Source organism: Hemiscyllium ocellatum, chromosome 36, assembly GCF_020745735.1.
Source record: "Hemiscyllium ocellatum isolate sHemOce1 chromosome 36, sHemOce1.pat.X.cur, whole genome shotgun sequence".
Classification (NCBI taxonomy): Eukaryota; Metazoa; Chordata; class Chondrichthyes; order Orectolobiformes; family Hemiscylliidae; genus Hemiscyllium; species Hemiscyllium ocellatum.
In genome coordinates, this window is record NC_083436.1 from 44,408,072 (window position 1) to 44,480,160 (window position 72,089).

The 72,089-nt window shown below is 42.7% G+C and overlaps 1 protein-coding gene across 2 annotated transcripts; it reads right to left on the minus strand.

Annotated features, from left to right (window-relative positions):
- Window positions 1–2,921: 2,921 nt before the first annotated feature.
- Window positions 2,922–48,093, minus strand: rchy1 (ring finger and CHY zinc finger domain containing 1). 2 transcript variants are annotated; one of them, XM_060851551.1, is made up of 9 exons: window positions 47,960–48,090; window positions 40,618–40,737; window positions 36,368–36,483; window positions 21,349–21,427; window positions 18,580–18,624; window positions 15,004–15,062; window positions 9,634–9,663; window positions 6,435–6,555; window positions 2,922–5,392 (listed from the first exon to the last, which is right to left on the minus strand). In XM_060851551.1, exons 1-9 carry the CDS (start codon window positions 48,032–48,034, stop codon window positions 5,264–5,266), a joined length of 774 nt encoding a protein of 257 aa, XP_060707534.1. In that variant the 5' UTR covers window positions 48,035–48,090; the 3' UTR covers window positions 2,922–5,263. The 2 variants fall into 2 exon arrangements, with proteins under 2 accessions (XP_060707534.1, XP_060707536.1); XM_060851553.1 differs by lacking the exon at window positions 40,618–40,737 and having other exon boundaries at window positions 47,960–48,093.
- Window positions 48,094–72,089: the final 23,996 nt, after the last annotated feature.

Sequence of the window (72,089 nt, forward strand, 5' to 3'; positions counted from 1 at the left end):
CTGCACATTTTGTTTTTTGGAATGTGGGAGGAAACCCACGCAGACACGGGGAGAACGTGCAAACTCCACACAGTCAGTCGCCTGAGGCGGGAACTGAACCTGGGTCTCTGGCGTTGTGAGGCAGCAATGCTAACCACTGTGCCACCCACAAAGAAGACTCAACAAAACCAACTGTTAAATGGAGGATAACTTTATGTATTCATGGGATGTGGAAGTCATCAACACACCCAGCATTTGTCCATCCTGAACTACCCAAGGAGGTGGTGATGAGCTGTCCTCTTAAAACTATGGCTGTACTTTGCTGTCAGGGTTTGCGAGACTATTTCGGAGGTCAGTTAAGAGTCAATGTGGGTGTGGAGTCACACATAGGCTACATTGGATAAGGAGATTAGTAAACCACGAGGTTTACGATAATCCAGGAATTGCACTGTAATTATTGATAAGAAATTAAGTGTAGACCGTACAGCCCTTCATATGTGCTCTGCCATTCAATAGGATCATGGCTGATCTTTTACCTCAATGCCACTTTCCAAACTTCCTGAAAGACCAAAGACCTACTTCACCTTAAATATACTCAACAATGTAACATTAAGAACACTCTGGGTATATAATTCCAAAGATGAACAAACCTTAAAGTGAAGAAATTTCTCCGAATCTCAGCCTGAAATGACTGCACCATTATCCGGAGACTCTGCCTCAGCACATTAGATTCCCAGGCTGGGAATAAGCCTGCCAGTGTCACAATCGGTCAAGCAAACTTCTCACCCTTCAGAGTCCTAAACGTTTCAATGAAATCATCTCATTCTTTTCAACTCGAGAGAATTACAGACCCACTTTACACAGCCGCTCATCAGAGTACAGCTCTAGGGACCAATCCAGCAAGTCTCTGTTGTGCTTTCATTGATTCATACAATCATACAGTGCACAAAAGGCCATTTGGCCCATCAAGTCTGCACCAACATAACTAGCACTAAAGGTGAGCTAATCCCAATTTCCTGGACTTGTCCCATACCATTGAATGTTATGATATTTCAAGTACTCATCCAAGTATTTTTAAAGGTTATAAGGTTTCCAGCCTCCACTACCTTCTCAGGTAGTAAGAGCCCAGATTCTCACCACCCACTGAGTGAAAAAGATGTTTCCCCCCAAATCCCCTCTGAATCTCCTGTCCCTTACCCTAAAACATTACCTTCATGTGACTGGTCCTTCAACCAAGGAGAACAGCTGCTCTCTATTCATCCTGTTCTTACCCCTCATAATCTTATACATCTCAATCATGTCCTCCTCAATCTTGTGTTCTAAACAGTCCAAGCCTATCTAGTCTCTCCTTACAGCTCAATTTCTTTATCCCAAGCAACATCCTCTGAACCCCTAGAGCCATCACATCCTTCCTGTAGTGAGGTGACCAGACCTGCATGCAGTATTCCAGCTGTGGCCTCACCGATGCTCTGTACAACTCCAACATTATCTCCTTGCTCTTATACTCAATGCCATGACTAATGAAAGCACTTGTTCCAACTATCATCTTAACTGTCCTATTTGCATGGTCTGCCAACTTCAAGGATCTGTGAATAATTACAAGATTCCTCTGAGCTACCCAGTGTCCCGCCTCTCATTAAATACTCCCATATCTTGTTTCTTCATCCAAAGTGCATCATCTCTCACTTATTGGAGTTAAATATCATCTGTCACTGGTCTACCCATCTGACCAACTCATCTATATTTTCCTGTAAGCTACAACCATCTTCTTTGCTATTAACCACTCTACTAATCTTGGTGTCATCTGTAAATTTGCTTAACGTTGCCCCACATTTCCATCTATATCATTTATGCATGTAACAATTAGTGAGGGTTCCAGTATTGATCCTTATGGTACACCACTGGACACCGTCCTCCAGTCACTCATAGCCATCTACCGCTACCCTTTGTGAGCTATTACTGAGCCAGCTTCTGATCCATCTCGCCAACATTCCCTCAATTACATTGCTTTAACTTTCACCATTAGTCTCGATGTGGATCTTGTCAAAAGCTCATCTAAAATCTGTCTCAACTTCCTCAACTGAACTGCCCTCATCCACACACAATCACATTTTCAAAACATTCTAACAAACTTGTTAGTTATGACCTCCCTATACTGACTATCCCTAATTAACCCATGCCTTTATAAGTGGATAATAATTTGTTCCTTCAGAATTTTCTCCAATAGTTTCCCTCCCAGTGACATGAGACACATTGGTCTATAAACTCCTGATTAATCTCAACCACGCTACTTGAAAGGTGGAACTACATTAGCTGACCTCCAGTCCTCTGGCACATCCCCCATGGCCAGGGAGGAATTAAAATTTGCGTCAGCGCCCCTGCAATTTCCTGTCTCGTCTCCCACAACAGTCGGGGATGCAATTCTTCCAGACTAGGGGGTTTGTCGGTTTTTAAGCCCAACAGAGTTTCCAATACCTGCCCTTTTCCTTTGTCATATTGTGCTAGTTTCTCACAATGCCTTTCCCTGAATTCCATATCTATGCTTCCTTTTCCAGAGTGAAGACTGAAGAGAAGTATTCAATTATCAATGCTGCCTTTAAGTAGAGTATATTCTTCCTCATACACAGGTACCAAAGCTGTGAATGGTATTCCAGAGGAGGTCTCACCAAAACCCTGCACAGCTCCTTTCCAACTGTACTCCAAGAGGTTTTCACCTGCATTTCCCTCAGGTTCCTCTGCATTTCTAGCCCTTTAGGACTCAGTGCACATCTGATACTAACTCAGTGGAGTAAAGATAGAAATACCAGAGACCATAGAAGTACAATTACAGGTGGATAAAGTCGGGAAACATTAACCTGCCCTGGCTTTTATACAGTAGCAGTAAATATATTCCAGAGATTACTAACAGTCCATACTAGGAATCAGTTGAGGCACAGCTGGGGTATTGAATGAATGACTTTATTGTTACATGTATTTGGGAAAATACAGTGAAAACTGTTGTGTCGCCACAATCCAGCGCCATTTTGGATTACAAAATGAATAAGAAAAAATTACTTTGAGACTCATCTTTTGTTTAACTGACAGAAAAATAAGAAATAATATTCAACCTAACAGTCCTTCTTGTCAAGCCTGGCTCCAGGTTTTCTGAAGGTATTCCAGTCTCCGAGCTACAATGAGTCCCTATTCCGGGTCTAGCCGATGCCCCAGGAGTCCCTACCCTGGGTCTACCACAACCATGAGCCACCTCCTCACTGCCTTCCCCTTGAATCCCAGTCCAGCCTCCTCCATGATGACACCTCGTTTCCCACCAAGAAAAAGAAGAAAGATGACAAAAACAGGAAAAGAAGGATGCGGCAGACCTGGAGCGGACAGATTGAAGAGCCCAAACGTTATCTACCTTGCTGCTACCACCATTATGAAAACCTTTGTGCATTTATCTGTATTCATAACAAATCTTATTGGTAGCATGAGTGAATAAATAGTCTCCATTCAGGGACTGGAGTGTGTTGCATTGTATTTAGTCTTAAGTTGATCTTAAGAATGCAACTCATGGACATTTAGCGCCAGGATACAAACGCTTGCTATTTATACCCAAACAATCACAGGCATATTAGAAAAAAAGAATGATTTGTGACTGTGTACTTCTTTCAGGACTTCAGGACACTCCAAAGCACAGTGCATAGAGGCTGGCACCCTGTCACCAAGTCCCCCTATATTTACACGGGGGGAGTCCTGGACACTGATCCAGCTCCCTCAGAGCCAGCTCTCAGAGTGAGCAGAATCTCTGACCCTCCTGTTTCGATCTGTCAGCCAGAGTTCCCTGAATGAACCAGATTAACAGCCCCAGTTAGGGAACTCAGATTCTATGAGGTCCACCTGGCTGACCTTGTTACAGTCACTACAGTAGCCAGTGAAGTAAGTGCAGTCACTGTTGTACAGTAGGAAAAGTGACAGAGGTTTGCATATAGCAAACTGCCACAAACAGAAATGAGATGAACAGAATTTGCTTGACTGATATTGGCTGATGGTTGACTATTAGCCCGACCACTGGGATGACTGCACCTGCTCATCTTTGAAATAGTGCAAGGAGATTGTTGACATCAGCCTGAAAGGAGCAGGGGGTGCCTTGCTCTAACATTTAATCTGCAAGACAGCACCCTCCAGTAGTGCAGCATTTCCTCTGTATTCCACTAGGAATATTAGCCTGGATAATGCAATCGAGACTATGGAATGGGTCTTGAAGCCACAAGACCACTGACTCAGAGATGTAAATGCTGTCTATTGACTCAGCTGATGCATATGAAACAAAAGCACATCTCAGCAGTTAGCCTTTGATTTAGTTGGCTTGTGTGCAATGGAAGTTCACCATTCACTGGGAGTGGCAGATGAAAGATTCATTGGAACAAAAGGAAGAAGTTGATATTGAAAACTAATACATTGCATCTTGAAATAGTAGAAGTCATAAAAACATGCTTAAAACAAAGATAATGATGCAGAAGACTGCCAAAAGCAAAGTAAAGTGTCAAATGAGACTGTTGACATGAAAATGTCAATGTAAACAATATTCACAATTTAGTACTTTTTATACTTTTATAAGGCTTGAATGGTACCTTAAAGAATGCACAATCGATATTGCAGTAAGCTGTAGGACATTAAAGAGCGTGCACGACATGCAACCCTGAATATAAAACTATCAACCTGGTGCTTGAAAACAAAATGACATACATGACTAAATAAAACCCAAAGACAGTTCTAAATACTAAATTCATGCAGAGCATTGATTCAAAGGATGTATTATTACATTGGCTTAGCTACAGCAATTGATTTGAGGAGCAAAAATGTTCTGCAAAAGAAAGCAAGAAATTCTATTTGAGATTCTGAGCTAGAAGATAGCTCTCAGTTTTCCCATACCCATGATTGCAGAACGTGTGAGGGTGAAAACACATCCAGAAATAACTGAACATCGTTCAGTGCACCAATGCGAATTGAAAGATCAGCTGACCTAATACAAGACAAGCCAGCTTCTCGATCCTAACATGCTGGAAAATAGTTTCAACTTTACCTGCCAGTGTACAGAGTAAATGGGGAAAACTACTATACACAAAAAAGTACGGATTTAAGTGGATTATTGGCCCCCTAGACAATGAATTTACATTTAATGAACAGTAATTATGGATGCTTTCTGCTTGCTAGTTGGATAATTGTCAGAAGGAAGTTCGCCAACCAGATATTTTGAGTCCATTTTCAAGAGGTTTAATTGAGAGCTCTTCAGGCTGTGTGTGCATCATTGTTCTCCCTGTGCTGAGATCGGTCCTCCATCTTGGGCAGTGTTGTAAGACCCACATCCACTACACTTCAAACCCAAAACATGGAAAGGCGTGGTGCTATGCAGCTGGCAGTCATTGCACATGATCTGAGGAAGAAACCACACAATCACATCTACAGTCTACCAACCCTGCAGGCAGGAAAGCAACCATTTGTCATTATTTAGTGGCGTTTGTGATTCCACATACCCCACCCTGCTTTACAGCCAACGGAGTACCATTTGAAAAGCTGTCGCTGTTGTAATGTAGGAAATGCACAATCCATTGCACAGCAAGATCCCACAAACAATAAAAGCACAATTTTCAGTAACGTTGATGGAGAAATAAATATTGACCAAAACACTAGCCAGGACTCCATAGGTTTTCTTTGGAATAATGCAAATGTATCTCATGTTCACCTTAACAGCCTCAGTTAATGTCCAGTTTGAAACACACCACCTCCAACAATGCTGCACCCCCTCAGCAATGACACCAGGAATGGCAGCATCTATTTTATGCACAAGTCCCTGTAGTAGGACACAAACCCATAACCTTCTGGCTCACAGGTGCAACAAACTGATTCCACTTTCAAAATGGAGCCTTGTTACATAGTTGGCGATCTAAACTGTCATGCACACAGCAGAATTCAAGTTACTGGTTTGTAGGATCCTGTGTGAAATGGCTGGTTCTCATTTAATTATCTCAACTGCAGTATCTGAATGACTTAGTTGACCTTATTGCGGAATGTTAAAAGTCAAGTGGGGGCTCCAGTTGCAATGACAATCTGATCATTGGTAGATTTGTTGCTGCTTCTTTACAACGTGCCTGGCTCATGACTTTGGCCCAGTGCCCTAATATCTTGGTATGTGGCTCTCAGTTAAATCTGGTCCATAATGTTTCCTGAGAGAGCCCACGGTATAGTCGATTAAAAGTTTTTTTATAATTGCTACTTTTGGCCATTTGCTATATCAACATCCATCTGAAAGGAAGAGATAATCTAAACCGGAATAATATTCTAACGTCGGGAACATTTCACAGTGACATTAGTAAATGGTTTTAAGTTACAGACATTAAATGTCCACTTTTAACTATTTCTTGGAGATTGTTGCAAATGCTGGATGTTAAATTTGGAAAGTAAAACTCAGCTCTTACCTTAACAACCATATTCTGATAATCTGATGGCATAGCAGTTTGGGCTATTTCCAAGTCAAGTTCCTCCCAATATTTTGTCATGTCCACAGCAGACTGCATACACAAAGGACATCGATAGGCTCTGAAACAACAGGGGGAAAGTGAGGGCTGCAGATGCTGGAGATCAGAATTGAGAATGTGGTGCTGGAAAAGCACAGCTGGTCAGGCGACATCCGAGGAGCAGAAGAACCGATGTTTTGAGCATACGCTCTTCATTGGGATGAAGAGCATATGCTTAAAATGTCGATTCTCCTGCTCCTAGGATGCCGCCTGACCAGCTGTGCTTTTCCAGCACCATACTCTTCCACTCAAACAGCAGGGTTATAGAAATGCTTGAACAAAGCAGCATCAAAATACAATTGATAGAATTTGGTGTAAAAGTAATCATCAGACTAATGGTGCTCATCAATATTTACATACAGAGAGAACAGCAAATTCCTCTTATTTTATTTTGATACTTGTCTCTGTATTTTAAGTTCCAAACTTGATTTGATATTCAGTTCTAACTTGCATAACTTCTCTTTCCAATTTTCCCACTTCCTCCAAACCAAACAAGTGGCCATGGGCACCCGCATGGGCCCCAGCTATGCCTGCCTCTTCGTAGGATATGTGGAACAGTCCATCTTCCGCAACTACACTGGCACCACCCCCCACCTTTTCCTCCGCTACATCGATGACTGTATCGGTGCTACCTCTTCTTCCACGAGGAGGTTGAACAGTTCATCCACTTTACTAACATTTTCCACACCGACCTCAAATTTACCTGGACCATCTCAGACTCCTCCCTCCCCTTCCTAGACCTCTCCATTTCTATCTCGGGCAACCGACTCAACATGGACATTCACTATAAACCGACCGACACCCACAGCTACCTAGATTACACTTCTTCCCACCCTCCCCCCTGTAAAAACACCATCCCATATTCACAATTCCTTCGCTTCCACTGCATCTGCTCCCAGGAGGACCAATTCCAATACTGAACAACCCAGGTGGCCTCCTCCTTCAAGGACCGCAATTTCCCCTCAGACATGGTTGACAATGCACTCCACCGCATCTCCTCCACTTCCCGCTCCTCCGTCCTTGAACCTCGCCCCTCCAATCGCCACCAGGACAGAACCCCACTGGTCCTCACCTACCACCCCACCAACCTCCATATACAGTGTATCATCCGCCGTCATTTGCGCCACCTCCAAACAGACCCCACCACCAGGGATATATTTCCCTCCCCTCCCCTATCAGTGTTCCAGAAAAACCATTCCCTCCGTGACTCCCTCGTCAGGTCCACACCCCCATCAATCCAATCTCCACTCCTGGCACCTTCCCCTGCAACCGCAAGAAATGCAAAATTTGCGCCCACACCTCCCCCCTTACATCCCTCCAAGGCCCGAAGGGATCCTTCCATATCCACCACAAATTCACCTGCACCTCCACACACATCATTTACTGCATCCACTGCACCAGATGTGGCCTCCTCTACATTGGGGAGACAGGCCGCCTACTTGCGGAACGTTTCAGAAAACACCTCTGGGACACCCGGACCAACCAACCCAACCACCCCGTGGCTCAACACTTTAACTCCCCCTCCCACTCCACCGAGGACATGCAGGTCCTTGGCCTCCTCCATCACCAGAACACGAAAACACAATGCCTGGAGGAAGAGCGCCTCATCTTCCGCCTGGGAACCCTCCATCCACAAGGGAGGAACTCCGATTTCTCCAGTTTCCTCATTTCCCCTCCCCCGACCTTATCTCAGTCCCAACCCTCAAACTCAGCACCGCCTTCTTGACCTGCAATCTTCTTCCCGACCACTCCGCCACCCACCTCCTCTCCGACCTATCACCCTCATCTTAACCTCCTTCCACCTATCGCATTCCCAACGCTCCTCCCCCAAAGTCCCTCCTCCCTACCTTTTATCTTAGCCTGCTTGACACACTTTCCTCATTCCTGAAGGGCTTATGCCCGAAACGTCGATTCTCCTGCTCCTTGGATGCTGCCTGACCTGCTGCGCTTTTCCAGCAACACATTTTCCAGTTCTAACTTGCATATCCTGGTGTAGAGTTTTGTTACTTGTTAATGGTGTTTCAGATTAGTTTACAAGATCCTTTTGTTTTAAATCTCCAACACTAAATTTCAATGAATGAGTCCATAACCGTTGACAGTAATGATCACTGAACACCCCTTCAAAAAATTCACTCCCTTCCAAATATATCAGCCCTATTTTCTAGGGATGTTTAGTGGATAATATGAAAATAGCAACAGCTTTTGCTGGCAGAATGAGCACGCTCCAGAACTTCAGAGGTGGTGATGCTCTCTTGTCAAGAAGCACTGAGGGTATGTCTGAGACAGTAAAGTTAGAAGTTGTTCAAACATTTCTCCTGTTCAACAAATGTTGTCCAAGTCTCACCACTGCAGAAGAGGCAGTTTATACCTGTTCTCAGTTATGCAGCTGTTGATACGTATTCTCTTATTATCTTCAACAGAACAGACGCAGCTTTTGTGATGAGTACATGGATTTCAGTGTTAGGTTGCAGATTGCTGGTGAGATGTGAAGCTACCATCAATCTCCAATACTGACGGATGGAGGTCGGGCATTGACAATGACCCAGGTCTTTTGGATGTTGATGACCAAACTAAATTCAACAAGAAAGAGTTTGCCTACTTTTGGCTGAAGGTGTTGTTCATTATGGATTGCATCATCAGCATAGAATTTGGGAACTTGACACATTTGTGTCTTGTATCTCAGGTCAGCAATGTTGAACAGCTTTTAATCAGTTCTGGTACATAAGTAGACATCCTGTGTATTGAATGTGAAAGCATATGACAGCAGTAGGGAAGATGATGTCAATGAGTGATGGTACCACAATACAAATCTGTTGGACCCCACTGTAGATCTCAAAAGGATCTGTGCTGCACTGTGCTAGCTGACTGTACCCATCTTACTGTCATGGAAAGTGGAGATCACACTGAGCAGTTTAAAAAGTCAGTCAGTTTTCTTTAGCAAGTCAATTGTAGCTCACCCTGATCTGAAACCACACTGGAATTCAGGGCAGATGCACTCAGTCAGGATGGGCAAACCAACAAATCTGTAAACTTTATTTCTTAAAAATTACGTAGGATCCTTTCAAATCAGTACCTATTAATAATACTTTAAAACACTTACCCTTTGTTAAACAGCATTTCATAGCATGTCCTGGGAGAGATGTGAGAGAGAGATAAAATTACTTTTTTATTGTCATTTAGTTTTTGCAAGTTCGGACTTCCATTACCTGCGGTCCAATCAAACGATTGGATGCAGTCTCTGAGCAAATGATTATTTACAAAGGCTGATGCTAAAAGCTTCTGCTAGCACCACAGTTACATACAGGACATTTCAGATCTTAACAACTGACTGTGTGAAACTCCCCCTTACCTTTATGTTACTACTGGTTCTTTTGCCAATTCTCTTAAATTGGCCTCTGACTTTTCTGCCACTGGAAGTAGCATTTCCATATTTACTCTACTAAAACCCTCTGAGGACCTTTATTTAATCTCTGCATCAAGGAGAATGAACCCAGCTTCTCCTCATTACTGACATTCTTCATCTTTGGCATTAACCTGGTAAAATCTTTTCTGAAAACTTGTCCAAGGTCTGAAGATACTCCGAATTGGCTACAATACTCCGGCAAAGGTCTAACCAGTCTTTTATGAATATTTATCATCTTAGATTATTATTCATAATTTCTCTTTAGAACTTATTTCCTCCGTGGTTGCAGAGATTTCCAATAGAAATTTGAATATTTTGAAATGGCTTGCTGATGTCCTCTACAGCCGCACTGTGGCGTCCCGGTTCCTATACACAGTGCACTGAAAGAATTCAGAAAAAATTTACAAGGATGTTGCCGGGACTGGAAGGTTTCAGCTACAGGGAGAGGCTGAATAAGCTGGGGCTGTTTTTCATGGAGTTTCAAAGGCTAACAGCTGACCTTAGAGGATTACAACAGCGTGATGGGTATGAATAGGGTGAATAGTCCAGGTCTTTTACCCAGGGTAGGGGGCTCCAAAGTTAGAGGCCATAGATTTAAGGTGAAAGGGGAAAGATTTAAAAGGGACCTCAAGGGCAACATTTTCACACAGAGGGTGGTGCCTGTCTGGAATGAACTGCCACAGGAAGCAGAGAAGGCTGGTACAATTACTGCATTTCAAAGGCATCTGGATGGGTCTATGAATAGGGAGGTTTGAGAGGGAATATGGGCCAAATACTGGAAAATGGGTCTAGATTAATTTAGGATATCTGGTCGGCATGGACGAGTTGGACTGAAGGGTCTGTTTCTGTGCTGTACATCTCCATGACCAGGAAGGTTGACAAGGGCAGGGCGGTAGATGTAGTCAACATGGTTTTCAGTAAGCCCTTTGCTAAGGTTCCAGACAGTAGGCTGCTCTGAAAGGTTAGATTGTGTGAAATCCAGGGCAAGTTGGCAAATTGGATACAAAATTGACTTGATGGTAGTAAGTAGAGGATAATAGTGGAAGGATGCTTGTCAGACTGGAGACCTGTGACAAGTGGATTGCCTCAGAGATTAGTGCTGGGCCCATTGCTGCTTGCTATCTATATCAGTGATTTGGATGAGAATGTACAAGGCATGATTAGTAAGTTGGTTGATAATACTAAAATAGGTGGTATTGTGGACAGTGAAGAAGATTATCAGAAATTGCAGCAGGAACTTGATCATCTGGGGAAGTGGGTGAAGAAATGGCAAATAGAGTTTAATATAGATAAGTGTAAGGTCATGCATTTTGGAATGTCAAATCAAGTTCGGAGTTTCATGGTGAATGGCAGGGCCTTAAAGTGTGTAGTGGAACTTGGAGTTCAGGGTCACAGTCTCTGAAAGTGGAGTCACAGGTAGACAGGGCAATGAAGAAAGCTTTTGGCACACTGGCCTTCGTCAGTCAGAGCACCGAGTATAGAAGTTGGGCAGTTATGTTGTTGTTGTACAGGATTATGAGCCAACACTTGGAGTATTATGTTCAGTTTTGGTCACCTTTGCTCTAGGAAGGATGTTATTAAACTGGAAAGGGCGCAGAAGAAAGTTACAAGGATGTTGCCTGGACTCAATGGTCTGAGTACAGCTCTAGGACTCTATCATGATCCTTCGCTTTCATGCTCTATGTCCATCATCTTCCTCATCGATCCGCTCCACCTTCCCACTAACCAATCACAATAGCCCCCTACCTGCATGCACCTATCACCATCCTACCTCAGCTGCCCCTAGTGCCTCCGCCCTCCCTCATCTGGACTCCCTCCTCCTCTCCAGTCCTGACTTTCCTGCTCCTCGGATACTGTCTGACTTGCTGTGCTTTTCCAGCTCCACATCTATTGACTCCAGCTTCCAGTATCTACAGTTCTCACTGTCGCCTGGTCAAAATAAACTAACCATTATTGGAGTAACGTTACAGCTAATGTCATAAATTACAACTTATAATGCAAACAGGCCTGCAGCCCAACTCAACTCTGCTGAGACGCACCAGACTATATTAATTCAAGCAGAGTTCCACAGTTCTCTCCAACTGCCAGATGTTGAAAATCACAACTATCAGCACTTTTCCCCCAATTTACAAGGAGGCTCTTGGGGTACTCTTTACACTGTAATAGCCCTCACAAATCTTTCCCTCTCTTAATCCAGATCAGAAGGCACACAATACCACACTATAGTCCAACAGGTTTATTTGAAATCACAAGCTTTCGGAGCGCTGCTCCTTTGTCTGGTGAAGTGAAGCACAGAATTTGTAGGCAGGGAGATTAAAAGATTGTATGTAGGGTGTGAGCTGAGTAACAAGTCTCTGCATGTGATGAAAAGTGTCAGACGGTGTGAGTAAAATGTCAGCCGCTGAATAGCAAGTGAAAGGATGCCCTATGACCTTTGGGGCAGCACGGTGGCTCAGTGGTCAGCATTGCAGCCTCACAGCACCAGGGACCTGAGTTCGCTTCTGTTTGAGTGGAGTTTGCACATTCTCCCAGTGTCTGCGTGGGCTTCCTGAGTGCTCCGGTTTCCTCCCACAATGTGCAGGTTTTGTGAATTGGCCATGCTAAATTGCCCATAGTGTTAGGTGCATTAGTCAGGGGTAAATACAGGGTTAGGGAATGGGTCTGGGTGGGTTACTCTTCGGATGGTTGGTGTGGACTTGTTGGGTTGAAGGGCCTGTTTCCATACTGTAGGGAATCTAATCTAATGCTATCACATGTGGGAACACCACCCACCGTGTACATGGCAGATCCTCATGAGATTCAGTCAATGTTGTCTATTTCATACACTGCAGGCAAGGATGCTCCAAGGCATGGCCTATTGGTGAGGTCATACAGACATTATGACAAGTGATGAATGGACACCGCGTAATAATTGCCAGCCAGGAAATATTCCCTCCCAGTTGGGGAACACCTCAGTGGTCAAGGACTTTCAGCCTCCTATCTTCAGATAAACTTCCTCCAAGGCAGCCTCCATGTTACACAACAATACAGAATCACAAACAGAAACTGATAAGCCAAGTTCGGTACCCATGAAGACAGCATCAACTGTGATTTGGAATTCATGTTGGGCTGTATCTGTAAAATCTTCCGTACTGCCCTGTTTTGACACTATCACTTTGATAACTTATGATCACTCGACCTTAATTAGTTTGTACAGTTTTGGATTACTCGTTACTCTCGGTATGTGACTCTTATACATTCATGTTATTTCAGCCGTTTGGTTTGTCTCCAGCACCACCTGATTTTTAATATTTTGTAATTACATCTCTGCCTCAATTAATCGGATCATAGACCATCCCTTCACTTGCTATTCAGCTGTTGACACTTTACTCACACTGTCTGACTCTTTTAATCACCTGCGGAGACTCGTTATTCAGCCGTCAACACTCTACTCACACCTGTTGGATAATCTTTTGATCTATCTGCGCCTATGTGCTTCTGCCTCACCTCACCTGATGAAGGAGCAATGCTCCAAACTCTTGTGATTTCAAATAAACCTGCTGGACCTGGTGTCATGTGACTTCTGACCTTGTCCACCCTAGTCCATACTGGCACCTCCACATCATCTCTTAATCCAGGTTTTCCCTTTTTAATTCCCTTTCTGTCTCAATTTCCTGCCCTTTATTTCCTTTTCCACTGTTCCTCTGCTTCTCCATCAATCTTAAATCGATTAAGCACGTAGACTATCCATCCTGCTATTCACACCCCTTTGCTCTCTCCATGTTATTAATCAGTTTCCACCACCAGCAAGTTGCAAGCAAAAACATTTAAGTTTAAATCTAACTAATGGGGTCACATTATGAGATGCCCCACTCTAGGGAATTGTGGGACTTTTGATTTCTCTCCACACTGCACCAACCCATCATCCCAACCAAAACCAGCTATTTATTAACTTTTGCATGTTTCACTAACTCACAGCCTGATCTAATATCAATCAGCTGAGCTCAGAGTGATGTCATGGCCAAACTTGTGACTCCAACTCATGATCCTTAGTTGGCTGAGGAGCAAAACTGCATGAAATTCAAATACATCTCATTCCTAACATACTGACAGCTCAGAGAGAAAAATAATAAATAGTTTTAGCTTTTCGACACATACCAAACCATGCATTAAAGCATTAATACACTGGTGTGGTTCTGTTATTTTAATACACTGGTGGGAGTTGCCTCTTTATTCATGTGGGATATTTAGTTTTCGGGTCGTCAGATATGAAAACAAGTTGTCTGTTGACTTTTCTTCCCTTTGTCGATTCCTACATTAATCCTCTATGGTACCAACAGGGACTCGAACCAAGGGCCTCGTTGTGATCATTTAGCTGCTGTTGTACTGCTGCTCAAACCCCTCACACACATTGCCCAGATAATGGATTTGCTTATTAGCAGCTGACAGACCTTTATTCACACATCCCTGGACTGGAACTTTAACTTTAGCACAACTGCAAGGCAGTTTCTGTTTCATGCTGACTTTCATGGAACAATGTAAACCTGAAGAGGGGGACTAACCCCAATTTCAGGACGGGGAGACTGCTTAAAATAAAGAGACTGCAATATCATGCTGCTTGGGGTCGGATGAGGAGGCTGCAGACTCACTGCCTAAGTTACATAAGGAGGTTTCTGTCTTATTGTTGGGTTGGAATAAGGATGAGCTCGGTTTAACTCCAATGCATTGACTAATAGTTTGAGGACATATTTTTTAATTCCTTACACTTAGTTCCGGGCAGCAATTTATTACCCAGCTGAAGCCCACAGTGTTTCTACTGGTCTGAGTAAGCCCAAGCAACAATTAGAAGAGGAACCAACGCCAAGGGTCAATTCCTTAATCTGTGCCATATTTTTCACTTCCCTGTTTACTTCACTTTCAGTAGCTCTCCAACATACTGTCAAATACTGCAAAGTATTTTAGAATAAATGCCCTTTTAGATTGTCTTTAGTCAACAGCCTGAAGTCTCACACTCTCATCAGTTCCTCTCAGTAGTGATCTGAACGTACTGTGCATTCTTCAGTCAAGGAAAGAATTTGGTACACTTACTTGTGAAGAAGATGACCACAGGTCAGGACATGAGCCCCAATACGAGAAGTATGAATATCCTATGACAACAAAATTAAACCAGCAAATGATTAAACAGAATAAAACAAGAGGGGTATTTCAGATTATAAGATAAATTCAGCAGTTTCAGCAGAGATTCACTGGAAGTGCACAGGTTAGAGAAGCTACAGAACACTCGTCTAAACCAAGCCTAAACACAGGCACAGAGTAATTGGGCTTAAATGGCCTGTTGTGCTTTACAAATGCAATCCATCTTTATTCATCTGAGTGCAGCACTCTACCAGAAGCAGGATATCACTGGACATATTTATCATCGGAATCTAATTTTCTTTCCAAAGCCTGATACTGCCATACATCAGTTCAATTGTACAACTATCAAGGTGAACAACAAGGACTTGTGTTTATATAGCATCTTTAACATAACAGAGCAGTGGTAGTTCAAAATGCTTCACAGGAACACTACATGACAACAAAAATATAACAGCAAAATAGAACACCGAAACACAAAAGGGAATATTAAGTCAAAAACGAAAAGCCTGGTCAAAGAAGTAAGTTTAAGAAGTGACTTAAAGGAGGAGAATAAGGTGGAGAGACCAAACGGTGTAGGGAGAGAATTCCAAACCTCGGGACTGAGGCAACCAAGGGCACAGCTCCCAATGGTGGGACAATTACAATTGGGGATGCACAAGAGGTCAGAATTAGAAGAGTTTAAGTATCTCAGGGGGTTAAAAACCAAAAGAACTATGGATGTTGGATTTCAGAACAAAACAGAAATTGATGGAAAGACTTAGCAGGTCTGGCAGCATCTTGAGAGAGAAAGCAGGGTTAATGTGTCAGGTTTGGGACCTATCTCCACCTATCTTTCATTCCTTATCCCTTCCCCAATCTATTTACTACATAAACACCAAATGTTTCCCTTGGTACTCAAGTTCTGAGGAAGGGTCACTGACCCGAAATGTTAACTCTGGTTTCTACAGATGTTGCTAGACCTGCTAAGCTTTTTCAGCAATTTCTGTTTTTTTGTATCTCAGAGTTGGGGATTGGAGGAGGTTTCACAGCAACTCAGTGAGGGAGTTGAAAACAAAGACAAGAAGTTTAAATCAAGACATTGCTTGACTGAGAGTCAATAGTCAGCGAACTCAGAAGTGCTAGAGAATCAGTACTGAAAAAATTAAGTTCTGGAGATCACAGCATGTCAGACAGCATCCACGGGGAGAGAGCAAGCTAATGTTTCAAGCCTAGATGTCTCTTCGTCAGAGCTGAAGTGAACTGGTGAGAGTGAAAACTGGGCAGTGCTGCAGCATTAAGGGTCCACTAGAGTTACAGATCCAGTCACAAATCTGGCCAGCTGTGCAGTGATTGCAATTAGGTCAGTCAGACTTCATAGCGTGAGTTCCCTGATTGGGGTCATTAATCGGGGGCCCTGGTGACATAGGAACACAGAGTCAGCACTGCCCTTTGTCACTGGGCACTCCGGTGTTTCCTTTCTTCCTGGTGGTGGAATATAAATAAAGATGTACACACTAGTTGTTCCTCACTGTGTCTCACACCTACACACACACACACACACACACACACACACACCCCATGGGTGCTGGGGAATGAATAAGCAGTATCGCTGTTAGGTAGTAGTGTAGGGGTTTATAAAAGAAAAAAAGGATTAGAATCTCCTCAGTAAAAATTATAACCAGGACAACAGAATCTCCTCAATTCAGTTGACCAACAAAAAAAAAACACAAGTGTTGCCGGGCAGCTGGGTGTGACCCAATCCCAGTGACAATGGCAGGTGGGGAGTTTGACAACAGGGTATGCTTCTGTAGTGTAGTGGTTATCATGTTCGCCTCCCACGCAGAACCGCTTGGTTCAAAACCATGTTGCAACTGGAACTGAAACTGAGGAGCTGTCCTACAGACAACCCAATGACAATGCTTGGTGGGTCCACTGGCTCAACGGATCAATGCCGGGTACTTAACAGCGCATAAAATGCCACGGTTGTAAGTTCAATCCTCATCTAAAGTTGCTTTGGCAAGAACCTGGGCTGGACGCTGCCGCAGGATATAGTGAGCAGGGCAGCGGTAGACATCCAGTTCATGACCACTGCCATTCACGCCTTAAAATGGCAGTGCTCGGACCTGACGTAGTGCACCAGTTGGAGGATGCTCTGGTGTGCGGTGGGATCCCATCCGCGCTCACCCCAGCCCAGACGAAATTTCACATTGGCCCCAAGGTTCTGTACTTCCCACAGGAGCCTGTGCCCCACAACCTGAGCTGCTCCGGAATTTTAGTTTTGGCCCCTTTAGGGACGAAAAACAGTGAGCCCTGTACAAACTGCTGCTGCACACCGTCCAACACTTTTCCCTCCTTCACCACCCGGACACACCTTGGCATCCCACTTACCACCAGTGCTTGCAAAACAGGAGGCCTCGCTCTTTCCCTCAGCAGTCCCCTGCAACCACAGGGGCATGGGCTCCCAGCCCAACTGCTTGTTCTGTGGTGCTGTGGAGTCTGTAGACCATGTATATATTGGGTGTGAGCGCTTGCATGCCTCTGTTTTTTGGTTGCTCTTCAGTCGCACACTCCTGATCTTCAGGCACCCGGTATGGAGGAGGGAGGGCAGGTCTGAAGGCCTCCTCATGGGTCTGCTCCTGGGCCTGGCCAAACTGGCCGTAAACAGGTCCAGGCAGCAGGCCGTGGAGAGGGTCATTATGGCCGATTGCCTGCCCCTCTTCCGCGGTTATGTTCGAGACTGGGTGTCCCTGGAGAAAAAACATGCGGTGTCTACCGACGCCCTCGAGATGTTCAGAGAGAGGCGGGCAATGCAGAGAATGGAGTGGAATGTTTTATTTCCCATTCCAAGTCTATTTTGATTTGATCCCTACCCTCCCCTTCACGTTTTTGATCATGCAGCATTGCCCTTTGTTGAGAAGGGCACAGCTCGTCACTGACCACTCTAGGGTTTTCTCTCTTCCTGATGGTGGAATATAACTAAAGGTTTACACACTTGTTTTTCACTGTGTCTCCCACCTGCACACACACACTGGGGAAAAAAAAAAGCACTACCGCAGTTAGGCAGTAGTTTTTTTTGGGGGGGGGGGTGGGGGGGGAAGAAAGGGGGGGAGAGAGAGAGAGAGAGAGAGAGAGAAAAATGAAAAACAAAGAACAAGTGTCAGAGGTTCTGCTCTCTCAGAGCTGTCTCAGTGGTAAAGGGTGATTTGGTGACTGGATACTGGCCTCTGGCCGGTTTATTTCAAGCAGCTTTGTAATTAGTGCAACAGATACATATTTACTTTGAGAAGCAAACAGGTTTTCTCAGAATCTATTTAAAAAATATAATACCATTTAAAAAGTTCATTAAACAGAAGTTTACAAACTGTCCAATCTAGCAAATGTAAAATGGATAATATGTCCATGTTGGATATGCAGTTCAGTTAGTTTGTTGTAATCATATTGTAGGACAATCCTAGAATAAGGTAAATAGGAAAATGTACACCCACTCCAGAAACAAACTGAAGACCAATTTCATATTCAACAACTCCTCCGTGGTGAGTTTGACCTTACCTCCATGCACACTGGACAGTTCTGCCGGGAAACATTTTCAACACACTGCACAGAAAGGAAACTTACTGTCAATATTCAAATACCATTACCCATAAGGCCTTTTCTACACAACCTATGTCAAATACCAGAACATATCAGCATAAACATATTGGCATCACTGCAAGCATTACGGAAACAGATATCAAAAAAATTATCATCGACAAATGCCAAAACATGACAAACATATGTGAAACCTGTCTGGTATTTCTTGGGTGCAAGGGAAACTCAGAGCAATGTACAGGATGGCAACATAGAACTGATGGTGGAAAAGTATGGAAGCAGATTAAACTTCCAAGACACAATTCAATATATACTTGAAGGGAAACATTTACCAGGCTCCAGGAAGGAGCAAGAGCATGGAATTAATAGGGCAGCTCTATCAAAGAACTAGTACAGGCACAACTAGCTCTTTTCATGCCACGATGAAAACTAATATAAGTTTTATTTTTAAATTGGATTTCACTGCTAGTTTTTTGTTGTGAAGGTGAACCCTTTCCTATCATGTAGTGACTTAATGACGCTTTCAAGTTTCATTTATGCTTTAACAACACTGATGTCAGAGAAGTGGTATTTGAGCCAGTCTGATGCATTTTGAGTTTTATCTTAAAGTCAACTTGTATCTGATCACAGGCCAATCTTATTTCAACATCTAATCTACTAGCCAAGGTAACGATGGGTGTATGGGGTAGCTGGTTTGTCAAAGAATGCAGTCACATGTTGTCAGCAAAAATCCAACAGGAGGCACAGAGCTAAAGCTGCATCAAATCAGCACATCACTTCTTGCGGAATCTACAAGTCATCAGTTTCTTACAGTCTCTCTCTCTCTCTCTGGTCAAACATGGGGAGTAATGTGCTGCAAAGTGATAAGCTCCATCATAACCGCTTCAGAGAACAACAACTGGCACAGTTATTCTTTCAGTATCAATGTACAATAGGCACACTATCAATCTTCATCTACATGTCAGCTTGGCTCAGTGACTTTGCCCAAATCAACAAGTTATATTTAAACTAGTCTCCAATATAACAAGTTGAACCCTCAGGAAATATGATATTGTCCTATATATAAACAGCAGAAAAGTTAATGTAAATAATTTATAGCCTTTTGCTCTATATATATATTTATGAAATAGTGTTTAAATTCTGAATAATTAACTTTTTAAAATAATAGCCAGTCGAAAGATAATATTCAATTCATATTTAGTCTAGGTGGACCAGTGGAGTTTGCACATTGTATCACACCCAACACTAATCAAATGTACTCATTATACAAGCAGTAGATCTTCCTAATATTTATTTGATTTATCCATGAATTAGGAAAGGTTTGTAGCACGATTCAGGTGAGATTGCCAGTTTGTTTTTAAATGTAGAAAGGTACTGCCCCAAATACTGTAGTGTGTAAATGAGGGCAGGATCTACCTAGTGGTTTCCAGACTTTACAGCACAGAAACTGGGCACACAAGTTGCTCCCCTAACAGTACAACCCTCCATTCAGTTTGCCCTTCACATACTCATCTAACTTCCTCTTAAATATTCTTTTTTTATTTGGCAGCTATTTATGTCAACCTGACAGTTGTTTTCAATCAAATTATATTCTTTTATAATAATTTTTCTTTCCACTGTTGGCTTTTGATATTTGTACCTCTGCTGCCACCTGTGGGCAGGAATATGTACAGTCTGAATCACAAGGACTGCTCAGCCATCAAGATGCTTAGCAAATGAACTGCAGAAGCAGGATGATAAATTCATTCTTTTTCTGTCCACTCATCCTCAACAAAGTTCCCATAATAAAACCAGAATTACTTCTCCTGGAATACGCTGCAAGGTGAGGTGATAGAAACAGATGACAGCAACATTGAAGAGACATTTAGACAGACACATGAACAGGCAGGACAGAGGGATGTAGACCACTAACAGGGAGGTGGGATTAATTTAGAATTGTATCATGGCCAACACAGACACAGCTGGGCGAAAGGCCTGCTCCTGTGCAGCACTGTTCTATGTAAAATGCAGTGACTGGGTGATAGCTATATCATACAATGTAAGCACAAAAATAATACAGTAATTTATACCAGGCAAAATTGATAGATAATTTAGCCAATCATCTTCATCTGGATAGGACTTGTGCTAGTTTGTGAATCTGGTAAAGTTAGTTCAGGTTTAATTAACCTGCACAAACACATGCAGAGAAATAATTTACAAGAATTAATTGTGTGAAGAGCCACAATGCAAATTTGATGAATATGATTAACAGCCATACTGTTATTTCACATATAAACCAAATAAAAGTCAAGACCCAGGTTATTCAAAAAACAGTTTCGCCAAAATTAAAAGCTGGAATCACTCAGATCCAGCAGAATGTGTGGGGACTGCAGGGAAGGAGTAATCGAGCAGAATTAATAGGACAGCTCTACCAGAGTCAGACACACAATGGACTCCTACTGCGCAGTGACAAAACCGTTGTGTTGGCAGCATTTTCTTCGAAAGGGATCAAGTGAACCCATTTCTGTTATGTAGTCAAGTTGGTTAAGGATGCTTTCATATTGCATTTATGCTGTAACCACATTGATGCAAGGGAAGCAAAGTGGCATTTGAACCACAGCCTTTCAGGTTGTATCTGAAGCATTTTAAGTTTTATCTTAAAGTCAATTTGTGTCTGATCACATACAAGGTAATAGATAGGTGCTGCCCATTGAAGCCCTGACACCTCAGTAAACAACAAGAGTGATTTACCTTGTGGTTCCCACGGAGATGAGTAGCTAGACACAGGTTACATTTCACGCAATGGAAAAAATCATCTTTAGGCCCAATTCTGCTTGGAAGATATTTTTAAAATGTTACGAAACAGCATAATTACATCAATGCAGTGTCACTGGTAACCATGTTCCCCACCATCCCTACTGCCACATGTTTGAGCAATTATTTGATCATTTTTCTTGTTACCAGAGATGGAAATGTTCTGAGAGATGAGAATAACTGTCCCTTAAATGCTCTGAACAGACGTTCCCAAGGGCAATTAGGAATAAGCAACAAATGCTTATCTGGTCAGTGATGTTCACATTTCATGAAATAATGTTTTAAAAATCAGCTTTATGTTATTTTCCCCAACTTAGAATAATTGAGGAAAATGAAAATCCAGTTGAGCTTGGAACGTGCTGCAGATTTTAAGAACCTTCTATAATCCATTTAGACAGCAATGTGGTCAGCTCTGACAAGCGCAGACCACAAACTGCAAACCGTACATACCATTAAAGAAAGATATGATAATTCCTTGTTAGCAAAGAACTACAATCTGAAACAATTTTGTTTTCTAGCTCATTAGAATTCCTTCATTTGTAATTTTGGAAAATCATCACCTGAATAACAATTTTGCCAAGTAATATTATTTACTGAACTGTTCTCATCCTTAAACTATTGTAGCTGCTGTGTGAAGTGCTCACGGCTGGTCCCGGCCTAGCCTCTCATGGCAATGTCTTGGTTCAGTGTGCAAGTGGATCTTGCCCTGGCATGTTTCCAGGGATGTTGGAGAGGTGGCAGTTCCAGCAGCAGTGATGGTATCAAGAACAGGCAGCCGAGATCTCCCAGAGAGTGAGATAAGCAAAGGACTCATCAAAGACTGGTCCTAAGTTTATACTACAAAAGACTTTAAAGAAACTACAGAGGAACCTCAATTATCTAAACGGGTACTATTTCGTTCGGAAAATTGATTATTCGGTTAATTGCTTCTATGCCTGTTCTGGGGCTTGGAGTTTCCTCTTTCCTCACTCTTCCTGCCTTGCTCCCTCTCTCTGTCTCAGGGTTTGTTTCTGAGCAGACACACACTTGTGTGTAAGGGAAGTGCAGCATTACTGAAGCCTCCCGTACCCCCATCAGTTCAATGGGATTTACACAGCGAGCACTTGCTAAGTCCACTCCCTGTTCAGGATACGACGCAGCAGCAAACTGCACACAAGCCCCCACCCCACTTGTGCCCCGTCAACTCCGTTCAAATCCACATCCCGTCCACCCCCTCCCACCATCCAACCCCCTCCCCCCCAGGCTGGGCATCAACATCAAGACTGCTACTGCATTTGGGGGGTGAGGGGGGCGTTGAGTCTCAAAGTAGCGCACACAAACAACATTTTACTGCAACGTTTTGACAAGTTCCACCTTTGATTATCTTGGGAAGCGGGGTTTGGAGTACACCCCTGTATAGAACTCCAAAGAGAGAGGGAGAGAGGGCGGGCGGGCGGGCGGTCAGTCAGTCATTTGGAGACGGTGCCTGGGGTCCCAACCAGGACTGTTCTCCGCAGCATTGCAATAAGCTGTGATCATTTTTAATCATTGTAAACAAAAGACGTGATCAGTGATGGATACAACTCTTTGATGTAATGTTTCTATCAATACCTTGAGATCTTCTTCGGATAATCCGAAATTCGGGTATTGATATTCGGATAATTGAGGTTCCTCTGTGTTACATTATTTCTTTATTTTTCTACTATTCTATGAAGTAATGCTTAACTTTTTAACTCTCATTTCTTTTACAACCTTGCACCTAAGTTTTGTTTGCACCTTCGTACCCAAGATGGTACCATGCACAGCGATATTATACACTCTTCACTGCGCTCCTGTACTTGGTAATATGTGATAATAAAACCTAAATCTAAAGTGTAGTAAAGGGCTAAAATTGGAGCACAAACAATATTATAAAACTGGCCCTGAAATTATATAAAGTTCAAAGTATATTCATATCTCTTGCTTCATTGCAATATGCACAATATAATGTCACAAATAAACCTTTAAAAAATTTACTGATGTTGGTGGCCCCTTGGGTCGAGGTGACAACTGTGAGGCTAGAGGAGTCTTCAGATGACTCATGAACCCAATTTTGGATCCACAAATTTTTCTGCAATGAGGCACGTTATTATGTGGGGAAATGGAATGTGTAGTCTTCCTTCTCCTTCCTCTGTTGCCAACACTCCACCTCATGGACAAGTCACTGAGCCTCGTGGTTTGTACCTTGATGGATCAACAAGTGCCAAACTGAGCAGCTGGTAGCTTCCTCCTCCCAGCAAGTGATGTCACCACAAAGGGCTGACGAGGTAGAGTCATTAAGTATATTCAAGGTTGAGGCAGACAGAATTTTAATCAGTAAGGAAATCTAAGATGTTGGGGGAAAAGGCAGGAAAACGAATTTGAGGATCATCAGATCACCTTGATCTCACTGAGTGGTAGAAGGGACTTGATGGGCCAAATTACTTACTTCTTTTCCTAGAACAAAGAACAGCTCAGCACAGGAGCACACTCTTCAGCCCATGACGTCTACCGTCTACGACAACCTTTAATTTTAGTGGTATGAGTAAAGAACTTTCAAAACTTGACTGGAGCAGACTGTTCACACATAAGGGGACGACAGACAATTCAGAGGCCTTCAGAAGTATGATAACGCTTACAGACTTCAGTAAAGCCTTTGATAAGGTTCCACATGGTAGGCTGTTGGAGAAAATGCCGAGGTGTGGAATTACAGGTGATTTAGCAATTTGGATTAGAAACTGGCTTTCTGAAAGAAGGCAGCGAGTGGTGGTTGATGGAAAATATTCAGCCTGGAGCCCAGTTACTAGTGGTGTGCCACAAGGATCTGTTTTGGGACCACTGCTGTTTGTCATTTTTATAAATGTCTTCAACACAGGCATAGGTGGGTGGGTTAGTAAATTTGCAGATGACACTAAAGTCGGTGGAGTAGTGGACAGTTTGGAAGAATGTTACAGGTTGCAGGAGGACTTAGATAAACTGCAGAATTGGGCTGAGAGGTGGCAAATGTGAGGTGATGCACTTTGGGAAGAATAACAGGAAGGCAGAGTACTGGGTCAATGGAAAGATTCTTGGCAGTGTGGATATGCAGAAGGATCTGGGAATCCATGTACATAGATCCCTGAAAGTTGCCACCCAGGTGGATAGTGCTGTTAAGAAGGCATACGGTGTGTTAGGTTTCGTTGGTAGAGGGATTGAGTTCTGGAGTTGCAATATCATGCTGCAGCTATACAAAACGCTAGTGCGGCCACACTTGGAATATTGTGTACAGTTCTGGTCACCCCATTACAGGAAGGATGTGGAAGCATTGGAAAAGGTGCAGAGGAGATTTACCAGGATGTTGCCTGGTCTGGAGGGAAGGTTTTATGAGGAAAGGCTGAGAGACTTGGGTCTGTTCTCATTGCAAAGAAGAAGGCTAAGAGGGGATTTGATAGAGACATACAAGATGGTCAGAGGATTAAATAGGGTAGACAGTGAAAGACTTTTTCCTAGGCTGATGACGTCAGCTTATAGGAGGAAGCATAACTACAAATTGAGGGGTGATAGATTTAAGACAGATGGCAGAGGCAGGTTCTTTACACAGAGAGTGGTAAGGGCGTGGAATGCCCTACCTGCTAATGTAGTCAACTCAACATTAGGGAGATTTAAACCATCCTTAGATAAGCACATGGATGATGATGGGATAGTGTAGGGGGACGAGCTGAGAATAGTTCACAGATCAGCACAACATCGAGGGCCGAAGGGCCTGTTCTGTGCTGTATTGTTCTATGTGAAGTTATTTGGGTGGGAATGAGAAATAAGAAAGGGATGATCACCTTATTGGGATTGTATTATTGATGCCCTAATAGTCAGAGGGAAATTGAGAAACAAACTTGTAAGGAGATCTCAGCTATCTGTGAGAATAATAGGGTGGTTATGGTAGGGGATTTTAACTTTCCAAACGTAGACTGGGACTGCCATAGTGTTAAGGGATTAGATGGAGAGAAATCCGCTAAGTATGTACAAGAAAATTTTCTGATTCAGCATGTGGATGTACCTACTAGTGAAGAGGCAAAACTTGACCTACTATTGGGAAATAAGCAGGGCTGGTGACTTAGGTGTCAGTGGGGGAGCACTTTGGGGCCACTGACTATAATTGCATTAGATTTAAAATAGTGATGGAAAAGGATAGACCAGATCTAAAAGTTGAAGTTCTAAATTGGAGAAAGGCTAATTTTGATGGTATTAGGGAGGAACTTTCAAAAGCTGACTGGGGGCAGATGTTCGAAGGTAAAGGGACGGCTGGAAAATGGGAAGCCTTCAGGAATGAGATAACGAGAATCCAGAGAAAGTATATTCCTGTTAGGGAGAAAGGAAAGGCTGGTAGGCATAGGGAATGCTGGATGACTAAAGAAATTGAGGGTTTGGTTAAGAAAAAGAAGGGAGCATATGTCAGGTATAGACAGGATAGATCGAGTGAATCCTTAGAAGAGTATAAAGGCAGTAGGAGTATACTTAAGAGGGAAATCAGGAGGACAAAAAGGGGACATGAGATAGCTTTGGCAAATAGAATTAAGGAGAATCCAAAGGGTTTTTACAAATACATTAAGGACAAAAGAGTAACTAGGGAGAGAATAGGGCCCCTCAAAGTTCAGCAAGGCGGCCTTTGTGTGGAGCCACAGAAAATGGGGGAGATACTAAACAAGTATTTTGCATCAGTATTTACAATGGAAAAGGTTATGGGAAGATACAGAATGTAGGGAAATAGATGGCGAAGCCATGCAAAATGTTCAAATTACAGAGGAGGAAGTGCTGGATATCTTGAAACACATAAAGGTGAATACATCCCCAGGACCTGATCGGGTGTACCCTAGAACTCTGCGGGAAGCTAGAGAAGTGATTACTGATATTTGTATCATCAATAGTCACAGGTGAGTGCTGGAAGACTGTAGGTTGGCTAATGTGGTGCCACTGTTTAAGAAGGGTGGTAAGGATAAGCCAGGGAACTATAGACCAGTGAGCCTGACCTAGGTGGTGGACAAGCTGTTTGAGGGAATCCTGAGGAACAGGATGTGCATGTATTGGGAAAGGCAAGGACTGATTAGGGATAATCAACATGGCTTTGTGCATGGGAAATCATGTCTCACAAACATGATTGAGTGTTTTGAAGTAACAAAGAGGATTGATGAGGGCAGAGTTGTAGATACGATCCACATAGACTTCAGTAAGGTGTTCGACAAGGTTCCCCATGGGAGACTGATTAGCAAGGTTAGATCTCACGGAATACAGGGAGAACTAGCCATTTGGATACAGAACTGGTTCAAAGGTAGAAGACAGAGGGTGGTGGTGGAGGGTAGTTTTTCAGACTGGAGGCCTGTGACCAGTGGAGTGCCACAAGGATCGGTGCTGGGTCCATGATTTGGATGTGAGCCTAAGAGGTACAGTTAGTAAGTTTGCAGATGACATCAAAATTGGAGGTGTAGTGGACACGGAAGAAGGCTACCTCAGATTACAACAGGATCTTGACCAGATAGGCCAATGGGCTGAGAAGTGGCAGATGGAGTTTAATTCAGATAAATGCGAGGTGCTGTATTTTGGGAAAGCAAATCTTAGCCGGACTTATACACTTAATGGTAAGGTCCTAGGGAGAGTTGCTGAACAAAGAGACCTTGGAGTGCAGGTTCATAGCTCCTTGAAAGTGGAGTTGCAGGTAGATAGGATAGTGAAGGCGGCATTTGGTAAGCTTTCTTTTATTGGTCAGAGTATTGAGTACAGGAATTGGGAGGTCATGTTGCGGCTGTACAGGACATTGGTTAGGCCACTGTTGAAATACTGCGTGCAATTCTGGTCTCCTTCCTATCGGAAAGATGTTGTGAAACTTGAAAGGCTTCAGAAAAGATTTACAAGAATGTTGCCAGGGTTGGAGGATTTGAGCTATAGAGAGAAGCAAAACATGCTGGGGCTGTTTTCCCTGGAGCGTCAGAGGTTGAGGGGTGACCTCAGAGGTTTACAAAATTATGAGAGGCATGGATAGGATAAATAGATAAAGTCTTTTCATTGGGGTCAGGGAGTCCAGAACTAGAGGGCATAGGTTTAGTGTGAGAGGGGAAAGATATAAAAGAGACCTAAGAGGCAAATCTTTCACACAGAGGCTGGTACGTGTATGGAATGAGCTGCCAGAGGAAGTGGTGGAGGCTGATACAATTGCAACATTTAAAAGGCATTTGGATGGGTATATGAATAGAAAGATTGGGAGGGATATGGGTCGGGTGCTGGCAGGTGGAACGAGATTGGGTTGGGATATCTGGTTGGCATGGACAGGTTGGACCGAAGGGTCTGTTTCCATGCTGTACATCTCTATGACTCTATATTCTATGTCACGCGAGTTCATAGGCATCATGTTCCCGTTAGTGAAAGGCAAGTCTAGTGAGGTTAGGAAACAATGGATGAGTAAAGATACTGAGTGAGCTTTGAGAAGATTTGTAACTCAAGTTGAGGTTCGGGATGTAAGTTTACTCGCTGAGCTGGAAGGTTTGTTATCAGACATTTCGTCACCATACTAGGTAACATCATCAGTGAGCCTTCAGTGAAGCGCTGGTGTAATGTCCTGCTTTCTATTTGTGTATTTAGGTTTCCTTTGGTTGGTGATGTCATTTCCTGTTCTTTTTCTCAGAGGGTGGTAGAGGGGTCCAAGTCAATGTGTTTATTGATAGAGTTCCAGTTGGAATGCCATACTTACAGGAATTGTCACGTGTGTCTCTGTTTGGCTTGTCCCACAATGGATGTGTTGTCCCAGTCAAAGTGGTGTCCTTCCTCATCTGTATGTAAGGACACTAGTGAGAGAGGGTCATGTCTTTTGTGGCTAGTTGATGTTCATGTATCCTGGTGGCTAGTTTTCTGCCTATTTGTCCAAAGTAGTGTTTGTTACAGTTCTTGCAACAAAATACAAGGTATTTTGTAAATGACATTAGTTTTGTATGTTGTCTGTATAGGGTCTTTCAGGTTCATTAGCTGCTGTTTTAGTGTGATGGTGGGTTTGTGGGCCACCATGAACGTCAAGGGGTCTAAGTGATCTGGTGGTCATTTCCGAGATGTCTTTGATGTGGGGGAGAGTGGCGAGGGTTTCTGGGCGCATTTTGTCTGCTGGTTTGGGTTTGGTGCTGAGAAATCAGCGGACTGTGTTCATTGGGTACCCGTTCTTTTCGAATATGCTGTACAGGTGATTTTCTTTTGCTCTTTGTAGTTTCTCTGTCCTGCAGCGTGTGGTGGCTCATTGAAATAATGTTCTAATGCAGCTTCGTTTGTGGACGTTGGGATGATTGCTTCTGTAGTTCAGTATTTGGTCCATGTATGTTGTTTTCTTATTGACGCTGGTTTGAAGTTCTCCACTGACTGTTTGCTCCTGTTTTGTGACATCAGGAATGGCTGCTTGTTGTTGTTTTCCTCCTCTTTTTTAAATTTTATACCAGTAAGGATATTATTGAAGGTTTCCTCTAATTTGTTTCATTTACTGATGACAAAGGTGTCATCCACATAGCAGACCTAAAGTTTGGGTTGGATGGTTGGCAGAGCTGTCTGGTCGAGTCTCTGCATTATTGCCTCTGCTAATAACCTTGATATCGGAGATCCATGGGTCTTCCATTAGCTTGTCTGTAGTGTTGTTATTGAAAGTGAAGTTTGGTAATGCATAGGTCCACTAGGTTGCGCTTGCTGATGAAGTTGGTGGTGTTTGGTGTATGTGTCTTTGGTTCTTCTAATAGTGTAGTCAGTGTTGCTTTGGCCAGGTTGACTTTCATGGATGTAAATAGGGCTGTTACATCAAAAGAGAGCATTATTTCATCCTCTTCTATCTTGGTGTCTTTGACAGTGTTCATGAATTCTTGGGTGGAGTGGATGGAGTGGCATGAGTCTTCTACTAAGTGTTTTAGTCTTTGGTGTACTTCCTACCAGACTACTCACATCTCTTGGCATCATGGTAGCCCACAAACCCACCAACAGCAGCTAATGAACTGAAAAGACCCTCTACAGACCCTGTACAGTCATTTACAAAATACCTTGCAAGAACTGTAACAAACACATTGGACAAACAGACAGAAATCTAGCCACCAGGATACATAAATGTCAACTAGCCACTATCACTAGTATCTTCCATACAGATGAGGAAGGACTGGGACAACACATCCATCCTAGCACAAGCCAAACACACATGCACGAGAATTCCTAGAAGCATGGCATTCCAACTGGATCTCTATCAACAAACACATCGACTTGGACCCCATCTACCACCCTCTGAGAAAAAGAGCAGGAAATGACATCACCAACCAAAGGAAACCTAAACACATAAATAGAAAGCAGGACATAACACCAGCGCTTCACTGGAGGCTCACTGATGATGTTACCTAGTATGGTGACGAAACATCCAAAAACGAATCTTCTAGCTCAGTGAGAAAACTTACATCCAAAGATACGGAGGTCAATGGGCTGATGAATGGAAGATGGAGTTTACAGAGTCAGAGCATACAGCATGGAAACAGACCCCTTGGTCCAACAAGTCCACACTGACCATGTTCCAAATTAAACTAGTTCCACTTGCCTGCATTTGGCCCATATCCCTCTAAACTTTTCCGATTTGTGTACTTATCCAAATGTCTTTTAGATGTTGTAACTGTACCTGTATCCACCACTTTCACTAGTGGTTCATTCCACATAGCAAACATTCTCTGCCCCAGATGTCTTTTCTAAAACTTTCTCCTTTCACCTTAAACATATGTTCCCTAGTTTTGAACTCCTCCACCCTAGGGAAAAGACCCTTGCTACTGACCTTATCTATACCCATCATGATTTCATAAACCTCAAGAAAGTCACCCTTCAATCTCTTACGCTCCAGTGGAAAAGTCCCAGCCTATCCAGCCTATTTTTATAACTCAAACCCTTCATTCCCAGCAACATCCTGGTAAATCTTTTCTGACTCCTCTCCAATTTAATAACTCCCTTCCGAAAGCAGGGCGACACAGTAGAAGAGGCCTCACCAATGTCCTGTACAACCTCAACATGGCATCCCAGCTGCTATACTCAAGATCTGAGCAATGAAGGCAAGTGTGCAAAATGCCTTCATAACCACCCTGTCTACCTGACACAAATTTCAAAGAATTATGTACATGAACTCCGAGGTATTTCTATTCTCTAACAATAACAAAAGGCCCTACCATTAATTGAACAAGTCCTGCTCTTGTTTGTTTTACTAACATGAATACCCCACATTTATCCAAATTAAACTCCAAATGCAAAGTACACAGTTGGCATGGACTAATTGGGCCGAAGGGTCTGTTTCTGTGCTGTACGACTCTACAACAACGACGCAATTCTAAATTAATCCCATCTGGCTGCATGTGGTCCATATACCTCTACTCCCTGCATTTTCAGGAGTCTGTATAAATACCTCAGAAACACTGCTACGGTGTCTGCTTCTACCACTTCCCACGGCAGTATGTTACAGGCACCTACCCACCCTCTGTGTAAAAACCTTGCTTCACACATCTCCTTTAAACTTTCCCCCTCTCACCTTAAACCTATGTCCCCTAGTACTTGACATTTCCATCCTGGGAAAAGACAGACTACCTACTCTATCCATGTCTCTCATAATTTTATATACTTCTATCAGGTCACCCCTCAGCCTCCAATGCTTCAACAAGAACAATCCAAGTCTGTCCAACCTTTCCTTGAGGATAATACACTCCAATCCAAGCAACATCCTGATAAATGTCAGTTTTCACCCTCTCCATAGCCTCCACATCCTTCATCCAGTCTAATGACCAAAACTGCACACAATACACCGAATGTGTATCTTACAGTCAATGTGTCTGTGTATTACAACAACCTTACAGCATCCTTACACATTTTCCTATAGTGCCTTTTTAGCATTGTTCAACAGAGAGCTGGGAGAAGAGAACCTTTCAAGATAGATGGGTTTCAAGCATCTAGACACAATGGCCTGTCTATTAAGGTTGGTTCTTCAGGAGCCAGGATTTGATACAGGTGGACGCAGCTTCATGGAAAACGCTTGCATTGATTTGGCCGACATGTAATCTGACTCCCAGGATTCAACTTAGGTTGGTGAAAGTTCTCAAAGATTGTCTAGGTCTTGTTGCAGTAGAGGAGGTTGGACAACATAACAGCCCTATTAACCAGGTCATTTGTTGACTTCTAGAGGTCACTATTGTCAAAGAGATATTGTCGCAGCTTGAAGAGGGCAGCAGTTGACTTGGTGCTGGATTTTTTTCATCGATGGTGGTCCCTTGGGAGAGGGACATACTCCAGTGGCACACTGTCCACATAGTTGGAACTGGAGTGTGGGGGTATTTCTCCAACAAATTGCAGCAAGTGGACATTAGTTACATTGTTCAATACAAGTACACAAATCAATACCAGTCATTTACACCAGGCAAAACTAATGGGAAAATTTACCTAATCATCTCCATTCTGGCTGGGACTTGTGGCACTAATTTATGGATCTAATAAAGTTAGGTAAAGAACCAGTTTATCAAGAAATAAATGCTGGAATCATTCAGAACTAGGAAACAGCTAATAGTTATAGGTTAATTATGAGATAATGGATGAGTGATTGACTATGTATACACATGTCTGAACAAATTGATTAAAGCAGCTATACTTGGGCAGCCAGTAATCAATGGTTTTGGGTTTGTGCTGTGAGCGCTGAAATAAAACTGACTGATACAGTAAATGACAGGACTTTGTCTAACCAACATTGTAGCCTCCAGGGTTTAACAATTCAATCGAGTGCACACTTCCACTCAACACTTACAACAACATTGACAGGCTGACCCCTGTCTGGCTGACTACACCGCTCGATGCTCTATGACTACAAACCAGATAAAACAATTTGTTTTTAAAGTTTCCATCTCACTGAGGAAACTTGAGCTTACATCCACCAACCTACTCTGTAAACTCTGTTCGCTGTGATAACTTTAACTAATTTTACTATATTTTGTTCACAGGCAGGCTAAGGAAAAGGAGCAAAAACATTACCTTTGCCCAACTTCAGTGGCAGAGATATGAATTACGGTTGATCATTTATTGTCAAATCCAAACACATTATCCCTGTTCCCATAAATGCTGCTGAACTCCTATGAGCTTTTCATCAGTTATTCAGTGGGCTGGCACAAATACAATGGACTAATTTCTGTGTTGCAAGACTTTCTACCATTTCTAGCAACCCAGTGTTTTGCGTCAGCCTAAAGTGAAGATTTATTGTTATAAGTTGAACATCTAGAAGAGTTCATTAAATGGGGACTTAACATTTAACTTATTTAGCAATGCTCTTTTTCTACATAGATATTTTCTAATCAACTTGTTCAGCGATGTCATTACTTACTTCTGGAGCAGGTGGGACTTGAAGCTGGACCTCCTGGCTCAGTGGTAGGGACACTATCACAGTACCACAGGCACAAGAATTTCTTTCTGTCAACAGCTGATATCTGTGGTGCAATCAACAACCTTCGTGCCCAGCCTGACCACTTCAGTTGGCCACAAAGAACTGACAATCTTCAGTTTCCTAAATTTGGAATTTGCTACATTACCTGGATACTTCTTTGCGATCCAAAACAGACTAACTACAATGTTTGCAGAAAATACTATAATCTCAAAAATACTTATTAAAGCTCAACCGGAATAAACACTTAAAAGCAAGTGGAGGATAAACACAGAGTGTATGGGTCAAAGAGGTTGTTTCCAGGTTGTAATTTACATTGCATGTTCAGCACAGAAACAGCCTGTTCAGCTGATCTAATCCCTGGTGGTTTTCACAGTCTGCTTAAACTTCCTCCTATTCATTTTCATCCTTCCCCAATGGCAGGTCATCCTATTTCTTTCTACCTCATGTCTTTATCAGGCTTGTACCAATCAGTCTGATTTGTGATGAAGATTCATTGTGCAGTATTATTTTGATTTGGAACCTTGGGATCTAACTTGGGATCGGGGGTGATACCAGGGGACTGGCGAATGTTGTGCCCCTGTTCAAAAAAGGGAATAGGGATAACCCCAGGAATTACAGGCCAGTTAGTCTTACTTCTGTGGTAGGCAAAGTAATGGAAAGGGTACTGAGGGATAGGATTTATGAGTATCTGGAAAGACACTGCTTGATTAGGGACAGCCAACACGGATTTGTGAAGGGTAGGTCTTGCCTTACAAGTCTTATTGAATTCTTTGAGGAGGTGACCAAGCATGTGGAGGAGGGTAGAGCAGTGGATGTAGTGTACATGAATTTTAGTAAGGCATTTGATAATGTTCCCCATGGTAGGCTTATGCGAAAAGTCAGGAGGCATGGGATAGAGGGAAATTTGGCCAATTGGATAGAAAACTGGCTAACCGGTCGAAGTCAGAGAGTGGTGGTAGATGGTAAATATTCAGCCTGGAGCCCAGTTACAAGTGGAGTTCCGCAGGGATCAGTTCTGGGTCCTCTGCTGTTTGTAATTTTTATTAATGACTTGGATGAGGGAGTCGAAGGGTGGGTCAGTAAATTTGCAGATGATACGAAGATTGGTGGAGTTGTGGATAGTGAGGAGGGCTGTTGTCGGCTGCAAAGGGACTTAGATATGATGCAGAGCTGGGCTGAGGAGTGGCAGATGGAGTTCAACCCTGCCAAGTGTGAGGTTGTCCATTTTGGAAGAACAAATAAGAATGCGGAATACAGGGTTAATGGTAGGGTTCTTAGTCAAGTGGAGGAACAGAGGGATCTTGGGGTCTATGTACATAGATCTTTGAAAGTTGCCATTCAGGTGGATAGAGCTTGTAAGAAGGCCTATAGTGTATTAGCGTTCATTAGCAGAGGGATTGAATTCAAGAGTCGTGAAGTGATGTTGCAGCTGTACAGGACTTTGGTTAGGCCACATTTGGAGTACTGTGTGCAGTTCTGGTCGCCTCACTTTAGGAAAGATGTGGAAGCTTTGGAGAGGGTGCAGAGAAGATTTACCAGGATGTTGCCTGGAATGGAGAATAGGTCGTACGAGGATAGGTTGAGAGTTCTCGGCCTTTGCTCGTTGGAACAGCGAAGGTTGAGGGCTGACTTGATAGAGGTTTATAAGATGATCAGGGGAATAGATAGAGTAGACAGTCAGAAACTTTTTCCATGGGTACAACAGAGTGTTACAAGGGGACATAAATTTAAGGTGAAGAGTGGAAGGTATAGGGGAGATGTCAGGGGTAGGTTCTTTACCCAGACAGTGGTGGGGGCATGGAATGCGCTGCCCATGGGAGTGGTGGAGTCAGAATCATTGGCGACCTTTAAGCGGCAATTGGATAGGTACATGGACGGGTGCTTAATCTAGGATAGATGTTCGGCACAACATTGTGGGCCAAAGGGCCTGTTCTGTGCTGTATTGTTCTATTTCTATGTTCTATTTGTATTTCTGTATTGTGTGTGTTTGGAAGGGGGAAGACAGTTGTAGTGTCATCTTAGATTTGTTCTGAGAGTAGTGCCAGAGTGTCTGAAGTTTGCTTTATGCATGTTAGGGAGATGATTAAACAGGAGGTGAATTGTTCAATGCATTACAAAAAAAATCCTCCAGTGACACGAAGACAGAAACATCCAGAAGCAGTCGGGCAGTTGGCAGTCAGAAAGAACAGATCAGTAGCAGCAGAGATCCTGTTAGCTTGGCAGTTTCCAAACAGCTTGTGCTGAAAAGAAGCCCTGACGAACTTAAAAGTGAGCAAGAGAAAAACTCCAGAGTCAGAAGGTTGTGGAAGACACATTTAAGGAATCTACCTTAGAAGTAGATGAGTTGCGATGGCAGTTGGTTTAAGAAGTTCGGGAAGAGATATTAAATTTTTAAAAAAGCATTGTGTGAATGCATAAATTTGACAAACAGAAACTGATTATGGTTGTGCCAACTGAACAGGCTGTTTGGAAATGGAGCGAGAGTGGCCCTTCATTGAGATTTGAGCATCTGTAACATCGCTGTTGAGTTTGAACTTTTAATTCTGATACTTGAAATAAGAGCTTTTCATACAGTTTTCACATGATGCTATATATTTACAGCCTCCCTTATAAATACATTGTTAAAAATCACACCATACCAGGTTATAGTCCAACAAATTTATTTGGAAGTACTAGCTTTCGGAGACCTATTGAACAATTCTACCTATTGAAGCAGTGCTCCAAAAGCTAGTACTTCCAGATAAATCTGTTCGACTGCAACCTGGTGTTGTGATTTTTATCTTTGCTCAACCCAGTCCAACACCAGCACCTCCACATTATAAACACATTGGCCTCTTATGAAATCAATGTGACTGAGTACAATTGTAAACAAATATCAAAACAAAAATGATGGCTGTTCAACTTAGGCCTTATTTTGGTATCTGACTTGTCCATTGGCTAGGATTATAATACATTAATGGGGCAAAAATTGCCACATTCTCACCGCAATCCTAAGTTGCTTTTGGATTAATTGGTTACATTATTAAATATTCAACTTAAAATCATTCTTTACTGTAACCAGTCACAACAAACATTAATTACTTCACCTTAATTGCCCTTGAGAAAATGATGGTCAGCACCTTTCAGGAACAGCTGCCTGGATTATGGTATTTCCAAGCAGTTTTTGATATACTCGAGTGACTTTCCAGGCCAATTCAAAGCATAGTTAGGAGGCAGTGGAGCCACATGTAGGCCACACCAGATAAGTCCTTCCCTAAATGACATTAGCAGATGGTATTTGACAATGATGCAGTAGTTTCACGTTTACAGTCACTGCCAATAGTTTTTTAATTCTAGATTTTATTCATCGATTTTAAATTCCACAGCTGCAGGGAATTGAAATCACATTTCCACAGTTCTAACGGTAACCTCCAGATTACTAGCAAAGTAACGAAAGCATTGCACCACCCATGCTCATTATAAATAAGCACAGTTTATTTAATACAAAAGGTGCTAAAATTACATACTACAGTCAGCTCTGTTAAAGCTCACCTACAAATTCCACACGGTGGGCAATGGTACTGCTTCTTGTCTACATCAAAGAGATGACAGGTGTCACAGTAGTATTCTCCGAACACAGTTTTACAGTTTTCACAAGTCTTTTTCACCTACCAGGAAAAATAACAGAATAAAGCAAGCGTCAAAATTGCACATTCAAAACATTAACCCATAAGTAAATGATCAAACAATATTATTGCACAAATTGATAAAACCGATGATAACAGAAAAAGAAAATTTCAGTCTCAAGATCTGAAGTATATGGTTTAAATAAATGTTGTAGATGATAATCAATTCATATCAAACAAATACACACAAACGTTTTTCATCCACAACAAACCAGCGACCTCTACCACCTCGAACAGTGTTTCCCAAACTTTTCTCAACATTACCACATTTTAAGACTTGTGAATTGTTAGAATCCCTCATTGAGAATTATGAAGGCAGAAGGGGCAGGGAGAAGAACAGCTGGGGGTGGGGGCAAAGAGGACAGACCTCCTCAGTGACCACTGTTACCTCAGAGCTCCTGACACCAACATTTTAGCTTGCGATCCTATCTCTGAAAACCACATGCCATCTTCCTTCACTGTAGCCAGGCAAATTCCTGGGAATCCCTCAACAGTATTGTGGATGTACATAGAGCACAATCACTGCAGCTACTCAAAAAAGCAGCTCACCATCACCTGCTGAAAAGCAATTAAGGATTGATAACAATGTCCTTGCCAGCGACATATACACAGCGTCATAGAGATGTACAGCACGGAAACAGATCCATTGGTCCAACTTGTCACACCGACCAGATATCCCTTCCCAAACAAGCCCCACCTGCCAGCACCCAGCCCATATCCCTGCAAACCCTTCCTATTCATATACCCATCCAGATGCCTTTTAAATGGTATTCTTCTTCGCTGTCCACTACACCTCCAATTTTGGTGACATCTGCAAGCTTACTAATAATACCTTTTATGCTCACATCCAAATCATTTATATAAATGCAAAAAGATGTCATGAATGAACAAAAAAAGCACAGTTAGTTCTGAAGAGAGGGGCGATACACTGAGGTTGGATTCCTTGGTGCACAGGAGACTGAGGGGGGACATGATTGAAATGTCCAACATTATGTGGGACATATATGGGGTAGTCAGGAAGAAACTTTTCCCCTCAGTGGTGAGATTGGTGATCAGGAGGCATAGATTTAAGGGACTTGAGGTTTAGATAGGATGTGAGGAAAAATGTTTTCACCCAGAAGATGGTGAGAATCTGTAACTCATTGTAAGGGTGGGAGATGCAGAAACCCTCAAAACATTTAAGAAGCATTTAGATATGCATTTGTGATTCCAAGGCATACGAGGCTATGGGTCAAGTACTAGAAAATGGGATTAGAATTGTTAGTTTGCTGCTGTTGACTGGTGCAGACTCGATGGGCAGAAGGGCCTTTTGTGCTGACAACACACAAGCAATTCTTTAAAAATTCTAAATCTTAATTTGTGGTTGTTAAGCTAGCCTAACAGTTACAATATGGGGGATGCCCTATGTGTACAACCTAAAATGCAAATCCAAGGTTTGGACTATACATAAAATAATAAAGTGCTTATTTTGCATATTCCTAAATTCATCGACTTAACAAATGCCTTCAGGAAATCAAGAGGAAATGCAAAATTAATGAGAATTTGGAAAAACCTTTTTTTATTCTAACTATACTTGCATTGCTGGATTTTGTAGAACATCTAAAAGCAAAAGATGAAATTAATCCCATGGGATGTAACAATTACAACCAGACCTAAGCTTAACATTCACGCTCATTATTAGTTTATTCCACTGAATTATGCTCAAATGATAACTATTTGTAGCTGTACCAACATTCAAATGTTGCATGCTGACTACTAAACTTGAACAAACAGTTCCTGATTCAACACTGGCATCCAAAAACAGAGTCAGAATGAGTGACTTAAAGGCAGAGAGACGACAGATGTTTTGTGCTTGTGATCCTGAATATCAATATTTAAGTTTTCAAACACCCATAAAGTTTCTGCAGATAGAATTATTTAACAGTTCTCAAACTTCCCATGTTCCATATATTCCATTCTATCATTATTTGCAGATGTCACCAAAATTGGAGGTGTAGTGGACAGCAAAGGAGGTTACCTCAGATTACAACAGGATCTTGATCGGATGGATCAATGGGCTGAGGAATGGCAGATGGAGTTTAATTTAGATAAATGTGAGGTGCTGCATTTTGGGAAAGCAAATCTTAGCAGAACTTATACACTTAATGGTAAAGTCCTGGGGAGTGCTGCTGATCAAAGAGACCTTGGAGTGCAGGTTCATAGCTCCTTGAAAGTAAAGTTGCAGGTAGATAGGATAGTGAAGGCGGCGTTTGGTATGCTTTCCTTTATTGGTCAGAGTATTGAGTATAGGAGTTGGGAGGTCATGTTGTGGCTGTACAGGACATTGGTTAGGCCACTTTTAGAATACTGCATGCAATGCTGGTCTCCCTGCCATCGGAAAGACCTTGTGAAACTTGAAAGGGTTCAGAAAAGATTTACAAAGATGTTGCCGGAGTTGGAGGGTTTGAGCTATTAGGAGAGGCTGAATAAGCTGGGGCTGTTTTCCCTGGAGCGTCAGAGGCTGAGGGGTGACTTTACAGAGGTTTATTAAATCATGAGGGGCATGGATAGGATAAATAGACAAAGTCTTTTCCCTGGCGTCGGGGAGCCCAGAACTAGAGGGCATAGGTTTAGGGTGAGAGGGGAAAGATTTAAAATGGACCAAACTGGCAACTTTTTCACGCAGAGGGTAGTGTGTGTATGGAATGAGCTGCCAGAAGAGGTGGAGTTTGGTACAATTGCAGCATTTAAAAGGTATCTGGAAGAGTATATGAATAGGAAGGGTTTAGAGGGATATGGGCCAGGTGCTGGCAAACGGGACTAGATTAGGTTAGGATATTTGGTCGGCATGGACAAGTTGGAATAGTAGGTCTGTTTCTGTGCTGGACATCTCTATGCCCCTCATGATTTAATAAACCTCTGTAAGGTCACCCCTCAGCCTCTGATGCTCCAGGGAAAACAGCCCCAGCTTATTCAGCCTCTCCTAATAGCTCAAACCCTCCAACCCCAGCAACATTCTTGTAAATCTTTTCTGAACCCTTTCAAGTTTCACTGTATGCATCTGTCCCACACTAAGCCCAATTCATCATGAATTTGCACCAGCTCCTTTCCAGCAATATTACCTCTAAGTTGAATGAGCACACATCAGTCCAGAATTTAATATGCAAGGGACAACAGACTGGAACCAAAAAGTGATCCTTTTATGATGTGTACATATTTAACTGTGTTGGAATCATAGAAGGAGCATGAAGACAACTGATTCTGGACTCAAAATGCTAACTTTTACTCTTTCCACAGATGAGCCAGATCTACTGAGTTTCGCCAGCACTTTATGGTTTATTTTATATGGAACAAACTAAACAGCTTACACACAGAGATATGAGGAGGAGTCTTGCCTGTTATCCTAACGTCCTCCTACTCTTCATTTATGCCATGACTTCACTCATTCAATCATTGAAACCTCCACCAGTTAGCCTCCAGCTGTCCTCAGTTCTGCTGTGGGTTCATCTCTCTCTCACACAGCCAGCTCTGACCACACATTCTTAAGGTGCCTAAGTTAAATATTCCTATTTTTCAAAATCAGACTTAAGATTCAATCTTTTTCACCCAAGCTTTCAGCTAACTATCCAAAATGGTGTCTTCCCTATATCTGTGTTTTTCAGAATTCCTCTGGATAGTTTGTATATTAATTTTGGACACTGAAGGGGTGAAGGGATATGGAGATTAAGCAGGGCAGTGGAGTTAGACATGATCTTTTTGAAGAGGAATGCAGGCTCAAATTGCTATATGATCCATCCTTCCTCCTAATTACTATGTTATAGACGTTAAAGGCTTCAAGGATATGGGGAGAAAGTGGAATATATCATTGAGAGAGAATTTGCATATCAAATGGTGGAGCAGACTCAAAGAATCAAATGGCCAACTCCTAGTTTCCACGTAATGTTATTCATGCTGTTGCTTAATACAAGTTGTTGGAGAATTGTGGTGAAATGTGAAAGCATTGCTGGACAGTTGATTCCATGATGTGATGGTTACGTTACACACACACACACACACACACACACTTCACCTGCCACACTTTGCACAGCTTAACTGGTACACTGATGCTCTGAAACAGATTTTACCGTATTGACCAACCTGCTGAACTGTCTCACACTTTGCACACTGAACCTGTGTAACTTTGAAGCGATCCATCTGATGATTCTCTATGTCATCGTGACATAGTCGGCAAATGTACAACTTCCCGCAGCATGGTGCCTGAAAGGTTAAAACAATGTCCTTCTCAGCTCTTCACATCAGCTTTCTTTATTGTATACACATATTGATAGATTTCTCACAAAGGACAGGATCATGTTTGAATTCAAAACAAACATGTATATTTCTTTAAAACTGGAATGTACAAAATTTATGGGCGGCACAGTGGTTAGCACTGCTGCCTCACAACGCCAGAGACCTGGGTTCAATTCCCACCTCAGGTGACTGACTGTGTGGAGTTTGCACATTCTCCCTGTGTCTGCGTGGGTTTCCTCCGGGTGCTCCGGTTTCCTCCCACAGTCCAAAGATGTGCGGGCCAGGTGAATTGGCCATGCTAAATTGCCCGTAGTGTTAGGTAAAGGGGTAAATGTAGGGGTATGGGTGGGTTGCGCTTCGGCGGGTCGGTGTGGACTTGTTGGGCTGAAGGGCCTGTTTCCACACTGTAAGTAATCTAATCTACAATGATTTCTACATTCTTGAACAGGGTCAGAAAATAAGCTCCAGGTGGCTTTGTTTGACTGAAACAGCAACTTGTATTTCTGTAGTCACACTACTTTTGAATTTGACACAGTAATAATGTTGGAAATACACCAAGTTCTGACAATCAGCAATGTAACAATGACAAGATAGCCTGTTTTTTGTGGTTAGTAATAACTATTGGATAGAACAGTAGGGAGAAGTCGCCTGCACGTCTTTGAAACAGAGCTTAGGGATCTTTCACATCCACCTCAGAGAACAGATTGATTGGACAAATAATTTGAAGGTGCTGTAGTTTTTGGAGATGAGTGAAGTGTGCAGCTTTTTAATATTCCTTTGTCACTTTGCAATTCACAAGAGTTTATAATATATAGTTATCAGCTAATCAGCCTTTGATATCCATAATTTGTTGAATATGGTAAAGCAAATCTCTTTTGTGATGAAGCAATTAACCATTGCCCTCTCAGCAGTTTTTATTAAAAATTAAAGCTAGCCAGTGTCAAGATTTAATTAATCTCATTTGCAGGAAAGTACATTAACACCAGAGGAATAGAACACAGTAAAATTAAAAATTAAAATGGTTAAAATAAATCTGAAGGATGATACAGAAAAGTCAAGCTAACTAGAGAAAGTTCACAGATCTATTGCAGAACCCAACTAGTGGTTAATTCTGAAACTGCCTAATGTGCCACCAAGACAATTAAGAAAATAGGCTTTACATTAAACATTACGGAGACAAAGGTCCTTTACCAAATTGGCTCCACCACACTGAAGTGACTCCAGTTACCAAAATCCAAAAGGTGGCCTTGGACAATGTGGATCACTTTTCTTAACTTAGGAGCCAAATGTCAACAACAGCAGGCATTGATAATGAAATTCAACATGATCTTCAGTGTGATAGTATAGGGTTCAGTTTTCTGAGGAAGATAATGCCTGAAGACCAGGAGTTCAAACCCAGTACCAAAGTCATGGCCTTCAAAGCAGTAGCAATACCTGCCCTCCTAAATGACAAAGTCAACAAGGTACAAGGAGACACAGGTGGGGGAGGCAAGCAAAATGAAAGATGGAGTCTGAAGCATGGAACTCAATGAGTGCTACTGGCTGTACAGTGCCCAAGTATAAAATGAGGTGGTAATCTACCAGCTTGTGATAAGCTTCATTTGAACACAGTAGCAGGCCAATGATGGGAATGCCAGCATCAGAGCAAACTGGTTTTGTGAAATGGCAAGCAACTGGAAGATCAGGGATATTCCAATGGTTAGAACAGATGTGTTTCGCAAAGTAGTCACCCACTCCACATTTAGTCCCCAGTATAAACCAGATTGTGTTGTCAGCAGTGAATATGGTAGCCGACCTGAAAGAAATATACAAGTAAAACACACATCTACCAATACCGGGACAAAACAAAATCAGGATGTGTAAGAAAAATACAGTGATCTCAGAGGGCTACAGAGGTGAAGGGATTTCAGGACAAGTGAGATTCTGGAGGGTTTTGAAAATAAGGTGTTGCCGGACTGGCTATCAATATACGTCAGTGAGGCGATGAGGAATAAGAACCAATAGGAGAAAAAATAAATAAAATGGTGATACAGAGCACAAAGAGTGTAGTAATAGGAGGTCAAATTGTGCGCAATGTAAGATTATGTATAACATAAAAAGGCACAGGCAGAACTACAGCCACTTGAAACAATCAAAATAATCATTTAGAATAGGCCAGTGAGCTTAACACCTGTCATAAGGAAAATGTGAGAAGTTATTATTAAAGAAGTTATGACAGGGCACTTCGTTAAGTTCAAGATAATCAGGCAGAGTCAATATAATTTGACCAACATTTTGAAGTTCTTTAATGAGGTATAATATGGCATGGATAAAGGGGAAATCAGTGGATGCACTAGCTCAGAAGTCACACATCACCAGGTTATAGTTGTAAGCTTTCAGAGCACTGCTCCTATGTCAGCTTACTCCACCTGGCAAAGGAGCAGCACTCCGCGAACTTGTGATTTCAAATAAACCTGTGGACTATAACCTGATGTTACATGACTTCTGACCTTATTCATGTCCACATCAGTTGATACACTATACTTAGATTTCCAGAAGGCATGTGAAGGCAGTACCATATCAAATATTATTGCAGAAAATAAAGTTCCTATTTGGGGAGTAGTATATTGGAATGAATAGGAGATTGGCTGACTAACAGAAAGCTAATAGACATAAATGGGCTTTTTCAAGTTGGCAAGACGTAACAAGTGGGATCAGTGCTGGGGCCTCAACTGTGTACAATTTACATAAATGATTTAGATGAACAGACTGAGGGTTTGTTTGCTAACTTTGCTGACAACCACAAACTAAATTGGTTAGGGAGTAAGTTGTGAAGAGGACATGAAACTACAGAAAGATAAATATATGGGTTAGGTGAGTGGACAAAGATATAACAAAGAGTATAATGTTGGAAAATGTGAAATCGCCCATCATGGCTTGGGAAACTTAAAAACGCAGAAGCACAGTCTTTGAATTTATTTAAGGAAATCAATGAGATGAAGAGGTTCTTGTTAAGCAAGTGGTGAAACATCATTAGGGCTGGGTATAATGCAGATTTGTGGTTACAGTCAGATCACCCATGATCTTACTAAATGGCAGAGCAGGTTCAAGGGAGTGAAAGTCCTACATCTGTTCCTAATGCATGTGTTTGTATGTAAAAAGACTTTGAGAAACTGTATTCAAATATTGGCAAACCCGTTCAGGAAGAACAAACTGCTTTAAAGATTATGACACTACGGTTACTCAATCCTGTGTTGTAGATTCAAACACTCTTTCTATTACTCAACAGTTATTTAAGAAACATTTTACAGCTTCTAACATATTCTGTCTCTGTCAACATCATTATTTCTGGAATCAGAGTCTGAATCACTGAACTGTTTTTCCTTGCACTAAATCCATATGATATGTTTCTGCCTCCTGACAGTCTACTATACTCAGTCTGAGAATAATCCAGACTCCTAGCTCCTAAAAAAAACTCCAGAACTAGAAATAAAATAACTGGTTAATATTTTCAATCATATTGAACACACATAACTATACAAGTCTAGTTACTGAGATTGATTATCACTCATGTTTGGGATCTGCAGGAAAAGTAGTATCAAGAATTTTCTGATTCTACTTATAATAATCTGAAAGGATCCTTGAGGCACAGTGGCAGTGTTCCTACCTCTGGATCAGAAGGCCTGGGTTCAAGCCCTACCTGTTCCAGAAGTGTATCATAGTATATCTGAACAGGTTGATTAAAAATATCTACAATAATCTAAATCGTGCTCAATCATAATCCCAGTGAGTTTTTGAATGTTTTTCTTTTTATATATTAACAATGACTTGCTAACATGATGGTAAAAAGGCAGCATTGGGCAGAGTCAACATGAATCGATGAAATAGAAATCCAGTTTGACACGAGCACTGGAGTTTTTTTTTCAGGATGTTACTTGGAGTATATAAAAGGTCAATCAACTGATGTAAAGCATTTATATTTTCAGTAGGCTTTTGATAAGGTGTCACTCAAGAGGCAAGTAAACAAAATTAGAGCTCATGGGATATGGAAGAATATATTGGTATGGATGACTTCATTAACAGACAGAAAGCAAATAAAAGGAACAAACTAATGAGCCTCAGGATGGCACTGTGTTACTTTTGGAATAAAGCAAAAGTCAGTGCTAGTGCCACAACTGCTCACTATTGATATACACTAAATGATTTGTGTCTGGCGACAAATTGTAAATCTCCAAATTTGCTGACAACACCAAATGGGAACACAGGTTGTGAGGAGGTTGCAGGAAAGCCTCAAGAGGCTGGGGCTGGGCTAATTCAGGCTAGAACATAGCAGGTGGAGCAGATGTGAACTAATGTGAAAGTATTCATTTGGTAGAAAAAACAGAAAAACAAAACATTCTTAAATAGTGAGAAGTTGGGAAGTAATGGTGTTCAAAGGGATCTGGATGACCTTATCTACAAGTCACTAAAAGCATGCTGATGAAGCAAGCAGTGAGACATAATGCCAGTGAAACTTACAAAATTCTTATAGGGAATGACAAATTGGATGTACATGGGATGCTTTTCCTATGTGATAGCACAGAACTAAGGAACATAATCTCTTATTCTGAGATAGGCCATTTAAAAATGAAACGATGGGGCCTTTTTCCATTCAAAAGAAATTCTCTAGCCTAGAAACTGTGGGATCTCAATCGCTGAGCAGGTTTAAGACAGAAATCAATAGCTTTCTGCAGATTAATGGTATTGAAGAATATGGAGGGACTACAGGGAAACGGCATTGAGGTAGATGTTCAGCTATGATGTAACTGAAGGATACGGCAAATTCAATGGGCCGAAAAGCCTCCTCCTGTTGCTACATTCGAATTACCAATAATGAGTAACATTAGTGCATTATAAAGCCTGTATATCATATAATTCTTTAAAGGTCTGTGAGACATTATCTGTTCTCTTTGCATTACTCACTTCAAGGTGTGAACCACACCTGTTCCAACAGATAGCTTACATAATTAGACCTTTCCCTGAGTCCATCTTCTGACCGTTGAGAATAAAACATATTGGATTTCTCACTGATGGCGAAATAATAACTGTTCATTAGGACAAATATTGAACACAATGTGGCATCTTAGATACTATTTACATCAGGTCTCCAACTGGCCCTTCCTGCCTAGAGAGGGGAAGCAGGTTCTGGCCTGTAGTTGATTAGGTGTGGGGTGTGAAGCACAGTTGGCTAGCAGAGGGAGGAGGCTGTACAGTCTCTCTGGAATTTCACTACAACACTTAGCCCTATTAAAAGATAATAATTATTTGCGTTTCTTTATTCATTCTTGCGATGTGGGCATCACTGGACTTACCAAAGTTTATCTCCGAATTGCCCAGAGGTCAGTTGAGAGTCAGCCACATTGCTGTGGGTTTGGAGTCACATGTAGGTCAGACCACACAAGACAGCAAATTCTCTCTGTTGTAGAACATTAGTGAATCATATGGGTTTTTTTCTCCCCCTGACAATTAGCAACAGTCTCGTGGTCATCATTAATTCCAGGTTTTTATTGAATTTAACTCTAACATCGTGGGATTCGACCTTGGGTCCCCTGATCATTTGATGCTGGAAAAGCGCAGCAGGTCAGGCAGCATCCAAGGAACAGGAGATTCGACGTTTTGGGCATAAGCCCTTCTTCAGGAATGAGGAAAGTGTGTCCAGCAGGCTAAGATAAAAGGTAGGGAGGAGGGACTTGGGAGACGGGCGTTGGAGATGCTGAGTTCAGGGATGAACTCATTTCTCCAGTTTCCTCATTTCCCCTCCCCCCACCTTGTCTCAGTCAAATCCCTCGAACTCAGCACCGCCTTCCTAACCTGCAATCTTCTTCCTGACCTCTCCACCCCACCCCACTCCGGCCTATCACCCTCACCTTGACCTCCTTCCACCTATCGCATCTCCATCGCCCCTCCCCCAAGTCCCTCCTCCCTACCTTTTATCTTAGCCTGCTGGGCACACTTTCCTCATTCCTGAAGAAGGGCTTATGCCCGAAACGTCGAATCTCCTGTTCCTCGGATGCTGCCTGACCTGCTGCGCTTTTCCAGCAACACATTTTCAGCTCTGATCTCCAGCATCTACTGTCCTCACTTTCTCCCCTGATCATTTCATTAGTCTCTGTGTTAATCGCGTAGTGACTGTACCATCATCTTCCTATATAGTGCCTTTCACAACATCAGGAGATCCCAATGTGTTTTGTAGCCGACTTATAGAACTCAAAGATGAACATAGAAATTAGGAACATGAGTAGGCCATTCAGCCCTGTTGAGCCCACTCTGCCATGCAATATGATCATAAATGATCATGCAATATGTGGGTGGCACGGTGGCACAGTGGTTAGCACTGCTGCCTCACAGCACCAGACGCCATGGTTCAATTCCCACCTCAGGCGACTGACTGTGTGGAGTTTGCACATTCTCCCCGTGTCTGCGTGGGTTTCCTCCGGCTGCTCCGGTTTCCTCCCACAGTCCAAAGATGTGCGGGTCAGGTGAATTGGCCTTGCTAAATTGTCCGTAGTGTTAGGGGTAAATGTAGGGGTATGGGTGGGTTGTGCTTCGGCGGGTCGGTGTGGACTTGTTGGGCCGAAGGGCCTGTTTCCACACTAAGTAATCTAATCAGATCATTCAATATGATCATAAATGATCTACTTGTGGCTTTGATAGGCACTTTCCTGCCTGTCTCTCATAAACCTGGAATCCCTTATCAATCAACAATCAGTCGAATTCAACCTCTGATGTATCAAATAATGCAGCCTACACTGCTCAATGGCAAAGCAAATTCCACAAACTCTGACTTTTTGAGAAATGTATCCTCATTTCTGCCCTCAGTGGGAAACTCCTTACTCTAGGACAATGTTCCCTGGCTCTGGATTCCCCTGTGAAACACCTTAACATTCAGCCTCGAGGGTGACCATGTGGATAAACACAGGTCAGGCAGCAGCAGCAGCAGAATCGCCTCCTCCACTGCGATTTCTTATGATTTTAAATTTGAAATGCAACTGGAGGGGGTGGGGGAGTGCTACTCGATGCTTATCCCTCAGTCAACCTCGCCGTTAAAGGCAGGGGGTGGTGGGCTCTTCCTGTGCACCAATTCAGAACAGGCGCTACATAAATACAGGTCCCCGTGCTCTCCTCTCCTCTCCTCTCCCGCCTGAGTGTGGGGGTTTATGATCCCGCTTACCTTGAGCCGGCAGGAGCGGGAGTAATGGGGGCAGGTGAGGAGTGGGACTCCAGGCCCAGGCTCGGCCTCCGCCATCAGGCCCCCCCCCGCCCCGTCACCTGGAGACGACCCGCGCAGCCGCAGTACCGCCCTCCCCACCGTCAGGGCGAGGGCGCAGGCGCGGGACGAGCGGCGCCGGACACCTGGGGATAATATGCGCACGCGCGTAGAGGGCCCGAGTGCGGGCATAGCCTGACAATGTGCGCAGGCGCAAGACCGGCCGAGAGGCGGTTCCCTGACAACATGCGCACGCGCGTAGAGGGCCCGAGTGCGGGCATATCCTGACAATGTGCGCAGGCGCAAGACCGGCCGAGAGGCGGTTCCCTGACAACTTGCGCAAGCGCCAAACTGACCCCATGAGAGAATGGTGACATGGAGGAGCTGGTGTTGGACTGGGCTGGACAAAGTTCCAAAATCACACAACACCAGGTTATAGTCCATCAGGTTTATTTGAAGGCACTAGTTTTCTAAGCAACAACCACCTGATGAATGAGTTATTGCAAATAAACCTGTTGGACTATAACCTGGTGCTGGAAAAGCACAGCAGGTCGAGCAGGAAAACCGACCTTTCGGGCAAAAACCCTTCATCGGGAGTGAGGCTGGGGTGGGAGGTAGTGAGGGTGCTTCATTCCTGATGAAGGGCTTTTCCAGCACACCCCCCACCCCCCAATCTGCTGTCCTCACTGGTGTTGTGGGAATCCTGACAGTGTGCGCAGGCGCAGACCCGGCAGGGTGACGGTCACAATGTGCGCAGGCGCAGAGGTGGCCGGAGTGAAGGTGGATACAGAAGAGGGTGGAGCTGATACATTGGAGTTGGGGGAAGATTCTGAATGTGTTAGGGCTTATCCAGGAAGGGAGAAAGATAAGGGTTATATTTTTAGAATTATGCCACTATGGATCAAAGCAAAATATTACAGATACTGGAAATCCGAGTTAGACTCTTGTTCAGTTAGGGAATTAAGAATTATGTGGAAAGGGGCAGTACAGTGGACGTGAGGAATGTCAGATCACCCATGGTCCTATTGAATGACAGGGGGCTGAACAGCCGACACCTGTTCCTATTTGTTATGGTCTTAGGGGTCTGGTCACCACACTATAGAAAGGATGTGATTATACTAGAGGGCGTGCAGAGAAGATTCATCAGGATGTTGCATGGGATGGCGCAATTAGCTATGAAGAGAGATTAGAGAGGCCAGGATAATCAAACAAAGAACTGCAGATAAAAAACCCAGTGAACTTGAATGCTGAAAATCTGAAACAAAAACAGAAATTGCTGGAAAAACACAGCATCTGTGGCGAGAATGTAGAGTTAAAGTTTCAGGTCCAGTGACCCTTCTTCAGAACTCAGTTTATGCAGTCTCTCCAAGAACTGCCAGAAAGGCTGAGTTTCTCAAAGAACTGCAGATATTGGAGATATGAAACACACAGTTCTGAGGAGCATAGACAGGGTAAATAGGGAGAAACATTTTCCCCATAATAGAAGGGTCAATAACCAGTGGGCACTGTTTTAAGATAAGGAGCAGGATGTTTGGAGGTTTTTCAGGAATTTCCATCTAGTTGGTTATATTTATGTGGAAGTCACAACCTAAAAGGAAGATGGAGGTGATATTTAAGAAATGCTTTGATGAATACTTTAAACACCATGGCATACAAGGCTAGGGGAAAGTGAGTTGACCCAGGAGCTAGTGGGATGAAGGTTGAGACCTTTACAAGTTGACCAGGTGCCAAGTGCTAAAAGCTGTGATCAGAATAGATTATGTTTGATGATGGGCTGAAGGGTCCCTTTCCATGCTGTAAAACCTCTTTGATTCTAAAAACACAAAGTGCTGGAGAAACTCAGCAGGTCTGACAGCATCTGTGGAGTGGGAAACAGAGTTAACATTCTGAATACGTATGACTCATCATTAAAATCCACACTGGATTGAAACATTAACTCTGTTTTTCTCTCCACAGATGCTGCCAGACCTGCCAAGTTTTTCCAACAATTTTTATTTTATTCTTGCATATAGGTAGTGAAGTCACAAATCAGTCATAAATAAAATCAATGTCTTCGTACTCAGCAATTCAGGCAACAGCTGTGGAGAGAGAAATAGATAAAAAAACACAGACCTGAAAAATTAATTCTATATCTCCCTCAACAAATGTTTCCTGGCCTTCTGAGTATTGCTGATATTTTCTGCTTTTACTTCACAATTACATCTGCCACATTTTGAAGATCAGCCATGGTCACATGAAATGGTAGGTATGGAGGAGCTGAATGGTTACTTCCTGTCCATTGATTGGAATGTTTTTATTAACTTAGAGCAGGAGTTGAGGGTTGGTAGAACTCAGGTGTATTAGTGGCATTCTATCAACTTTGGAATATGGAGAAAGGGATTTAAGAAATAATTCCATAAGTTTCAGGAACAGAAGTGGTCCATTTAGTCTATCGAGTCTGTTCCACTATTCAAAGAGATCTTGGCTGATCTGACAATCCTCAACTCCATTTTCCTCCCTCTTCTCCATAACCCTTGATTCCCTTATTGATTAAAAATCTGCCTAGTCCTGCTTTAAATTGCTGGAAGAGATACCAGAAAAGGCTCCAATGAATGTAGAAGCTAGTGGGATGGAGGCAGAGGAATTCTGGGAGAGAGAAGTGATGAAGGCAAAAGCATGGGAAATGGGATACTCCAATTTAGCACCCTGGACAGGAAATGCTCAGCTGAGCAATAAGCAGGATATTCCTGGAACTGGGTTGTGCAGATGTGAGAGAAATAAAGAGCAGCTCTGTGGGAATTGCATGGTTACAGGACACAAGGTGGGAAAAGGTGTATTAGCAATAATTGGATAGGTCATTGAGGTGAATAGCATAGATGCATTTAAAGAGGAGCTAAAGATAAACAAGAAGGAGAAGGGAATTGAGAGATAGGATGAAAGGAGAGAGGGTTTGTGTGTGGCATTAACACCAACATAGACTTGCTGGGTTCAATGGCCTGCTTCTATAGTGTAAATTGTATGTAATTTTATACAGTAGATAAGAGCCTAAAATTTGTAACACGCTTGTTAACTTATCATATATTGACAAATAATTAGACAGAGAAGAGTGCAATTACAACCCAGCAAGTCTGAATTCTCATCGAGATCATTACAGTTTATAATGCTGAAGGAGATCTTTCGGCACAGCATAATGCTTCAGATTTTTCAGCGAGCTACCCACTTTGTTCTATTCCCTTTTCCCCATATCCTGTTACAGTTTTAGCATATTTATCCAGTTCTCTGTTAAAACTGATGATTTATTCTGGGATGCCACTCAATATCCGAGTAACACTATCATTTTAAATAAATCCCTCCTGGAATTTCCTTTTGTATTGTGTGTGTGTTGCATTTGAATTTATGCCCTTTATGCCCTGACTCACTAAACAGTGGAAATAGCATTTTGCTGATTGACTTTATCAATCCGTTCCAGAGTTCTGCTTGACCAGACCTGATGGGCTGAATGGCCCATTCGTTCAAGTAAAACCTGCTCCTGTCTCTCTGGTTCCACCTCATGACTAAAATAAGTGGTATTCATTGTCATCTTGGTGAATTTCCTCTGTGTTTTCTCCATAAACTCTGTTTTCTTTTTGATTTAGGGCACCTCAGCCTGGAGGCAACATTCCAACTATGATCTAACCAAGGAATATGGGGGTAGGGCAGGAAAATAGGCACCAGATATAAGTTAGAGGGCCTTAAGGGGTCTGGCCTGAAACGTCGAATTTCCTGTTCCTTAGATGCTGCCTGACCTGCTGTGCTTTGACCAGCAACACATTTTCAGCTCTGATCTCCAGCATCTGCAGACCTCACTTTTTCCCCAACTGATAAAGAGGCTAGAACTGCTGAAAGTGTAAAAGGTTGGTCAATCAGCCAACAAATGTGAAAAAGAATAAAAACTGGTTAAAAATAGCCTCCTCTTTCATCAAAGCTCAATGGGAAGAGATTTTAAAATGTTATTGCGTTCTGAAGTGGGTGTGAACGATAAATGCACAATGTTTATAGACATCCAGTGTTTTCAAGGGAAGCTTAGAAATGACTACCCCTTTACAATACTCTTTTATTTAAATATTCTAGGAGAAAAACTCATGATGTGATCAAATCACTGGATTAAATCAGATTATAGAAACTTCCATGACTGTTAGTTAAAATGAATTGCTTATTTCTGTTCAAGGCCTTCATTCTGAATGTTTTTTTGTGACAATTTCTAAAAGGACACCTGGTTTCAAGCTGAGTTAGAGGCTGTGAGTTTAAGATGTTGCTGTGGCATTTGCAGATTTTATTTTGTGAAATATGTGAGTGAGAAAGGGGACATTTGGAATAGCTATCACTTCGCAAAGTGAAGCACCCACAAGCAAACTACTTTCCAGAATAACATCAAGCCAGGTTAGAGACTGGAAGTTTTACTTAACATGTACAGTGTAGGAGAGAAAAATATATCTAATCCATACTGTGCAGATAAAATTGGAAAAAGAGAGAGATAATTATTTGTTTGAGAGTGAGTTTGAAGGTTGTAAGGATAAGTATAGTCACAGATCTGTACTCAAGATGGCAGTTTGTGCTTCATGGGATTTGTGGTTGAGTCTCAGAGCAAAATTGCAAGGGTGGGGAAAAACATTTCAGACCTTTATTTCATATTATTTTTACCTGGAAGACAAGTGGACAGTGAAATCAATATTTCATATGAAAGAAAATACATTTGCTGTAAATCTGAAAATGCTGAAAACTCTCAGCAGATCCCTGAAAGTGGCCATGCCAGTAGATAGGGTGGTAAAGAAGGTGTATGGTATGCTTGCTTTTATTGGTCAGGGTGTTGAGTACAAGAGTCAGGATGCAAGGTGCAGGAGAATCGACGTTCCGGGCTGAGCCCTTCTTCAGGCATGAGGAAAGTGTGTCCAACAGGCTAAGAAGGGCTCATGCCCAAAACGTCGAATCTCCTGCTCCTTGGATGTTGCCTGACCTGCTGGGCTTTTCCAGCAACATATTTTCAGCTCTGATCTCTAGCACCTGCAGTCCTCACTTTCTCCTACACGAGTCAGGATGCCATGTTGCAGCCTTGGTTGGGCCATACTTAGAGTATTGCATTCAATTCTGGTCGTCACATGACAGGAAGGATGTAGAGGCTTTGGAGAAGTCACAGAAGAGGCTTACCAGAATGCTGCCTGGATGAGAAGGTATGAGCTATAAGGAGAGGCTAGAAAAACTCGGGTTGTTTTCTCTGGAGCAGCAGAGGCTGAGGGGAGGCTTGGTAGAAACCTATAAAATTATGAAATGCATAGATAGAGTTTTTTTTTCCCAGAGTTGAAATGTCTAAAACTAGGGGGCTTGCATTTAAGGTGAGAGGGACAAAGTTCAAAGGAGACACAAGGAGCAATTTTTTTACACAGAGATTGGTAGGAGTCTGGCACACACTGCTAGGGGTGGTGGTGGGCACAAATACGATAGGGGTGTTTATGGGAGTTATGGATAAGCACATGAATATGCAAGGAATGGAGGGATATGGACCAAAGGCAGGCAGAAGGGATTTTAGTTTAATTTGGTGTCGTGTTCAGTACAACATCATGGGCCGAAGGGCCCATTCCTGTGCGGTATTCTTCTATGTTCTAGATGGAGAGTTCTCATCTCAGGTTGCAATGAGCTGGTTTTCAGGGTAATGAAGGAATTGTTTTATGAATTTATTAACAGATGGAAGTTCCTGGCAGCAATTTCACTGTCACATCCTGCCTGGGAGTGTGGTGGAGGCAGGTTCACGTGAGATATTGAAGAGGGTATTGGAGGATTATATAAGTAGAAACAATGTGCAGGGTATGGGAGAAAAGGCAGGAAATTACACAGTCACGACACCCATTTGGAGGGCTGGTGCAGACACAATGGGCTGAATGGCCTGCTGCATGGCAATATTTCTGTGATTCTGTCATTTACATACTCACAAACAGCAGTTTGAGGAATGCATCAATGTTCAACTTCACTGACTTTAAACATTAACTCTGTTTTTCTCCTCACCAGTGTCATCCAACTTGTGGAATATTTTCCTCATATTCTGTTGTAATCCTTGTTTTTGTCTCACATTTCTGTGAAGGTTCTCCCACGTGTCCTTACCAATATTTATAGTGAAACCAGATACATCAAAACACATTTTCTGGGTCTTTGTTTGTTCTTACATCATTTTCTGGGTCAGCATTCATTGTCCGTCCCTAGTTGCCCCTTGAGAATGTGGGGATGAGCTGCCTTCTTGACCCGCTGCAGTCCATGTGCTCTAAGAGAGGGAATTCAAGGATTCTGACCCAGTGACACTGAAGGAATGGCAGATGTGTTTCCAAGTCAGGATGGTAAGTAGCTTGGAGGAGAACTTGCAGGGGGTGCAGCCCTTGTCCTTCTAGATGATAGATGTTGCAGATTTAGAAGGTGCCTTGATGAGTTTTTGCAGGGCATCCTGTCAGTAGTACACACTGCTGCTACTGAATGATGTTGGTAGAGACCATAAGACCATAAGACATAGGAGTGGAAGTAAGGCCATTCGGCCCATTGAGTCCACTCCACCATTCAATCATGGCTGATGGGCATTTCAACTCCACTTACCAGCGTTATCCCCGTAGCCCTTAATTCCTCGAGACATCAAGAATCTATCAATCTCGGCCTTGAAGACATTTAGCGTCCCGGCCTCCACTGCACTCCGTGGCAATGAATTCCACAGGCCCACCACCCTCTGGCTGAAGAAATGTCTCCGCATTTCTGTTCTGAATTGACCCCCTCTAATTCTAAGGCTGTGTCCACGGGTCCTAGTCTCCTCGCCTAACGGAAACAATTTCCTAGCGTCCACCTTTTCCAAGCCATGTATTATCTTGTACATCTCTATTAAGTCTCCCCTCAATCTTCTAAACTCCAACGAATACAATCCCAGTATCCTCAGCCATTCCTCATATGTTAGACCTGCCATTCCAGGGATCATCCGTGTGAATCTCCGCTGGACACGCTCCAGTGCCAGTATGTCCTTCCTGAGGTGTGGGGCCCAAAACTGGACACAGTACTCCAAATGGGGCCTAACCAGGGCTTTATAAAGTCTCAGTAGCACCTCTCTGCTTTTATATTCCAACCCTCTTGAGATAAGAGACAACATTGCATTCACTTTCTTAATCGCGGACTCAACCTGCATGTTTACCTTTAGAGAATCCTCGACTAGCACTCCCAGATCCCTTTGTACTTTGGCTTTACTAATTTTCTCACCATTTAGAAAGTAGTCTATGCTTTTATTCTTTTTGCCAAAGTGCAAGACCTCGCATTTGCTCACGTTAAATTCCATCAGCCATTTCCTGGACCACTCTCCCAAACTGTCTAGATCCTTCTGTAGCCTCCCCACTTCCTCAGTACTACCTGCCTGTCCACCTAACTTCGTATCATTGGCAAACTTCGCTAGAATGCCCCCAGTCCCCTCATCCAAATCATTAATATATAACGCGAATAGCTGTGGCCCCAACACCGAACTCTGCGGGACACCGCTCGTCACCGGCTGCCATTCTGAAAAAGAACCTTTTATCCCAACTCTCTGCCTTCTGTTAGACAGGCAATCCTCAATCCATCCCAGTAGCTCACCTCGAACACCATGGGCCCTCACCTTGCTCAGCAGCCTCCCGTGTGGCACCTTATCAAAGGCCTTTTGAAAGTCTAGATAGACCACATCCACTGGGTTTCCCTGGTCTAACCTACTTGTTACCTCTTCAAAAAATTCCAACAGGTTTGTCAGGCATGACCACCCCTTACTAAATCCATGTTGACTTGTTCTAATCAGACTCTACTCTTCCAAGAATTTAGAAACCTCAGCCTTAATGATGGATTCTAGAATTTTACCAACAACCGAGGTTAAGCTGATTGGCCTATAATTTTCCATCTTTTGCCTTGATCCTTTCATGAACGAGGGGGTTACAACAGCCATCTTCCAATCATCCGGGACCTTTCCAGATCCAGTGACTCTTGAAAGATCTCAACCAATGCCTCCGCTATTTCCTCAGCCACCTCTCTCAGAACTCTAGGGTGTATCCCATCGGGGCCAGGAGATTTATCAATTTTAAGATTTTTTAACTTTTCTAGCACTATCTCTTTCGTAATGGCAACCATACTCAACTCAGCCCTGTGACTCCCTTTAATTTTTGGGATATTACTCATGTCTTCCACTGTGAAAACTGACGCAAAATACTTGTTAAGTTCTCCTTTGGCCTGTCGTTTGTTTCTTATGTACTGAAAGAAACTTTTACTATCATTTCTAATATTACTGGCTAGCCTACCTTCATATTTGATCCTCTCCTTTCTTATTACACTCTTTGTTATCCTCTGTTTGCTTTTGTATCCTTCCCAATCTTCTGATTTCCCACTGTTCTTAGCCACTTTATAGGATCTCTCTTTTTCTTTAATACATTTCCTGACTTCCTTTGTCAGCCATGGTTGTCTAATCCCTCCCCGGATAATTTTTCTTTTCTTGGGAATGAACCTCTGTACAGTGTCCTCAATTATACCCACAAACTCCTGCCATTTTTGCTCTACTGTCTTCCCGGTTAGCCTCTGCTTCCAGTCTATTTTTGTCAGTGGATGTTGAAGGTAGTGGATCAGTTGCAAGTCAAGTTAGCTGCGGTGTCCTGGATGTGTTAAGCTTCTTTAATGTCCCATTATTCTACAGCACAGCAGTGACTACTCTTTAAGAGTACTTCATTGATTGTACAGGCTTTTGGAACTCGCTGAGTTGTGAAAGTTGTGAAGGTTATAAATGTAAGTTCCCCATCAACCAAAATGCCATTCGAAAATTTGCATCAACACATGTTAGGCAATTGTCCACTAGGTACAACTGAACTAAAAGTGGTGTGGTCTTTAACGATTAGAACTGAAAATTGTATGTAAAATTGTGAATTGCCACACAGAATACCTCACAATCATGCTGCATTGAGAATTCTGACTCTACCCCTAGGGGGTGTCTGCACATCATGCAACAGATGATATCTCAGAATATGGAGAGCACAAAAGAAAGTGCTGGAGAAACTTAGCAGGTCTGGCAGAAAGAGGTGAGAAATAGAGTTAATGTTTCAAGTCCAGTTTGAATGTTTATTGGAAAGTGGAACCTGTGTTCAGAGGCAACTGGATTATATTCAGCCATTTTCACATTACCTATATGGACTGGTGTGAAAATTCAATCTGCTTTCACTGATCCACATAATGGAAGGCACCAGGCTCACCATTCCCATTATATAACTGCAGCTTGAATAAGGAATTTCCAGGTTCACTAACTTTCCAAATTTTGTTGAACAACATCTTCTGGACAGTTGGATGGCTCTTTCACAGTTATAATGGGCCAAAGGGCATGTTTTAATACTCTGTGATTCCATCACCTTTCACTGCTACTTTTCCAAAGTGCATCAGTTGCAGGAACTGAGTTGAGAAACGTTACACCACTTGGTGTTCACTCAACCCATCATTCAAATTGGAGAAGATTACACTGAAAGTGAGTTGCAGTTGGCAGATTGTAGGTACACTACTGTCTAATGGTAGCAGTATACTGTCTACTCTTGTAAATAAGTTCAAGCCCATAAATGGGTGACCAGTTCTTAGGAATGGAGAACATCAAACAGGAACATCCATATTTTCTTCATATTGAAAATATTCTGTTATAAACTTGTTAAAGAAACAACATTGTGCATTTATGAGTCAGCTGGAGTATCAAGTATTGTGTCACAATTTAGGAAGGAAATGAAAGATTGGATTCATTGGCACTGTTCTCCTTGGATAGAGGAAGGCTGACAGGAGATTTGATAGAGGTTTTCAAAATCATAAAGGCTCTGGACAGACTGGATAGGGAGAAAGGGGATCAAAAATCAAAGGGCACCATTTTATAGAGTTTTGCAAATGAAATAAATGCGATGATTACTAAGGGCTGGAATGATGATTAGTTAGGGTCTGGAATGCACTGCCTTGGAGTATGGCAGAGGCAGGTTCAATTGAGGCATTCAAGAGGGAACTGGATAGTTATTTAAATAGGAACAATGCACAAGGTTATGGAGAAAAGACTGCATTTGGCAAAAAAGTAGAAATGATCATTCAGCTGGTGCAGACAAGATGGGCTGAAAGGCCTCCTTCTACATCATAACAATTCTGTGATAGCACCTTTCACATCCTGCAGCTGTGGCCGAGCGGTCTAAGCCATGGGTTTAAGGGTCTTGCCTCCACTGACAAGGGCAGCACGGTGGCTCAGTGGTTGGCACTGCTGTCTCACAGCACCAGGGTCCCAGGTTCAATTCCACCCTCGAGTGATTGTCTGTGTTGAGTTTGCACATTCTCCCTGCGTCTGCGTGGGTTTCCTCCGGGTGCTCTGGTTTCCTCCCACAGTCCAAAGATGTGCAGGGTAGGGTGAATTGGACCATGCTAAATTGCCCGTAGTCATAGTGATAGGTGCACTAGTCAGAGGGAAATGGGTCTGGGTGGGTTACTCTTCGGAGGGTCGGTGTGGACTGGTTGGGCCGAATGGCCGGTTTCCACACTGTAGGGAATCTAATCATCCCTAGGATGTTCCACAGTTTTTCACTGCAACAACAACCTGCATTTGTGGAGCACATTTAACAGAACAAAATATCCCAAGGTGGCTGGTAATGTGCTGAACAGTGCAGGAGAAACCAAACTGAAGTGTTTGCTGTGTAAGTGTTGCTTGATAGCACTGTCAATTATGTTGTCCAATGGCTTGCTGATGACCGTGAGTAGATTAATGGGACAGTAGTTCACTGAATTGGATTTGCACTGATTTCAGTAGGGCAGGATGGTTTTCTATATTATCGAGTTCAGTCCAATGTTGTACCTGAACTCAAACAGCTTGCTTCGGACGGTGGCTAATTCTGGAGTGCTGGAATATGTATCCTGTTCATGTAACTACTCTATATAAATGTATGTTGTTGCAATTGGAGTGATTCCCTCCAATTGCATCACTTCCAATGCATCTCTTATTCCAACTGACTTTTATCATGAACTTTGCTTCTCTAGATCACAATTAGTGGCTCCTACTCTGTTAGTGATTCAGTATTAGCATTGTCTTATCAATGAACTAGAAGATTATTAGGATGGGAGATGTTGCATGGTTGGGGAGAGAACCTTAAGGAGGTATTTTAGCAAGGCGTTCGATAAGGTACCCCATGGTAGGCTAATGCAAAAACTACGGAGGTATGGCATTGAGGGTGCATTAGAGGTTTGGATTAAGAATTGGCTGGCTGGAAGGAGACAGAGGGTAGTAGTTGATGGTATAGGTTCATCTTGGAGTGCAGTTACCAGCGGTGTTCCACAAGGATCTGTTTTGGGACCATTGCTGTTTGTCATTTTTATAAATGACCTGGAGGAGGGGCTTGAAGGCTGGGTGAGCAAGTTTGTGGATGACACGAAAGTCGGTGGAGTTGTGGACAGCGAAGAAGGATGTGGCAGGTTACAGCGGGATATAGATAAGTTGCAGAGCTGGGCAGAAAGGTGGCAAATGGAGTTCAATGTAGCTAAGTGTGAAGTCATTCATTTTGGTAGGAGTAACAAGAAGATGGATTACTGGACTAATGGTAGGCTACTTGGTAGTGTGGATGAGCAGAGGGATCTTGGTGTCCATGTACACAGATCTCTGAAAGTTGCCACCCAGGTAAATAGTGCTGTGAAGAAGGCATATGGTGTACTGGGCTTTATTGGTAGAGGAATTGCGTTCCGGAGTCCTGAGGTCATGTTGCAGTTGTATAAGACTCTGGTGCGGCCTCATCTGGAGTATTGTGTGCAGTTTTGGTCGCCATACTATAGGAGGGATGTGGAGGCATTGGAACGAGTGCAGAGGAGGTTTACCAGGATGTTGCCTGGCATGGTAGGAAGATTGTATGAGGAAAGGCTGAGGCACTTGGGCCTGTTCTCATTGGAGAAAAGAAGGTTTAGGGGAGATTTGATAGAGGTGTACAAGATGATTAGGGGTTTAGATAGGGTTGACAGTGAGAACCTTTTTCCGCTAATGGAGTCAGCTGTTACTAGGGGACACAGCTTTAAATTAAGGGGTGGTAGGTATAGGACAGATGTTAGGGGTAGATTCTTTACTCAGCGGGTTGTGAGTTCATGGAATGCCCTGCCAGTAGCAGTGGTGGACTCTCCCTCTTTATGGTCATTTAAGCGGGCATTGGATAAGCATATGGAGGTTATTGGGCTAGTGTAGGTTAGGTAGGCTTCGGTCGGCGCAACATCGAGGGCCGAAGGGCCTGTACTGCGCTGTATTTTTCTATGTTCTATGTTCTATGTTTAGCCTGATGGGAAAGGAAAGGGAACTATGTGACCAAAGCAGCTGAAATGAATTGTAAATCTGGAGGCGTTCATCAGATACTCGCCAGCTTCAAATCATCTACTTCAATCCGTGATCTCCATCTTCAGTGTAACCAATCAATAATGTCAGCTATAGAGCCCATAATTCTCTGTGCTCCTGAAACTGTCCAGCCATTTACCAGACAAAGAGTCCACATCTGTCATAGTATGCTGAGCAGGTCATGGGTCTGTTATTTGTTTAATGTTTATTTGATCACAATAATGTTTGCGAGATTAATGTTCAATTCTGGTTTCCCTCCTATAGGAAGAATGTTGTGAAACTTGAAAGGGTTCAGAAAAGATTTACAAGGATGTTGCCAGGGCTGGAGGATTTGATTGATAGGGAGAGGTTGAATAGGCTGGGGCTGTTTTCCCTGGAGTGTCGGAGGCTGAGGGGTGACCTTATAGAGGTTTATAAAATCATCAGGGGCATGGATAGGGCAAATAGACAAGATCCTTTCCCTGGGGCATAGAAGTAGAGGGTGTAGGTTTAGGGTGAGGGGGAAGATTTAAAAGGGACCTAAGAGAGCTCACAGGAATTCAGGCTTACAGCATTTTAGAGACATTTGGATAAGTACATGAATAGGAAAGGTTTGGAGGGGTATAGGCTAAGCACAAGCAGGTGGGACTGGTTTAGTTTGGAAACATGGTCACCATGGACTAGTTGGACCGAAGGGACTCTCCGCGCTGTCTGACTCTGTAACTCTATGGTGAAGGTTAATAGAGATAGGGAGGAGGGAAGCTTTGGAGGATGACAGTTTTAAAATTGAGGCAAAGGCAATGAAATAGTATCCCTATTCTTGTTAAACAATTGATGCTATTTTTGAAAAGAGACGTTGTTGAAGTTTTATTTGTCTTGAATTCCTCAGGACAGATACAGGAATGCTAAATTTCAAACAATCACAACAGTTTCTATTACTGAAGAAAACTATGTTGAGTGATTGGTGAACCAATGTTGGTTGACCTTTGAACGTTGGAAATTTGACATTCTTGCCCATGAAGCTTTAAGAACCTATCCCCCTTCTTGGTGAGATTCAACAGTGTTGATGTTGTTACTTTGGCTTTAGGTAAGAGTCTTCACAAACTCATCGTTCAACTCAGCCATGAGATAAATAACAAAACAAGTGCTCTCCCTCTAATTAGATTGGGTCGTTTTGCTGACTGAGGAGTATTTTAGGAACACAGGCATGTCTCAAAGTGGGATGGTTTTAGTTACCTGTAGCATTTTGGTTAGACTGCTGTCAAAATTGCTACGTTCCAGTTCCTATGTTAGTAACCCCTTAGGGCCATGTTAGTTATTACTGTGTACTCAGCTGTTCCTTACAGAGGGAAGGCTGACTATTTATGATAATACCTAGCTACTAAATGTGTTCAATACAGTTCTCAATCCACAGAAAAAAATACAGAGAAAGAAAGTATTTAAACAGACAGGAAAACCAATGTGGAATATTCCAGAAATGGGGATCTCTTCCATTACCTTTGTCTTTAAATGTATTCACCGCCCCCTCCCCCCGCCTTTTCCTGTTGCAGTTAAAGCCCACCCTGAACATAGCAGCTTTGGCTGTGTGAGAAACATTTGCCTGATGTGGTCTCAAAGAGCTAGGGTTAGACCCAGGTAGGTCTGTCAGCATGTAGCTTCATCTACGTGCCCACCTTCCCAGAATTCTGCTACTTGTATCACAACTCACTCCAAATGTCATTGGCCGAACATATCTTGTGTTTACTGACCAGGAGTGCTGTCTTATTCGAAAGACCTTGATTTTAAGATGTTCATTCCTCATGCTCAAATCCCTCTATGGCCTCACCCCTCCCTATCTCTGTCTTCCTCTCCTGCCCCATAACCTTTCAAGGTTTCTGCACTCTGACAGTGCACTGTTTAAAATTCAGCGATCGCCCATTTAATGCAGAGATTAGGAAAAAACATCTCCCTCAGAGGACCATGAGTCTTTGGAACACTGTCCCTGAAAAGACAGAGCCCTTGAGAATTGTTAAAGGAGTGGTTGGTAGATTCACCCCACCCACTGCGCCCCCAGCCAGCAGAGGGTAGGTGGAAATGTGCATTTGAGGTTATAGTCAGCCATGATTTTATTGAAAGGTGGAGCAGGCTCAATGGCCTGAAGGTCTACTCCTGATGCCAGTACATTTGTATACATTTGTGTACATGTAATTCTTGGCTCTTGGTCAGGCTTCATGTTAATCACTGCTCTACCTGATGGCTGTGGAATCTGCTGCCTGAACGTGTAAGCTCTGAAATACACAATTAATCTAATTGTCTCCCCAGCTTTTCAGAATTACCTTTAAATCTCCCTTTCTGATCTAGTATTTACCCGTCTGTCCTAATATCTGATCATGTGTCTCAGTGTCAAATTCTATCTGATTTACACTCCAGTGAAGAACTTTGACAAGTTTCACCTTGTTAAAGATGCTATGTGTATGCAAAGCAGTTCAGGCAGCATCGAAAGCGCAGTAAAATCGACGTTTCAGGCAAAAGCCCTTCATCAGGTAGTGCCCAAAATGTCAATTTTCCTGCTTCTCGGATGCTGCCTGATCTGCTGCGCTTCTCCAGCACCACTCTAATCTAGACTCTGGTTTCCAGCATCTGCAGTCCTTGTTTTTACCTATATGAATGCAAAACATTGTTTTGGAATTACTACAGTTCAGCAACTGCAAGGATGTGTGTTAGGGCCTCAAATATTCACATTATTTCCACACAATAGTGGCTATTCCTGAGATGCTGCCTAACCTGCTGTGCTTTGACCAGCAACACATTTGCAGCTATGATCTCCAGCATCTGCAGACCTCATTTTTTACTCGAAGATTTTAACCTACTGCGAATCCTCTTACAAGGATGCCTTCCTTGAAGAAGCTCTCTTCCTCCCTCTACAAGGATTTCAGTGAGTCCCTCTCTCACTGCACCCCCCAGGTCATCCCCTCCCCCTAGTCCCTCCTCCCTACCTTTTATCTCAGCCGGCTTGGCTCTCTCTCTCTTATTCCTGATGAAGGGCTTATGCTCGAAACGTCGAATTCTCTATTCCTGAGATGCTGCCTAACCTGCTGTGCTTTGACCAGCAACACATTTGCAGCTGTGATCTCCAGCATCTGCAGACCTCATTTTTTACTCGAAGATTTTAACCTACTGCGAATCCTCTTACAAGGATGCCTTCCTTGAAGAAGCTCTCTTCCTCCCTCTACAAGGATTTCAGTGAGTCCCTCTCTCACTGCACCCCCCAGGTCATCCCCTCCCCCTAGTCCCTCCTCCCTACCTTTTATCTCAGCCGGCTTGGCTCTCTCTCTCTTATTCCTGATGAAGGGCTTATGCTCGAAACGTCGAATTCTCTATTCCTGAGATGCTGCCTAACCTGCTGTGCTTTGACCAGCAACACATTTGCAGCTGTGATCTCCAGCATCTGCAGACCTCATTTTTTACTCGAAGATTTTAACCTACTGCGAATCCTCTTACAAGGATGCCTTCCTTGAAGAAGCTCTCTTCCTCCCTCTACAAGGATTTCAGTGAGTCCCTCTCTCACTGCACCCCCCAGGTCATCCCCTCCCCCTAGTCCCTCCTCCCTACCTTTTATCTCAGCCGGCTTGGCTCTCTCTCTCTTATTCCTGATGAAGGGCTTATGCTCGAAACGTCGAATTCTCTATTCCTGAGATGCTGCCTAACCTGCTGTGCTTTGACCAGCAACACATTTGCAGCTGTGATCTCCAGCATCTGCAGACCTCATTTTTTACTACTTTATAGAAAGTCCTATATTCAAGTTTGCGGATGACCCGCTGTTAGGCAGCATTGCAGTCAGTGTAGATGATAATTTAAAATTACAGAGCGATATTAATAAACAAGGTGAATAGATGAAACTGTGGCAGATGGAGTTCAATGTAAGCAAATGTGAGGTTGTTTCTCACATTGGACTGTAAAAAGATAGATCAGGGAACTTTCTAGAAGGTATGGGGTTAAATACAGTGGCTGTCCAACAGACGGGGGGGTACAGGCACACATTATTTAAATGTCACAAATAGGCACAGAAAATAATCAAGAAAATTAATGGAATGCTGGTCATTATGTCTAGAGTACTGGAATACAAGAATGTAGAAGTTATGCTGCAGTTAGATAAAACCCTGGTTAGATGCCAAGCAAAAACAAAGAACTGCAGACATAAGATCCAAAAACAGAAATTGCTGGAAAAACTCAACAGGTCTGGTAGCAATTGTGGTCAGAAATTAGAATTAATGTTTTGGATCTGGTGACCCTTCCTCAGAACTGGGTAGACTCCACTTGGAGGACTTTGAGCTGATCCGGGCACCACACACTAATGAAGGATAGATTGGCTTTGGAAGGACTACAACACAGAATGATACGTGGATTTCAGGGGTTCAGTTGTGAGGAGAGATTAATCAAAGTAGGTCTGTTTTCTCTAGAGTTTAGAAAGTTAAGGGGTGGTCTGATTAAAGTCTTCAAGATATTAACCGGTAATTACAGGGTAGGTAAAGATAAACGATTCCCACTGGTTGGGGATTCTAGAACTAGGGGCACAGTCTGAGAATGGGGGCCAGGTTCTGGAGAGATGTTAGGAAGCACAGCTACACACAAAGGGTGGGAGAGGTTTGGAACTCTCTTCCATAAATGGCAGTGGATGCTGGATCAATTCTTAATTTTAAATCCGAGAGAGGTACAATTTTGTGAAGTTAGGCCACAGATCAGCATGATCTCAGTGAATAGAGGAACAGACTCAAGGGGCTGAATGGCCTTCTCCTGTTCCTATGATCCTACAACAACAACCAGCAGTCCAGTGTCATCTGGAATCATACAGCACAGAAACAGACCCTTCGGTCCAACCAGTCCATACCGAACATAAACTAAACTAGTTCCATCTGCCTGTACCCGATCCATATCCCTCCAAACCTTTCCTATTCATGTAAAATAACTCTAATCATTCTTTAACTAAGCCTGTAATCCCAGGAGCAGCTGCAAGGCTGACAACACTCCTTAAACTTCCATTCTTTGAAATCCAAAAAAAAACTTGCATTTCTATGGCACCTTTGAAGACCTCAGGACATTACGAAGCATTTTACTGGCCATTAAATTCATTTTGACGCCCAGTTATTTGTTTATATATTGTAGGAAACAATATTATGTATTGCAACTCAGCATCACCTTACCAAGGGCAAGTAAATCCAGGCCGAGCCAGCGATGCTTATGTCCCACGAAAAGAAACAGGTGCTGTTATACACACAGCAAGATCCCACAGCCAACAGTGTGGTGATGACTAGATCATTGGCTGTGTAATGCATATTGGGCTGGAGGTTGGACAACATTTCCCATCGCCCAAACATCTTTCAAACAGTGGCCGTGAGATCTTCCAGGTCCACCCAAGAGAGGAGCTGCTGCCTTGCTTTAGCATCTCACTCACAAGTTGGCCCCTCCTGACAATGTAGCACTCTGTTGGTGGTACCAAGGTACTGGATGTGAGCTTCCTGCTGCTGCTCAACACATGTTAAAGAGATGGATTTAGTTGATGGGAAAAGGTTGAAGGTCGCAGCATTGGTAAAATCTACATTAAACACTGACCAATGCCACTATCTGCTTCCTCTACACACCCCCTGATTTTGCCTTAAGTGTATGCTGCTGTGGGTCTCAAACAGATGGTGTTCACTGTGAGCTGCACCAGAAATGTGGTACTTTAAGACTGAAAGATCCTCTATAACAACAACACTGTGGGTGTGGCAGAGCTCCTCGCCATTTTGAACCCCTACCCCTATTTGCTTTCTTTCAGAAAACACCCAACAAACCATAAACACATGGAGAAAGTGAGGACTGCAGATGCTGGAAATCAGAGTCAAAAGTGTGGTGCTGGAAAAGCACAGCAGGTCAGGCAGCATCCGAGGAGCAGGAAAATCAACGTTTCGAGCATAAGCCCTTCATCAGGAATCGTGATGGAATTCCTGATGAAGGGCTTATGCTCGAAACATCAACCCTCCTACTCCACGGATGCTGCCTGACCTGCTGTGTTTTTCCAGCACCACACTTTAAACCATAAATACATGTCAAACATTTTCTGTTCCACAACTGAACCCACTTACATTTCCACTCCATGTAATGAATGAAATTAGAAATTTTGCAATGACCCTGTTCCAGATGACTAACTCCAGGTGTAACTCACACCTAACAGATCAGCTTCTACACTCAATCTGATTTAACCTCCATTTGTTGGTCAGTGGTGATGAATCTGGACTTTAGTCACACATTAGCAAGTCAGCAACACATCTTACATCTCTCCCTAAATTTTATTTTCACTCAGTTCAAGAGCTTGGGGATATTTCTGTTCCATTAAAGGAGCTATTATAAATTTCAGTTGTCACTGTTGTTAGTGTCTGTGCAAATTACAGCAATTTGTCGAATTAAGAAAATATTGAGCAAAGCCTCGACTTCTCCATGTTTACTTCCATCGGGATCTGACAGGATTTCTATTCCCCAGCTGAACAGCTAACACTGTCAGCATGGCTTCCCTTTAGCTGTGTGTGACATTCACAAATACCTGAGCTTCCATCAAACTGCTTACACAGCTCAGAACCTGAACAAACAAGTCTTGTGGAGCTAGGCATGAGCCTCTGAAAATAGCTAGTCAAATTGCAATATCTTCTGCAATTTGATAATTATGGTGTAGGAAATGTAATTTGGTGTAGCCTTTAATTAAATTGTCCCATGAACTTCCAGGTCACATGATCTAATGCAGTCTAATTTTAATTGGCTTTGCCTTGACTCCATGTAAAAGAAAAACCATAGTCAGCAGTTAGTTTCAAAGAATTGCTGTCAATTACAGATCATTTTTATTTGTTGACAGTTTGTGGTCATCTCAGGTAAAGCCCTAATTGCCCTTGAGAGGATGCTGCATAAGCACGGTGGGTCTTAACAGGCCCCAGTTCAAAGGGCAGTTATGAATCATCGAGATATTTAACGGATGTCACTGGGAATGGAGGGTTTGACTTATAGGGAGAGGCTGAACAGACTGGGACTTTTTCCCCTGAAACATCAGAGGCTGAGGAGTAACCTTATAGAGGTTTATAAAATCATGAGGGGCACGGATAAGATGAATGGCAGGTGTCTTTTCCCTAGGGTGGGGGGTTTCAAGGCTAGGAGGCATTTTTTAAGGTGAGAGGAGAAAGATTTAAAAAGAACTTGAGGGGCAACCTTTTTTACACAGAGGGTGGTTCACGTGTGGAATGAACCTCCTGAAGGAGTGGTCGATATGGGTACACTTACAAAGTTTAAAAGACATTTGTATCAGTACATGAATAGAATTGTTTGGCAGCACGTGGGCCCGAAACAGACAGGTGGAACTAGTTTAGTTTGGGAACATGGTCAATATGGACTGATTGGACCAAAGGGTCTATTTCCATTCTGTATGACTGTACTCTGTATTCTCCCCGAGAGGATAATAGTGAACCAGGTGAATCTAGCTGTTTCACAGTCATTATCACTGATCTTTGTTTCGTATGCTGGAGAGGAAATTTGATGTTGATCTCCAATGGCATCAGTTGATCCAGTGTGAGAGATTGTATTACCACAAGTACACATCTCCCAGGGGCAGGCGCTCAGTCTCTGAATGGTGGTCAGACCAGGAAGACTACAGTCACAATCTGAGCTGTACCTGTCATAGAATCCCTACAATGTGGAAGTAGGCCATTCAGTCCATCAAATCCACACCAACCTTCTGAAGAGCATCCCACTCAGACTCTACTCTGTACCTTATCCTTGTAACCCTGCAATTCCCATGGTGAATCCACCTAACCTGCACATCTTTGGACTGTAGGAGGAAACTGGAGCACTTGGAGGAAATCCACCCAGACCACAAGGAGAACACACAAACTCCAAACAGACAATCGTCTGAGGGTGGGATCGAACTCAGCTCCCTGGCACTGTGAGGCAGCAGTGCTAACCACTGAGCCAACTTGCCATCCCAGGACCACGTCTTCCCCAAGCCTTTGAGGATTGTCCAGATTTCCATTGGAAACTTGGGATTCTCCACTGGGCTTGGTACTGGGTCAACCACGAGAGGGGAAGGGGTCATCGGTTTGAGGGGTTTGTTTGAGGGTCTACTCCAGACAGGTCTGCAGTGTTTTAGAGCAATGTGTGCCATTTAGCTGATGTTCTGACTCAGTGGGATGGCTCCTGTTAGCTGGTGATGATCTATGAGAAGGGAGCTGTCTCTCCCATGGCTATCAGGAGGTTTCCCTGATGATGATTGATGCCAACCTTTGAATCTAGATTTATCCCAACAACTGAACTTAATTTCTCCAGCAATAACACAGGTTATGAACCCATGTTTTCAGGCCGATATTCCACTGGATAATCAGCATCATGCTATCATACTCAAAAAATCATAGGGGCACTGACAACAGCAACTTTCCCAAGTGAATGTAGAAGTACGCTTGAAACAGAAACACTTAGAGGGGAAAAGGGACAAATTGCATAGCTCTTTCAATAGGCTGACTGAGCCTGCTCCATTGCTGCAGGATTTTGTGATTGTACACAATGAAAACTTCGTAACTGCTGTGGGAGATACAGGCATTAACCGACATCATGCTGTAAAAGTTACCACAGTCAGAAGTCACACAACACCAGGTTATAGTCCAACAGGTTCATTTGAAATAACAAGCTTTATTTCAAATAAACGTGTTGGACTATAACCTGGTGTTGTGTGATTTCTGATTTTGTCCACCCCAGTCCAGCACCAGCTTCTCCACATCACGGCTACAATCGATCAGAGTCGAACTGAATGTTAATGTCTTGTCATTTACAAATCTATAGTTGTTTAATGTAAGAATTCAAGATTACACGGATACAACTGGACTTGCACAAATTCTGGAAATGGATAAAATGCAGTCCTGATTTGGAAGTACCGGTGTGTACATACTCTCTCCCAGACACTCATACCCAGCCTCACACACACCCACATGCACACACATATAAGTTTGGGGGGTGAATTTGTACTTGCAAAATTACATTTTATTTTGATCAAAAGCTGCATTATCCATGTAAGATTCTGTAAATCCCTTTTTTAGATTAGAATCAGTCTGAAGATTGGAGCACAGACAGACTCACACAGGGCACCTCACACCTTCAATGCATTATCTGGGCCGACATGGCACTTATTGTTAACATTCACTTGAGAATGTAACTTGTAAAAGAAAAATTCTGGGATTTACATATGAAAGAACTGAAACCAACATGGTCATTCTAAAAGTTGAGAGACTTAACAAACAATCCAGGTCTTTTTCAATATATATCTCCAGTTGCGTCACACTGTAAACGTTTGCTATAAAGTCTGTGTCTTATGATCTTATGCTCCACAACCACCTGATGAAGGAGCAGCACTTGGAAAGGTAGTGCTTCCAAATAAACCTGTTGGACTATAACTTTGTATGATTTTTAATTTGATAAAATGCAGCATCACCTTGTATCAGTTGTGGTTATTCATAGAGAAAGAAGTGAGTTTTCTAGATGTGGAAGATGTTGATGTGCACTGTATGGTCAATGGAATGGAGGAAGGTCATTCACCCCAAGAAAGTCTGTTTGTAAAGACATCCTGGCTGTATCCCCATTTCCATGATAGTAGTTTTGAACAAAAAAATCCATTGATTTCAGTTATAAGGTGAACAATTCAACTCTCAGCAGCAGCAAATAGACATCAAAATGTTATTAGTTTTTTGAGAAACCAGTACCCATTTCCTCCATGACTGACGGTCAGCAGCAGTGTGTACCATCTACAAACAAAACCTCGAAGCAATTGCAGATGCTGTAAATCAGAAACCAAAACAGAAATTGCTGGAAAGCTCGGCAGCTCTGGCAGGATCTGTGGAGAGAAATCAGAGTTAACGTTTCAGATCGAGTGACCCTTCCTCAGAGCTCATCTCTACAAGATGCACTACAGAAATTCACCAAAGACCCTCAAACAGCACCTTCCAAACTCATGGCCACTTCCATCTAGAAGGACGAGGTCAGCAGATACCACCCGCTGCAAGTTCACCTCCAAACCACTCACCATCTTGACTTGGAAATATATCACTGTTCCTTCACTGGGTCAAAATCCTGGAATTCCCTCCCTAAGGGCATTGTGGGTCCACCCACAGCACATGGACTGCAGCGGTTCAAGAAGGCAGCTCATCCCCACCTTCTGAAGGGGCAACTAGGGACGGGCAATATATGCTGATCTATCCAGTGATGCCCACATCCCACAGAGTTTTTAAAAAGCAGTATAGACCATTCTGAGGATGTGAAAGGTGCTACATAAATCCAAATGTTTCTTTTCTTTCTCCTTCGCTAAGAATGTGATACAACAGGGAACAGAATATAAATTTAACTTGAAATTTCAGAAAAATTATAACATTAGCTATCCCAGCTGGAAATTATTTGAGGATGGCTATTCTCTGTTCTGGATTGCTATAAACCACAGTAAAAAGGTACTGAAAAGGGTTTCAAAGCAGCTTTTAAAAATATCAAATGGACAAAACCAAAATTCTCCAACCTGCTGAAGATTATATGGAAAACACTATAATAAAGAAGAAGCGACATTTCTGCTGTTTGTACCATAATGTTCGTATTCTTCGGCATGTCAAGAATTCAGCTACAAATATTCTATCTTGTATCAAATCCACTTCCATAATTGCTGTCCTGTGTCACCTACATTAGGGAGGGAGATTGAGAAGTTTAGAAGAATGAGAGGAGATTTAATTGAGGTCCATCAGATGCTAAAGAGATTGACAAAGTAGATGTAGAGAGAATATTTCCTCTCTGTGGGGCAATCTAGAACAAGATGTAATGGTTTTAGGATAAGGGTTGGCAGATTTGAAATAGAGATATTTCTCTCAAAGGGTCATGAATCTGTGGAATTTACTCCCCCAGAGTGCAGTGGATGCTGGGAAATGGAGTAAATTTACGGAGGAATAGGCAGATTTTTAATTAGTAATGGGTTGAAGGGTTATGCAGATTAGACAGGGCAGTGGAGTTGAGGTCAAGATGAGATTAGCCATGATTGTATTAAATGGTGGAGCAGGTTCAAGGGGATGAGTGGCCTCATCCTGCTTCTGGGTTTTCTGTTCATATGTACGCTCGACCCTCCCCGGTGTATGGACCCAACATTTATAATTTACAACATTGACTTGAAATCAATGATTCTCTTCCCTATGTTTGTAGTCTTTTCCAGTCCTCCAGCACCAATGCTCTATTTCTCAAACAATCACAAAATACTGGAAGTATTGGAGATCTGAAACAATAATGGATAATAATGGAATGGTGTAGGTTAGATGGCCATCAGATTATTTTCACAGGTTGGCACAACATCATGAGCTGAAGGACCTGTACTGCACTGTAACATTCTATGTTCTATGTTCTATGAAATAAAAACAGAAGTTGTTGGAGAAACATAGCCAGGATGGATAATATCTTTGGAGAGAGAAACAGTGTTAGTATTTCCAATCTGATATGACTCTTGAACTCAAAACTGATATTGGACTCAAAACGTTAACTTGTTTCACTTGCCATAGATGCTGCCTGTTTCTCCAGCACTTTCTGCTTTCATTAAGTATCTATTCCTCTTGCAGATTCCTGTTTTTTCTGCCCTATCAATGGGGACTGTGCCTTTGAAGGGAAAACATTGCATTTTTGAAGCAATATTCACACCCACTGTATATCTCATAGTCTACATTTCCTCCAGTTGTTCCTGTCTCTGAAGTCAGTGTGTGG

Excerpts from the sequence above, each read along its gene's own strand:
- rchy1 (XM_060851551.1), bottom strand. The coding sequence starts at position 48,034 with ATGGCGGAGGCCGAGCCTGGGCCTGGAGTCCCACTCCTCACCTGCCCC. Across the intron at positions 21,428-36,367 it reads CCACCGTGTGGAATTTGTAG|AATTGGGCCTAAAGATGATT; the intron begins GTGAGCTTTAAC and ends TCTTCCAAGCAG. Across the intron at positions 9,664-15,003 it reads TGTGGTCATCTTCTTCACAA|GACATGCTATGAAATGCTGT; the intron begins GTAAGTGTACCA and ends CATCTCTCCCAG.